Consider the following 72,089-nt stretch of genomic DNA (forward strand, 5'->3'; position numbering starts at 1 on the left):
CCAGAGTTTGGTAGTTTTATTTAAAAAAAAAAAAAAAAAAAAAAAAAAAGGAATTTGTGTGCTTTACTAATCCTCTGGGTTCTTCGAAATCTAATTGGTAGATAAGACCAACAACCACACTCACCAAGACTGTTTCCATGACAGATGGAGAGAAGCAGAATGAGGAGGAAGTAGGAAGCACTTTCTCTTTGAGGTAAAAAAAAAAAAAAGACTCTGGGAGATGCATATTGCCCCCAAGTTACAGTATTTACATCAATTAAAAGCACACATCACCGGGTGGCAGCGGCGCAGCGCATGCCTTTAATCCCAGCACTGGGGAGGCAGAGGCAGGCGGATCTTTGTGAGTTCGAGGCCAGCCTGGTCTACAGAGCGAGATCCAGGATAGGCGCAAAGCTGCACAGAGAAACCCTGTCTCGAAAAAACAAAAACAAAAACAAACAAACAAAAAAAAAGAAGCACACACCTGTATTGCCTCGTGTATTTCCTGTTGGTTGTTCTATTGGCAAAACCATAGTACTGTCTGCATAGTGGCAGGTCCTGCTCCTTCGTGGGCCCACCGCAGTTACTGAGGGAGACAGCTTAGATGCAGAAGTAATTAAATGAACTTCCTTGTGAAAGAGAACCACTTCTAAAGATCATCAGAAAACAATTATAAAGCAATTGTCCTGGGTGTTTTTTTTTCAATGTTTAAGTACATTCTTGAGTATTGTACACAATATGTGCTTATAAATTAAATTCCACTAAGATAAAAAAAGATAATTGAATGTCTCTGCAATAAGCCTACTTAAAACAAGACAAAGACAGCATATTTATTTAGATAGGTCTATGGCAGAAATTTTCTGTGATCACTCACTCTTAGAAAAAAATATGTCTTGCCATAAATCCCAAGTTTCCAAGACATGATTTTTAAAGTGGCAGAAATAATGTAGATACATAAAAGGATTTTGTAAGGCCAATGAGGTACCTCAGTGAGCAAGGGCACTTGCCACGAAGCCTGGCAACCTCTGTTCAAATCCCAGGACCCAGGATTAACTCTAAAGTTTGTCCTTTGACCTCTGCATGCACAGCATGACACATGTGCACCCACGCACATATACAGAGAGTGAGAAAGAATCAAATTAAATAGAGGATTTCTGTAAGATAGAAAGTTTCAAATGGACTTTCCATGTGGATTATGAATATGCAGAAGCCTGGAGGCATATTAGTGATGTGCAGTCTTTCAAAGAATAGTTCATAGGCAAGAACGGTGACTTCCAATGCCTCCCCTACAGAACAGCAGCTTGGCCTTCTTGATGACTTGAGTTAATTAGTGATAAGCCTTAATGTACTATATCCAAAAATACTTTGAAAACTATGATATCATTTATTTAATATATGTATGTATTTATGTCATCAATTGAAAAATATAAAAATAAGATGGTTAAAAGGGAAGGCTTGGCTGGGATTAGACTAAATAATTCTAATCTGCCCAGCAGCCAATACAAGTAGAAATCAATGTATTTTTATTTTGCACTGATAAAGGAAAGCATACAAGTTCTTGTGAAAATTAAATACTTTTCCTAGTACTAAATCACTGTAGTAAGTGTATATGAATGGGAAAATGACAGATATTGGATATTAAGAGGATCAAAATGTTCAAATGTTTTGAAGCTGCTATGGGGACATTTTTTAAGTTTTGTAACTTTTAGCAGTCTTGACATGTAGCCCTGACTGTCCTAGAACTGACTATGTAGATCAGGCTGCCCTCAAATCTGTGACAACCTTCCTGCCTCTGCTTCCTGAGTGTTGGAGTTCACATTTTAAGCATTTCTTAATGGAAATTTTTAAAGTGAATTGTCATGGGGCTGTTTGAGCTAGCGTTGAGTTCTTCCTAAACTCTTGTTGTAACTTGATTCAGGGACTCAGCTGAAAGACATCAGTACTAGGAAGACAGCTCAGGGAATAAAAGCTTACCAGGCAAATGAGATGAAAACATCCAGTTCAGAGACTCAGCACCCATATAAAAGTCAAGCACACATAGTAGTCTGCCTACAGAGGGGAAAGCCAGGTCCACCGGGCAAGGTGCCTAGAAAAACTGGGTAAATCTGTGGGCCTCAGCTTCAGGGAGAGAACTTGCCTTCAAACCTCAGAAAATGGAGAGAAACTGAGGAAGATACCCAGTGTCAACCTCTGGTCTCCATGTTCACAAGCACTAGCATACATACATACATACATACATACATACATACATACATACATATGCATATATACATATATATATGCATGCATGCACATGCACACACAAAGAGAGACAGAAAGACAGAGACAGAGAGAAACAGCATTTCTGAAAGAGTGTTTGAAGACACCATCAGATTATTTTGAAAGGACCAAGCAGATACCATAACATGTTGCTCAGCCTTCACTCAGAGATCAGGCCTCTATTTCAGTTTCCTGAGACTTGAGCAAGCAGTTTCTGGGAGGGCCATGAACAAAAGACATAGTCCTTGCAGTAGCTCCCTTTCTGCACGTACTCTGGCTGCTCAAGGTTTAGCCAACTGTTTACTGTCTGGGACCCCTCACCAACTTAAAGTTACATGTATAAGTCAAGGACAGAGCCTGGGCCACGGAGCCAGCCCCCACAGTCAGTATGTGCTAGGCCAGCCAGCCCCCATGGCGGCTCAAGGACAAAGCCTGGGACTTGTCCAGGCCTGCCCCAAAATGGATAACTGTAACCCCCCCAACTAACCCTAGCCAATTAAAAGTTACTAACATGATTGCCACTCACATAAGCCAACCCTGAGTCTGTTCCTATGTAGTCTGTAGACCCCAACACCCGCCCCCCTTGCTTTAAAAACCCTGCCCCGTTGCTACTCAGGGTCTCGCCTGCTCTGCTGCTGTGTCCTACGGACGAAGAATCCCAAGTTAACTTGTAACAATGTAAAGACTCTGCTTTTGCATCGGATTCGGTCTCTTGGTGGCCTTTGGGGGATTCTGGGTACAACAACGTGACGCTATTTTTCAAAAGTGAAGGCTTCTGGGCCTACTCTAAAGCCTCTAAAAGAGACCTTCAGACTCGGATCTGAAACTGCGTGGTAGATTAGTCTGGTGAATTGTATACATGTGGTGCTGGCTATTTACACTTTCAGGTTCTATCCACCCCTCTATCCTGGGCCTGGAGATACTGAGGCGAGAACTGCAGCCACACTGCCATTGCCATAAGGACTTTGGCTAGTTTCTGTCAGTTGGGGACACTAGTGAGAGACCGGAAGGCAACAGGAGAGAAACAGAACAGGCTAATCCCCTCCGATGTGCCTACTGTCCCAGGAAGTGTCGCCCAGATGTACCTCTCCACTCCCAAAATTCTGGTTGTTTCTACCAGCAGTTAGTTCTGGCTGCCACCTCCTCCTGTCTCTGCCAGCCAGCATGATGGTTCTCAGAACACCCGCATCATCCAAGTCTGGATTCCAGCCCCACCGGGCTCTGCCCTTCTGAGGAAGCAGCTCTTCCAGGCAGCTGCCTCTCCTCAGTGCCTTGCCCTCCTGATTCACAGATAAACCCCTCCTTCTTTTGAACTTCTAGATCCACGCACTCTCTCCCCTCGTCCTGTGTGGGCACTGTTTCCTTCTACACCTCTTGCGATCCGAGTGTCCCGGTGCCCTTTTAGTTCTCTAATGTTTAAATAGTTAACGCTCCAAGTAAATCCTCTGTTGAGGTCATGGATGTGAGAGACACACACAAACACGTCTGACAGAAACCGACATCTTTGAGTGCTAGTGACTTAGAGGATTAGGGATACATTTCCCCCACGGTCTCCCTCAGTTATCAGCTGTTGAAATTCCTCCTTTGGTACCAGTAAATCAGACTGACAGAGTAACATCAGTCACTGTGTTTTATTACATTAACATTTTTCTAAAAGCTTCCAGTTCCAAATAAGCTTGTTACAAAGTTCAATTTTATTTTTGAAGATGAAAGATGAAGGAGTAAAAGAAAAACAAAGAAAATAAAGGATTCTGTGGTCTTCTTTAGATAAAAAGACTAATCTCATTCTTCAGAAAAGATCCATGCATGAATCTTCAAATGGGGGAAAAAATTCTCAGAAGAATTTTAATCAACTTAAAGATTTCCATGGGATGTATTGCATCAATTATCTGCAAGAGGAAAAAAAAATAAGCTTTAGCTTTATGTATGAGAATACCCATGATGTCACACTTGGGCACTTCTTAAAAATGACTTCCTTCTTTGTTAGGATGTGGCTTCCACTTGAGATACTTGTTTCTACCCCCACCTTATCTACAGGTTCCTGCCTCTGTGCTTTGACTCAGCCTCTTCTGTCTGCAGGTCCTTGTTGAACATGCAAATCTCTGGAGTTGTCTCATAATGGGGACTCAACACAAGTTGAAACTGGCTGGCCTTGCCTTCTTTCTAGTAAGCCCTCCTCCAGGATCAGTCTGTTCTGAATGGCCATGGCATTTCTTCTCTGTACACATTTTACATCCAACCTTGTTTATGTACAATCCTTTCTTCTAAGTAACAAATTCTTTGAGGACAATGTGCTTACATATCCTAGTAATTTCACTGCAAGTCACAGAACTCGCAGTGAAGTAACTACAAACTTGTAAAAGTGAATAAATGATCTAGTGAGTAGTCATCTAGTTCACCAGACATTCCTTCTTTTTCTGATATATTGTAGTCATGTCCAGTATTTCCTCAAGTGTAGAGACCATAAACATCTAAAGCCTTATATGATGTATACAGTATCATAATTTTTCTCTGCCTTGATCTGCACATGCAGAATGTACGACAGGATGAGCAGTACAAACATCTCAGAGAGGAATTGCTTTGGCTTGAGGTTTCTGGTGCTTCGGTTCAGATCCTTGGCTCTACACACTTGGGCAGAAGACCGTGGTGGGGCGTGAGCAACAGGAACCAGAGACAAGGGAGCAGACAAGAGTCAGCCTTCCGAGGCCTGCCTCCAGTAATTTACTCCCTCCAACTAAACCCCACCTCCTAAAGTTTCCACAACCCCCAAAGACTACTGCCAGACACCAGGCATGGTGGAGTACTACTTTGATCCCAGCACTCAGAAGGCAGAGGCAGGGGAACACCCTGTCAGAGTAAATAAGTAGTTTCAGAGTGCTACCAGTTGGGGGACACAGCATTTAACTCATGAGGCAGTGGGGGACATTTAATTTTCAAACCAACCACTGCATAATATTGCCCATACATTGGGCATACACGTTTTAGTGCTACTTCGGGATTGATTTTTTTTTACCTTTCACTGAGAAAACTGAGGCTCTAAGAGCTTTACTAACCTTCTCATGGTCACATGAGACAGTGATTTTCCAGGAGTCTGACAGGTGCTCTTTTCCCTGGTCTCTCAGGAAGCTGGTGATGCTGACAATGCTGAGCTCACCTGACAGACTGCTCTTTTTCCCCTTCGGAGACTCCTTCCGCGCCAGGGAGAACCTGAAGGAGTGAGTCACAGTTCCCAGCAGCAGCGCCAGCCAGCTCGTGTGCTGCAGCTCTGACCAGGAGTGTGATGATCACACCGGGAGTCAGATGTCTGCTGGATTTAGAAAAGGATCTCAGGGTCAGAAAGGGAAACAACAGCACCCGAGGCTGTTGGCGGTGCTGTGGCTCCTGCAGCCTCTCTCCCCACCCTCCTTCCCAGCCAGGAGCATGGCTACCGGAGGAGGAAGGCCAGCCAGTGAGAGGTAGGTGGGGTTCCCTCCTTTCCCTTCTTCCCACCCTAAAAGCACTCGATTACTGGCATGCTCGCCCTACAGAGGATGTATAGCCTAGACTGTAGGTTGACCTATCACAAAAAAAAAATACAACTTCACAGAGCATTCATATACTTCAGACAGATACCGAGTCTTTCTAGAGTTTAAAAGAGAGTATTAAGCCAGCCCTGGTGGTTTACAGGTTTGTAATCACAGCTAAGAAAGTTGAGGCAGAAGGATTTCAAATTCAAGGGCAACTGGGGCAATTCAGTGAGCCCCTGTCTCAAAATTCAAAATAAAAGAAGGCCGGAGACATGTTTAGGTGAGGGAGCACTTGCCTAGCATTTGTGAGGCCCTAGTTTGAATTTCCCAGGCTGTAAAGAATAGTATCTCACTTGTCTCTTCATACCATATGATATATAAAGATATCTACTTACAAGACAAATATTGGATTAGAACGAAGGTCTAGAATTTCCTTCATCAGTTAAGTTAATACCATTGGCCAAACGTTTAAGCAGAAGTTTTGACCGGATTGGCCTTGTCTTCCCCACTGCGTCCTCCCTCGATTCTCTTCCACCTTTTTGTCGACAGCCCGAGCTTCCCTTTCTACCTCTCTCTCCTCTAACTCTCCTCCCCTCTTTCCCTTTGTGGAGAAGCATTCTAGCCATTTAATGAACTCATTTGTCTGTTACATCTATTCTTAAACTTAATTTGAGCAGTGACCCTGTTTGCATAAAATAAAAATCAGAAAATGAGATTTTTAATGAGCCAAGACTGAGTTATCCATGTTGTTGCTTCCTAAGGTCATGATAACAGCAGAGTATTGGGTTCAGTTTTTCTGAGAAACGTCTCACCCACCCACGTCCTATGTCAGAAAAATATGTACTTATTAGGAGTTGGCAGGAACTGTCAAAGGCCTAAAAATTAATTGATTTTAAATATAATGCCTACATTGTGGAACAAAAAAAAAAAGTCAGCAGTGACCAGTAAGTCGGTATTTCACTATTAGAGAAATAGGATGTTTTGTTATTATAAATTATTATGTAACCTGGCAGTTCATCATTATTTTGGTACCTTTATTGGACTATGAACAATGTTTCATTTTTTTTGACAAAAAGAAAATTAGCAACATGAAGATTAAGTGTTGCCTGAGATATCACAAAGATAACAACAGTATGGATTCCTAAAAATGAGCAAATCAATCCAAACAGACGGGCAGAGAGAAGTCAACCTGGAGCCCTGCAAAATGATGTAATAATGAAACACAATCATTAAAACAGCCACGAGGTTAATTACTTAACACTCTTTTTCATCTACGGGAGTCAGCACATTTCTGCCAAGGTGAAGCAGAGGTAGCAGAGCCGTGTCAGAGGAGAGCCGTGGGACAGAGCTGCAGACAAAGCCAGCCTGAGAAAAAGGGCCCAGAAGCTCAGTATTGAACTCATAGGGCGATACTGGAAGGCATCCACAAAAGGTGTGCCTGCTCTCCATTTCCAAGGCTACAGTTTAACTGGATGGTCCAAGATGCTCCAGGTAACCTGGAAGCCTCTGGCACCTGGACACAAATGGCCCCTTGCTGAAGCCACACAGCAGCTGCCAAGCTTTGATTGGAATTTGATCACCAGGACTCACATTGTGGAAGGAGATAAGTGACTCCCACAAATGGTCCTCTGATGTCACATGCCCATGAGGCACACATACGTGAGTGTGTGTTGGGGGGGAGCGCGGCGGGCGACGACGACAGTGCACAGACACACACATACACACAATTAATTAATTAATTAAAGATATCTACATCTGAATTCCTGAAATTTGTGGATATTTTGTTTTTTTAAAAAATCCTCGAGTGGAACTGGAACCAGACTTGGTGGCATAGACATGGAATCCTAGCACTCACGGAGCGGACACAGGAGCATCTCCAAAGCGTTAACTGAAAGAACCCACCAATGCCGCCGTTCTAGAACTACTGACCTAGAGGAATAGACACAGTGGCTCATGGCTGTGTGTAGCACTCAAGAGGTGGAAGGAACGGGATCAGTGTGAGACCCAGAAAGGAAAGGAGAAAAGAAGGAGGAGCGGGGAGGGGGAGAAGGAAGAGAGACGCGAACGGAAAAGACAGAGGCGTCAAATAATTGTCCTTGTTTTCTGCTTTAATTTTTGTTTTGTTTTGTTTTGTTTGGTTTGGTTTGGTTTGGTTTTGTTTTTGGTTTTTGGTTTTTCGAGACAGGGTTTTCCGTGTAGCTTTACGCCTTTCCTGGAACTCGCTCTGTAGCCCAGGCTGGCCTTGAACTCACAGAGATCCACCTGGCTCTGCCTCCCGAGTGCTGGGATTAAAGGCGTGCACCACCACCGCCGCCCAGCTTAAAGGTTTTAATAGATTAAAAAGAAGGTGGGAAAATATATATCTTGGCATGGACAGCATCTTAATCTCATACTAAGTGTTTTCAAGGAATTGTACTCACAAAACTTCAGAGCTGGGAGAAAGTGGTCTTCAGAGGGCATTTGGGCCCCGAATTTCTGTACCTAAGAGCCTGCTACAGAGGCTGGAAGTAATAACACTCGAGCTGCCCTAACACACATTCTTAAAACTGGGATTGGCTTAAACCGGGCGGCGGTATCGAACACCTTTGATCCCAGCACTCAGAAGGCAGAGGCAGGGAGATCTCTGTGAGTTTGAGGCCAGCCTGGTCTAGAGAGCGAGCACCAAGACAGGTACCAAAGCAACAAAGAGAAACCCTGTCTCGAAAAACCAAAACAAAGACAAAAAAAAAAAAAAAGCTGGGATTGGTTTAAATCAACACACCCAGTACTTATAAAACATTTTTATATATGCTTGGCTGTGGTGGCACACATATTTAATCCCAGCATTGAGGTGGCAAAAAGAGGTAGTTATCTATGCGTTCAAGTCCAGCCTAGTCTACATAGCAAGTTCCAGGCCAGCCAATGCTACAAGGTGAGAACTTGTCTCAAAAAAAGAAAAAAAGCCAGGTGGTGGTGACACATGCCTTTAATCCCAGCACTCTGGAAGCAGAGTCAGGTGGATCTCTATGAGTTCAAAGCCAGCCTGGTCTACAGAGCAAGATCCAGGACAGGCACCAAAACCACAGAGAGACCCTGTCTTGGAAAAAAAAAAAAAACCAAAAAAAAAAAAGAAGAAGAAGAAGAAGAAGGAGAAGAAGAAAGAAAGAGAGAGAGAAAGAAAAGAAAAAGTTATATATATAAAACATCGAAACAAGTCTTTCAATGGTCCCTATAAGTAAAGAAGGATTTGGTAGCATTAAAACCGGAATGATAACGTGGCTTTCTTGTTGTCTTTCTTAATTAAATGGTAAGGAAACTGTGTTTATAACTAACATAGGTGGCATTTTTCAATTATCTGTTTGCCATTATTTCTTCACAGGTGAAATTATGAGGTACTCTGAATGTGACGACCAATAAAAATAGAAATGCTTTTAACAATATGATCCCTAGAGCAACACAAAAACATAATAGCCTCAGATGAATCAATCACAATGATCATGCCTAGAGGAATCAAAGATCAGAAAGCCGATAGCCCTTCAAAACACTTGGACTAGTTAAAGTCAACAGCCATGTTTATCTGGGGCACAGGTCACGCTGTCACTGTTTGGCTGGCACTTGTTCCATCAGTGACAAAGGGTGGATAATAGAAAAGGAGTGGATTAAAATAACCATGGTAAAAATATTCCAGGGACCTCCTAGAAAATAAACCCTCCTTATTTTGTCTATAATTTAATCGACTGATGAATGGTTCATAGTCTCCTCTGTAACATTAATGTTTGTTGAGTTTTAATCTCAAGGACAATAAATTCACAGAAGCAATTCCTACTTTATAGACAAAAAACACCATGGGGTTGGGGATTTAGCTCAGTGGTAGAGCAGGCGCAAGGCCCTGGGTTCGGTCCTCAGCTCTGGAAAAAAGAAAGAAAGAAAGAAAGAAAGGAAGGAAGGAAGGAAGGAAGGAAGGAAGGAAGGAAGGAAGGAAGGAAGGAAGGAAGAAAGAAAGAGAGACAGGGAGAGAGGGAGGGAGGGAGGGAGGGAGGGAGAGAGAGAGAGAGAGAGAGAGAGAGAGAGAGAGAGAGAGAGAGAAAGAAAGAAAGAAAGAAAGAAAGAAAGAAAGAAAGAAAGAAAGAATGAAAGAAAAGAAACACCACCATAAGGAAAGGCAAGCCTGATTATCATTTCCTGTTTGTGGCTTTTCAGTACAGTCAACCTTCCATAGAAGGATTCTGCATCCATCAATTCAGCCAATCATGGATACTAACTTGGGAGGAATATATCTGTATTGAAATATACAAAACATTTTTCTTGTCCATATTCCCTCAATCATCAGCTTAGCAGCTATTAACAGAGGAGCTGTCACATTGGATTAAGCATGCTAAAGGTTCCCTAAAGTGTGTAGGATGGTCTGTGAAGGTGCTACACAAATGCACCATTTATTCATTGATTGATTGATTGGTTGGTTGGTTGGTTCTTTTGAGACAGGGTTTCTCTGTGTAACAGTCCTGGAACTGGAACTCACTCTGTAGACCAGGCCTGGCCTCGAGCTCACAGAGATCCAGTGGCTCTGTCTCCTGGGTGCTAGGATTAAAGGCATGCGCCACCACCGCCGCCCCGCCCAAATGCACCATTCTTAACAAGCCTTGCACATCCAGACTTTAGTATCTGAGGGAATTCTAGATCCAATTCCCCTCAGAAAACAAGCAATGTTTATATAAGTACTTGACAGTCTTAGCGTCTGCCAGCCTTGTAACCTCAAATTTGCCCTAAACCACCCCAAAGCAAAAAGTCTCCTCCAAGCACTCACTGCACACATACCCACGGGGTTCTAGTTACTAGGAAATGCTTCAACAGCCCTCATTTTTCTCTCCCCAATGTTTCTCTTTGTTCCAAATGCTTTGGGAACTAAGAAGCTAGTATCTTGGGTTAACTACTACCTGGTGTTTTATTTGGTGATGACGATGAGGTCGACGACGAGGTCGGCCATGACAAAGATGATGACTTGCAGGCTCAGGCTGATGAGATCAGCATCCCTGGGAATGGGATCTTGATGTGCTGTTTTCAGTGATCTCCAGGTGAAAAGCCACTGCCTTAAAGGACCTCCCCACCTCCAAAGAAAAGAGCCAATGGCTGGGCTCCAAAGCTAATCCACCTCCAACCAGAGGACTTGAAACCCGATGGAGCTTACTTCCTTTTCACTGAAAGTGAAGGTCAATTCTACTGAAATCCATTAACATATCTGCCTGTGGATGAAAGCCCTGAGGGGATAGGGACCCTCGATATTGGCTGTTTAGAAAGGAGAAAAGTACTGAGTGAGCATCCTGACCTTTCTGGACACTTCAGCAGCCAAAATCTGAGAAGGAGCCTTAACTGCCATGAGGGAGCGGTGGTACAGCCATTGGGGTGCAGGCAGGCCCAGACAAGGTCTGTTCAAAGGGGAAAGCAGCTATGATGTCAGGGGTAAACTTCACTTCCGTCAGAACTAGCCTTATTCAGCTAAACAGAGATTAGTGGAATAGAAACAGAAATTATCTCCGCAGAACTTTTGCAAAATAGAGGGGAAACTTCGAAGTTTGCTGACAAACACACATGCAAATTTTCAAGCACTTAATCATCACCTGTAAAGTTCTCTGGAATCTGAACTGGGGTGTTCGCTGGTCGGAAATGGCAGGTTGTTCTAAAGAGGGTGTTTCCAAGGTTCCTTGTCAGAGGCCCAAATCAGAGATGGAAATGTAGCACTGTTCCCATAGCTCCTCTAGCTTCAAAGTTTTGAGAAGTTGTTTCGAAACCCTTCAAATACTGTTAATTGGTTTCTAGTCTCCATGAAAAAGAAAAAAACTGAAGCTGAATAATTTAGAAACTGAATTATAAAAGATGGATGTCACATATTCCATTATAATGCAATAGAAATTGAATTAAACCTTCATTTGAAGATACCTAGTGATGAAATTACATATGCTAAATACATATTTAAGGGTAGTGTTGCATAAACATAAATAATTAATAGGATTTTGAAATTTGGTTCAGACAGATAAAATACTGCAGATACCAAGAAACAGCATGGGGTAAAAAAATGAAGAGCTGATGTGGTGGCACACACCTTTAGGCAGCAGGAGGAACAGTAATTCAAGGTCATTCTCAGCTACACAGTGAAAGACCGGCCTGGATTATGTGAGACTGTATCTAAAAAATACAAATAAGAAATAAAAGATGGAGAACATATTTGGAAGGTAGCTCAACAGTACAATTTTTAGATAGCATAAAAATATGCTAAAGAATATTTCCCCTAATTCAAAAACTTTTGCTGTCCAGAATTATCTGAGAAGCTAAATACACGCAACCCCTGAGCCCCTTTCCCGGAACTTGGAGCCCAGACATCTGAAGTGCCAGTGGATTTCCCCTACCATGTGTTCTCTGAGAAGTGAGCGTCCCTGCTATGTGGACCTCTCTGTGGGAAGAACAGACTTCGAGGACTGAGCACATTCTAGCGTGTAGAACCTTTTTAAAATCAAAGCCCACACAAGATTTACAACGAAACAAGGAGTGAGTCGATGAATATCACTGCCCCACTACCTAACCTGAAGAATTTCACTTCCCACTGCAGCTGTAACCACCTATGTATCTTTGAGGATTTCACTCCTTTTCTAACAACTATGGCAATCACTGTCCTTCATGTTGGATCGCTGCTTTGCTCTGTGATTTGCAAGGAACAGCTACAAGTCAACAAGAACCAGGAAATCACAAAGAGAATGGTGAAAGAACATGGTTAGGGAAAGTTCTAAAGAAATTCAAAGGGTCAGCAAGTATATACGTGAAGGCAAGTTCAAACTCATCCGTAATCACAGGGACACAAGATGTATAGGTGTTCCTGTTAACGGTTAAGGCATTGAATAATGCCAACTGTTGGAGAAAGAAGATACAAAAGAGTCACACCTGTTGATAGGAGGGTACATTCACACAACCTTCTAGAAAACAATATAGAATTTCTTGCTATATCAACCTAGCTTTAATATATATATATTACATATATATTTATATGTACTGTTCCTCTGCTGTTTGTTCCCAAAAGATGTTTTGCAGACATTGAATCTGTGTTTTCTCAATGTGACTCTTAAGGATTTTTCTTTGGAGGGAGGGGGTTGTTTTTTGTATGTTTTGAGACCAGGTCTCTCTATGGAACCCTGGCTGTCCTGGAACTCACTATATAAAGCAGGCTACCCTCAAACTCACAGAGATCCTCTTGCCTCTGAATATCAAGTGCTGAGATGAAGGATGTAGACCACCATGCATAACTTTTCCTTTTCTTGAAGATAGCAGTAGAAGTTGGAGAAATCTTATGTCCATGAAGGGAGTGGATGAATAAAATGTGCATGTGCGCCAGCCAGTGGTGGTGCACGCCTTTAATCCCAGCACTTGGGAGGCAGAGGCAGGCAAATCTCTTGTGAGTTTGAGGCCAGCCTGGTCTACAGAGCAAGCTCCAGGACAGGCATCAAAGCTACACAGAGAAACCCTGTCTCAGAAAAAAAAAAAAAAAAAAACGGAAAAAAAAAATGTGCATGTGCTTTCTGCTTGAGCTACCAGCCATCAAGCAATTGGAAGAAGCAGGAAACAAGGCTCACACAGAAACATAAGACACGTTTTCTTTCAAAATCCACTCATGCATTTAAAACTGCTAGACCTAGTCACACACTTTTAATTCCAGTACTTGGAAGACAGAGGCAGGTGGCTCTCTGAGAGTTTGAAGCCAGCCTGGTCTTCACAGCAAGTTCTACAACAGCCAGAGTTACACAATAGAAAGACCCTGTCAAAGAAAGAAAGAAAAAGAAAGAAAGAGCGAAAGAAAGAAAGAAAGAAAGAAAAGTAAAAACATTAAATACAAAACAAGTCTCTTATCACAATACCATCTATGTAATTTTGAAAACGTATTCGCAACAAGGATATACAGCAAAGCACACCAAAAGTGCTCAGAAATGAAAGTAGTGAACTAGGCATTAAAAAGGAACATCCTACACCCTCAGAGCAGTTCTCCATCCATTAGTCCCTCTGCCTCCCGGCTCATTAGCCTAGACCCACTTAATCATCAATTTGCTTTTGACAATTTTTCAGATTTGCAATTTTTGCAGTGTTTTGCACATCTTTGATTTGTACTGGTAGGTTCCAATTCAAGATGCAAAGGAACCCAGCACTAGTGTCAGCGTCTCAAATATTAGGATTTTTATTGCTAGCCACCTCTCACATGTCACCTTGAGGTTGCTGACCTGCCTCTATACTTATTTGAACAACTAGAAGCCCTCAGAAAGGCAATTCTTAACTTCAAATGAGTAACAACAAAACTCTAATACTTTTTGATTATTACTGTTACTTTGAAATGCTACCACTCTTTACCAAATAAATTCTCAGTGGAGTTGAGGATGACTTTGTTCCTACTGCCTCTACCTCCCTGGTTCAGTCTTCAGCAACTCATAAAACCAAAAACAGCACGCCTGTAATCCCAGCACTTGGGAGGCAGAGGCAGGCGGATCTCTGTGAGTTCGAGGCCAGCCTGGGCTACAGAGTGAGTTCCAGGAAAGGCGCAAAGCTACACAGAGAAACCAAAAAAAAAAAAAAAAAAAAAAAAAAAAACAGTGACACATGCCTACAATCCTAGCACTGGGAACATGAATGCAGAACAATGGGAGTTCAATGTTATCCTTGACTACATAGGAGGCTAGAGGCCAGCCTGAGCTAGAGGTCCTCTCTCAAAGTAAATGAATGAGAGAATTGTTCCTATGCTAGAGTAGCTATAGTCTCCACTAGCCCAAGAGCATCCTTCATGAAGTGCAAGTTTCACATCTCAGAGGACCCCCCAGTCCCACTCTCTTTTCTGATTACTTGGGTCTTTTTATTGCCTTTAGTCTTAACATACTGTATTTACTTCTTGGAATTGATTACAGGATATAATTGTAATGTTAAAATAGTTGGGTCCTTGTTTACATTCTAATCTTCCCACTAAAAAATCAGCTCTTTATGATAAGTGATCTTATAGTCACCATATTCCTCCTACTGTGAACAGGACCAGCCAGGGACAATAATAGCTGCCCATTCAACAAATGCATTTATGCACTAGCTCTGGCCATGGAGCTCGAGAATGTGCCCATTCACTAGACTTGTTCCGCAGCAAGGGACCAAGATTGACGGTACAAACCCAAAGCTTTTCCAAGAGACGTCAGGCAAGCCATGCAATAGCTGCAAGTAAAAGGAGATTAGTGGTAACATGCTCAGCTGGGCCTAGTGGTGCGCGCCTTTAGTCCCAGCACTCGAGAGACAGAGGCGGGCAGATCTCTGTGAGTTCAAGGCCAGTCTGATCCACAGATCAAGTTCCAGGATGGCCAGGGCTACACAGAGAAATCCTGTCTCAAACAACAAAAACAAACAAAACAATAGGAATAGTAATAAACATTCTCCTGCCTAACTCCATCTAGTTTAATCTCTAGCTGTTTCTCACACATTCAGAGTTCTGAACAAAGCAGGCTTCTCTCAGATACTCAAACAAGGTAGAGTCCATTCCGCCCTCTGTGTTCTCTTTGTAGACACAGGCACCAACAGTCCTTTGTTATCCCATCTGTAGATGACTAAGTTAACTCCTTTACATGATTAAATTTAAGTCTAGAGGTTAGTAGGGTTTTTTTTTGCATTTCAACTAGTCTCTTCTTCCTTAGTAAACTGCCTCCCCACCACCCATGCCTTGGAAATGCCACTGCTTCACAAAGGAGACTCTTCTAGGTGTTATACACACTAGCTCACTTAAATGGTGAGCTATTGAAAATGTTTCTATCCCAAGAACAATGTGATAGCCTTGTCACAAAATTTTTTTTTCATTTTTTAAATAATTATTGGTATTTTAAATTTATGTTAAATTATTGGTATTTTAAATTTATGTTGTAAGAAAAATACAAATGGCCAGGTGGTGGTGGTGGTGGTGGTGGTGGTGGTGGTGGTGGTGGTGGTGGTGGTGGTGGTGGCAGCGGCGGCACACTCAGGAGGCAGAGCCAGGCGGATCTGTATGAGTTCGAGGCCAGCCTGGGCTACAAAGTGAGTTCCAGGAAAGGCACAAAGCTACACAGAGAAACCCTGTCTCAGGAAAAAAATACCAAAAAAGAAAAATACAAATGATTTCCACATACTTTTCACCTAGTTTCCCCAGTTAGTAGCTTCCTGCTACATGTTCCATGCATCTCTATTTCTATATGATACACTATCGTGTCCACTTAACCAGTCACAAGTTAAGTGACACTGTGATTTGGACCATTTAGTGTCCTGAAAGGCCCATAACCCTCAAAGTGGAAGTGATAACATTCTGTTGTCTAACTGCAGTAAAACTATGAAAATCTGCTCGTCCACAGTCACGTGAGTCTCCACAATTTTCCAAGTAATATTTTTATAGAAAAAGATAATTCTGGATCAACTTGGAAAGCCATCTGTACTTTCATCAACAGTAGTTCAGTCTTCTGTCTGTCTGGTTTTTTAAGACTGGTCCTCGCTCAGGCCAGGCGGTGGTGACACACACCTGTAATCCCAGCAGAGGCAGGTGAATCTCTATGTGTTCAAGGCCAGCCTGGTCTACAGAGCTAGTTCCAGGACAGCTAGAGCTGTTACACAGAAAAACCCTCTCTTAAAAAAACAAAAACAACAACAAAAAAAAAACTGATCTTCTCTCTTGTAGACTATTCTAGTTCGAACTTCCTATGTAGTCAAGAGTGACCTTGAACTTGATTCTCCGGTGTCTACCTACCAAGTACTGGGATTATAGGCATGTCTCACCATGCCTGGCTCAGTAGTTCAGTATTTACTATCTATTATCTTGATGTTTCTGATTAGTACAGGCTAATTGCAAGGTCCATTAGCTTATGTTTTTCTGATACATTCTCATGATTAGAGTCAGGTTATACATATCTGCCAGGAATGTCCCTGAAATTATTTTTTTCTCCTGATCAGGAGACACTTGATATATTTCTCCCATTACTGAAAATGCTTTGGCCCTTTTGTTTAAATAGTAACTACTAAATCTTCATTCTCTAAAATAATTATTTTTTCTTTGTCATTAATAATTGTTTCTAGAATAATACTTTAAGATTATGTAAATATCCAGCTGATCCTGGTAGTGCATGCCTTTAATACCAGCCAGCCCTCAGGAAACAGACAGATTTCTGAATTTGAGATTAGCCTAGTCTACAGATCGAGTTCGAGGACAGCTAGGGCTTCACAGAGAAACCTCGTCTTGGGCGACAGGGTTGTAATGAAGAATAAGGCCCACTATGGCTGTGCCCACCTTTAATTGCAGCAGATCAGAGGCAGGGGTAGGCAGATCTTGGTGAGCTTGAGGCTAAGCAGGGGTACATAGTGAGACCCTGTATAAAAAAAGAAGAAAAAACCCACAAATAAAATTTTTTAAAAGGTTAAACATTACTCTTTCTTTGACTGAATTACACAGACAAAAACAAGAAAATTAAGAAAAGAAAAAGGTTAAACATTGGATTAGCCAAATGCATTGCTGTGTGCCCTCATTCCCAGCTAATCTGAAGGTTGCAGGTTGGGTGTGACGGTGCACACCTTTGATCCCAACCCTCTGGAAGCAGAGACAAGAGGATCACCGAAAGCTCCAGTCACCTTGATCTACATACTGAGTTCCATGGAACTCCCTTACACGGTGAAGACTTTCTGAATCACAGAACAAGCAAACCGTGCTGGAGGCTGAGACAATATTGTCACTTAGCCCAGAAGTCTAAGACTGGAACAAAACCTTCTCCCCATCTTTTAAAACACACAGATCAATAAAGGAATAAAGTGGTTCGGACAGCCATCTTGGTTGCCAACGTGTCAACTTGACTACATCTGGAATTAACTAAAATTTAAAAATGGAGGGCATACTTGAAAGGAATTTTTGCTTAATTTGAAGTAGAAAGATCCACTTCAACCCAAATCTTGAGGCAGGAAGACACACGCCTTTAATCTGCATTTTGATTCGTAAGACACACCTCTAATCTAGGCCACACCTTCTGCGGGAGGTGTATATAAGGGCATGGAAGAAGGAAGTTTTTGCTTATTGCCTGCTTGCCCTCACCTTGAGAGCAAGTCCATTCTTTCACTCACAGCAGAGACTTGAAGATTCCACTGTATGATGAAGACCAGCTGAGACATCCAGCCTTGTGAACTGAGCAGCTTCTGGGTTCTTGAATTTTCCATTCATAGCAAGCCATTGGATTAGCTGGACTGCAGCCTGTAAGTTGTTCTAAAAAAACATCCCTTTTCTATGTATACAGAGATTCATTGTATAAATTCTGTTTCTATATAGAGGATTCTGACTAATAATAGTGACGATAGTTGGTTTTCATTTAGAAAATGAGTATACTTTTGCAAAAATATTTCCCAAGAGTTGTGCATAGATTTTTTTTTTTTCTTTCAAGACAGGGTTTCTCTGTGTAACAATTCTGGCTGTCCTGGAACTCACTTTGTAGACCAGGCTGGCCTCAAACTCACTGAGATCCCCCTTTCTGTGCCTCCCAGTGCTGGGATCAAAGGTGTGGGCCACCACCGCCCGGCTAAGATTTGAAGACTTTTAAAATTGAAACTTAGTGGAGCTCACACTAAATTATCCACAGTACTTTCTTGTGGCATCTATATCATAGATCCCAAACATTGCTTTCTTTTTTTCTTCTTCTTCTTTTTTCCGAGACAGGGTTTCTCTGTGTAGCTTTGCGCCTTTCCTGGAACTCTGTAGCCCAGGCTGGCGCAGAACCGCCTGGCTCTGCCTCCCAAGTGCTGGGATTAAAGGCGTGCGCCACCACTGCCCGGCTACATTGCTTTCTTTGCTATCCCTTCCTGGATTGTAATGATTTAATTATCAGAGATAATAAGATTCTTCAGGGAGGGGAGGTCCTCTCCCTGGGGTATAAAAGGAGTTGGGAGAGACTTGAGACAACACACTTTAGAGAGCTGAGGCAAGCGGCCGCTCCAGCAAAGGGCTGTTCTAAATCTGTCCAGAAAGAAGGCCTTCGGAGAGGTGAGTGAACCTCAGGCCAACTGGCCCCCAATCAACAGAAAGTCTCTTAGGAAAGTTGCAGGTCTTGGGAGCTATGCCCTAGTTCTTTCCCAGGACTTGAGCATAACGTTCACCCGTGAATAGGTTTGCTTTCAAAAAAAAAACGTTCATGTTTTAAAGTTATGTATTTGCATTTTGTGTTTTTCATCCTTTTTCTTAACACTCTTTACCTTGTCTGGTAGAATATACATATTGTGTTATTTATTTTTGGAGACAGTAGTGCAGCCCTGGCTGGTCTGGAACTGGCAATGTATACCAGGCTGTCATTGAGCTCTGCCCTTGAGTGCTGGATTAAAAGCATTTTCCACCACCCTTTTTCTTTTCTTTCTGCATTTTGTTTGTGACAATGTCTTACTATATAGCCCTGGCTGGCCTGGCTGTATTTTATTTTCTATTCAAAAATTCTCTGGTTGTCTTTGGTAGTGTGTATCACAGAGTACAGGTAGAGCTCAGAGGACTTGTATAGGTGAATTTTATCCTTGGACTCTAGGACCCAGAGACAGACCTCAGTCCATTGGGTTTGCGTCTTTTGTCTTTATCTCTTATGGTAATCTCCCAGCCCATAAATCAAATGTTCTTGGGAACTGTGATGTTAATAGTTGCATAGGAATCGTTCTGGGTGGACAGAATTATATTTAACTGGTTCTATAAACTGCAAAACAGAAGGTATAGCTACATATATTGCTTAAATTCAAACTTTGTTCCTCAGTATATACTATTCAAGTTCAAAATTCTTATTTTCCTAATCAGCAAGACCCCAGGAACTCTTTCCTATCGCTTAATGATTTAATCTGCTGACACCATAGATCTGCTTTCCACATAAGGTTAAAATTCTGTTTTCAAACATACGTATTTTAAGGTCATAAAGTAATAAGACATCACTGGTGACTGATTTTTTTCACACCATTTGCAATTCTGTGTCTGCTCAAGAATGAAAGCCAAAGGTTATGGTGTTTCCTTCTTACAAACATTTACAAGGGTGGCCTAAAAATAGAGTTGTAACCCAAGAGAAGGAATTAAAGCTGGCCTAGAATCCTGTCACATGGTATAACTATTTTAGTGTCTCAATGTGGTGATATATTGTGTCCCCCAATATATTGTGCATCCAAATAAACTTATCTGGGGTCAAAGGACAGAAACAGCCACTAGATAAGGAGGCCAGAAAATGGTGGCACAGTTCCTTTAATCCTATTACGTGGGATGCAGAGATCCATCCGGATCTCTGTGAGTTCAAAGCCACACTGGAAACAGCCAGCCTTGGTGTGACTCACGCCTTTAATCCCAGGAAGTGATGGCAGAAAGCAGAAAGGTATATAAGGTGTGAGGACCAGGAACTAGAATCAGTTAAGCTTTTACGCTTTTAGCAGCAGTTCAGCTGAGACCCATTTGGATGAGGACACAAAGGTTTCCAGTTTGAGGAAACAGGATCAGCTGAGGAATTGGCAAGGTGAGGTAGCTGTGGCTTGTGTGTTCTGTCTCTCTGATCTTCCAGAATTTACCCCAATACCCGGGTTTGTTTTTATTAATAAGGCCTTTTAAGATTCATGCTACATCTCAATAGTGCTGGGTTTGTTGATCCTCCCCGAATGTCAGCAAATAGTCTAGATCTTGGGGCCTCAGAGAGTGACAGCTGGGCTAGTAAACATGTAGTTTACTAGCAAGGAATGTGTTGCATCATCACTGACTGGGTCTGGAGGAAAATGGAATTTGGTATTTGTGAATGCAGGGGCAGGGAAGTTAAATCATGTCTCAAATTTATAGAGACTAAAAAGTGTTCAGGAAATGGTGGTGTGGCCAGTCTGGGTCTGCAACTGTAGTGGGATACAGTTGACTTGGGTCACTTAGAAGGTAATTGCTATAGCTGCTGAAAGCAGAAAGTAGGAAAATCCTAGCAGAACATCCAAATCAGTGGTCTGGTCTTATTTCAATAAACTTATAGGTGTGGTGGAAAATTCCGTTACTGAACTAGAAAATGCCAAAGACATTTCTTTCTTTCTTTTATTCTATTTAGTGCTTTATATGTTTTTTTAAATGAAGAAGACTAAAAGCACAAATATTCAAATTAACAGATGGTTGACTGCTCTCAGCCAAAGCAATACAAACTTTACAATTCTCACCAGGAGTGTATTTAGTTACAATTCAATTCTTCAGTCCTTTTTTAAAATGCACTTCATTATGGAAGAATCTTTTTCTATTCTCAAGTTTCTGATCTCTTGAAAATGTCAAAGCACATGAAAAGAATCTTATTCTTTGGATTCTATTATAATACTGGGAGTGTCTGTCTCAGAGATGGGAAATTTTTACACTCTTTATTCTACACTCTAGTTCTTCCCTAGAAGATTATCTTGACCCCACTTCCTTTACAACATGCCAATTCCCCAGGCTGAATTAAGCAGTCCTCTGCAGGGTTCCAATGGCACCCAAAGCAAACATTTTATTTAGTTATACCTTGTCAACAGACAGTATTTTACTTACATACATTTGCATCATATTTGAGAACAGTCTTATTCATGCCTGTACATCCATACATTTTGTTTTGTGTTGTTTTTGTTTGCTTCTTTGTTTTTCCCGAGACAGCATCTCACAATATAACCCCAGCTGGCCTGGGATTCACTATGTAGACAAGGCTGGCCTCAAATTCACAAAGATCTGCCAGCCTCTGCCTCCTGAATGCTGAAATTAAAGGCTTGCAGCACACATGGCCCAAATCCACATCTTATAACAATGCCGGGACAACCAAATGGCCTTTTGAGTAGCAGTATAAGCAGTCCTGAAGCACATGGTAGGATTTCTGCTGAAGATATTAACTTGTGGTTGACATAAGAACAGAACCAAGAAGGGCAGCAAGTACTCTGTGCATTCCTACAGACCTCAACTCCTCTATTCTCATCCTTCCACTCCTAGAACTGCCGTTCCAGTCTAATAATAATAGGGGAGGACAGTGCTCTAGCCCTTTTTCAAAAGAGATCTCGTTGGCTCGGCAGAGAAAATAGCCTCTCAATTCCTGGAGAATGCCGAGTTGCAGATCCTACCTTATGAACACCATCATAACCTGACCCAGGCAATTTAGTAAAATCATGGGTCAAAATACGAAATAGAGGTCGAGGGATCTAGCCTGATTCAATCCCCAGGACCAGGAAATAATTAAAAATATTTTCAAATGTTAATAAAATTCAAAGTAGATTTAGACCCTCAGAATTACTAGACAGACTGTCCCCCTCATCTCTTAAAATATTTTTTTTTTACATGTACACACTAGCGTGTATGTGGAGGTCAGAGAACAACTGTAGGAGTTTGTTCTCTCCTGTCACCACGTGGGTCCCACAGACAGAACTCAGGTTATTAGGTTATTCGCAAATGCCTTCATCCACTGAACTATCTCGCCTCCCTACTTTCCCATTTTCATCCTAAGAGGAGTTGAACCTCAGTTACCAGAAGCATTTCTATTGCTGCTATTGCTACTGATGCAATCATAGTTCTTAGAACTACAAAAAAAAAGTTTGTGTGCACTGAACTAGAAACAGGTCTTATCTCCCTGGGTGGCACACACCTACTTTATGTTCCCAAAGGCATAGCATATGCCTCCCCTCTGCCTCCAGTGATGAGTTTCCTTCAAATGATAGCATCGAGGATCCTGGGTATTCTCAGGCACCATCCTGTAAATCAGAACCCTCCTGGTGACTCGGGAGATCTGAATGTTTATCTTGCACCCTGCAGATCCCCATTTTATGAAAAGAAAAGTGAGTCTGAGAAAGCAATTTTCCATTTTGGTTGGCTCATTTCACTGGGTTTCTTCCCATCTGTCCTTTTATAAATTGGGGTAACTCTTTAGTGGAACTCTCTTAGGGTCAGTAAAACACAATCATATAAGGGAAATCACTTGGAATAAAGTTCCATAGGAAAGTAAGGTACATTCCGGTTGAGGACTTTCCCTAGGGTCTGAGAAGAGTGATACTTTTCTGTGATCATTGGATGGAATGTTTCTCTTATTCTTCCTAAAGTCTGTTTCCCAAAATATAAAACTGGATGGTTTCCCACACCTTTGAGTTGGTTTGCTTTGAGACAGGATCTCACTATGTAGTACTGGCTGACTCATAGAGATCAATTGCCTCTGCTTCCTTGAGTGCTAAGATTAAAGGTATGATCCACCACACCTGGCCCTACTTGGTTGTAATTTGGATTTGGTGCTGGAGACTCAACCTAGGCTTATATGTGCTAAACATACTATATGAGCAACTCCCCATCCTTTGAATAAAGCCAAACCAAACCCAGCCAGGCATGGTGGCACTTGACTCTAATCCAGCACTCAGAAGGCAGAAACTGCCCCTTTCCTTCCAATTCTGTTCTGCTCCCTCTTCCTCCTACCATATTTACTAAGTTATAATTGCAATAGTTTGGCTTAGTGACTTCTTTGATTTAGTGATATTCTAAATATATCTGATCTTTTACTATTACTCAAAATCTTCCAATGACTCCAATAACTTCCAGATAAAGTCCAGACTCTTTAGCAAGCACTAATATTGTGCTCTGCTCTGCCTTGTTACCCTTCTAGTCATTTGAAGCTTATGGTTTCAAGCATGCTTTCTGAGGCCTCCATAGCTTTAGATCTGAAGTTCCTTTTGTTTAGGACATTCTTTCTAGACTACTCCTGAAAACCTTAACATTAGCTTTTCCTCAGCTTTGCTGGCTTCTAATCAGCAGAGCACTCCTTGTATTCTGCTGTGCTGAGCACATGCCTGCCTCTGTGACATTTATCATATTGTGCTAATCCTTTTTAGACCCTCTCTCTCTCTTATGTTCCATGTCTTCATAGCAGAGGATGTGTTATATTAACTCCCTTGTGCCTAACATTACTTTGCACATGGCAGATATTTAATAAACAACTAGCACATCTTGTGTTAATATTTTGTATTTGATTGATAATGTTTTGGTGACTGCACTGTTGCTTGGTAGAAACAAACCCTGAGAAAACTATCTGGCATCAGACAATGAGATTAGAAGGTGAAATCAAGCAAGTGGATGCTTATATTGGACAGACGTATCAGCTAACCATTACAGATTATCTACTAATTTTCCTTTGTTATAGTTGTGTATTTCTCCTAAAAGCGATAACCCATGTTTATATTACTGCTTAGAATAATCCTTTTATTTAAAGAAATAATAACTGACAACTAGTATCAGGGACTCAGGAATGAATTATTGAGTTTGTACAGACTCACTTAAAGCTATAGTAACATGCAAAGCCTTGTTCAGATCTGACCTCCCAGTAATGCCAACCTTTGATTCCCCCTGACTCTACCTCCCAAAACACTGAGATTAGATGCATGTGCTATCATGCCCAGATCTCCTTCCCATTGTTCGTGATTTTTTAATCTATAAAAGTTCTATTGGGATAGAGACCACAACAATAAGCTAGGAGAGCACCTGGCTTGAGATAAGCAGTTATCAAATGCATGTTAGGGTAGAAAAGTCTGCAAGCCAAAGGGATGAAAACTCCATCTTGAACAGAGGATGAAGCCAGGTGGGCCTAGGACCAAACCCTGACAAACACACTGTTAAGGGGAAGGCTGCAAAGGAAGTTTGGGAAAACAAGGAGTGGGCAACCAAGGATTATAGGTAGAAAAATTACTTGATATCTAAATATTGATTTAATATCTGCTATGTGGATTAACAGTTTAGGAGTTCAAGAAATCAATAATTAGTGTAGTAGCACACACCTTTAATCCCAGGTAGAGGTAGGTGGATCTGTGTGAGTTTCAAGCCAGCCAGGGCTACACAGTGAGAACCTGTCTCAAAAGAAAGGAATTCATGATATGAGAACTTTGCATTTTCAAAATCTCTGTAGATTTTCCCACAGGTTTCCTCTTACTCAGGGTCCTCCAGTGATTAACTGAGTACACAGGTAGCAATGTTTTCTCCACCTGCCCAAGCAAACAGCATGTGTTAGCCAGGGGAAAGTATGGCTACTGTAGCTTTTCAAAGCCCGTGTCTGCAGGAAACAGTTCAGTAACAGTTTGATGTTCTTATGTAAGACTGCCGGAGTGATGCTGCTCAGTCAGTCTGTCTGGATTATCTACGGCCTAAATGCCAACTCTGTAAATTAAATCTGTCAAGTGCCAACTTTGCCATAGTATGCATAGCCAACCTTTAACGTTTATTTATACTCCATTTCTTTCCTCTAGCCAGATTAAATTCCCCTTTCCTAAGCTATTTTTGCTTCCTTTCAAACTGGCATAATTCAACATGTTCTAGACAGTCACATGGAAACTATAGCCCTACAGATTTCCAATTCCCAAATGATTTGTATTCAGGCTACAGAAGCACAAGAAAAAATTTTGCCAGGTTTTCTAAAAATAAGACTTCTCAAAGTAGATTTCCTCAGGTACCAGAATGTGAACCTCGGGATATGAAAATGCTGAATTATTTGGGGCCATAGTAAGTCCTTTATTCAGCCTGAAGGAAATTATTTTATCACAAAGTAAAAAGTACTATTCTCTTGACCAATCTGTCTTGTCGCTTCTTAATGTGCAGACAGAACTCCCAGAGAAGTATTCTTTATATTAAGTATCAAAGTTGTTAAAATGAAAACATTTTCATCTAGTTTCAATACTGCCTAAGTATTCAATTTAAATTTGAGAAGGGAAAGAAAATGACTATAATACAAATTAAAGAGAATTTTCTTAACTTTTTAAAAAGATTGAGTCTCTGACTCAATTTAATTTTAGAAACTATTAACTTCTAGTGATTGTATTTGATAATATCTTTACTTCAGCCAGGCATAGTGAGACATACCTGGAATATTACCACTTGGGAGGTAGAATGAGAAAGATCAGGAGCTTAAGGCCAGTCTCAGCTACATAGTGAGTTTGAGGCCAGCCTTCATCCCATGAGAAGACAATACACAATACAAAAACCATAGAACTCAAAAAGATATTTAATACTGACACACTTGAGTTCATTCATGAACATTTGTATCTATAATGATCTTCTATGTGACTGAAAGTTTCTTTTTTTTTTAAATAATTTATTTATTTATTATATACACAATGTTCCACCTGCATGTATGTCTGCACACCAGAAGAGGGCACTAGATCTCATTATAGTTGGTTGTGAGCTATCATGTGGTTGCTGGGAATTGAACTCAGGACCTCTGGAAGAGTAGTCAGTGCTCTTAACCTCTGAGCCATCTCTCCAGCCCATGACTGAAAGTTTCTATGTTGTCTGAGTCTATATAAAACACATCTATTGGCCTCTGGACTTTCTCTTAAGGTTAGATTCCTTGAAAGGTTTTTTGCAACAAACTTTAGCTCCTCACTGGAAACTGCTGTCTAAAATTCCTATAGAATTTTTGACATGGTATTGTTTTTATTCATCAAAACATCTGACTATAGTAATATATCCTTTTTTTTTTTCTTTTTTGCAGTACTGAGGCTCAAACCCGAGGCCTTCCCCCCCCCCAAACACTCTAACCACTGAGCCATACCCCCAACTCTCTTGTAGCTTTTTATTTGTGTATTTGTGTGGGGTTGGGGTGGTGCTTGCAGAGGCTAGCAGAGGGCATCAGAACCCCTGAATCCAGAGTTACAGAAGATTGTAAGCTGTCCAACACGGTGCTGGGAACCAAATTCGGGGCTTCTAGATGAGCAGCCCTTGTTCTTAACCACTGAGCCGTCTCGCTAGCATGTTTCTGATTTTTGAGAAAGCATGAACTCTGGATCCTCTGATCTAAATCTCCAAAGTAATTGGGATTACAGGCCCAACTTAAAAAAAAAAATGCCTGACAAAAGAAAAAAAAAGATATTATGGGTATGTTTTAATTTTTTAGCACTAATGATGTAAATGTATATTCATTAAAGATTTAAGTATGCTACATGTTTTTCACCTTAATAATTGTTATTCTAAACAATACTGATAGTGACCATTTTTCTGTTTATCCAGGGTTTTTTTTTTTTTTAACCTTTCTTAAATATGGTAATGGGAGCTCACCCTCTGCCCAAGTATCCACACAGTTATTCAGTTCTATCCATCCATCTGGATATCTGCCCATACCAAATAGACTTGATTCATGTATACCTTACTTAGTGTTTCTAGGTTGATACTGTCACATGTGATCTTTCAGTGGAACAATAACATTTTGCTATGTGAGTGTTGTCAATCTCTTTCATGGCCCCACAACAATCTGACGGTTGTGAGGGTGAAATCGTCCTTTTATATACTTGGTATAAATGGAATCATTGTTTACAGCTGTCCTGTGCTTGTAAGATTTTTCTCTATAATCATCAGGATACATCTGTTGCCTTCTTAGGTCTTTAATCTTCCATAGGTACCTGCCTTATAATCCTATCATCCTGCTTATCTTACAGGCATTGTTTTTTTATATTAAAAATATGCTGATATAAGCTCAAAGGGCAAGTTTTTTTAAGTAGCTTCCAGTTGGCATCTTGTTTGGCAGAAGTGGTTCTCTTCCATTTAGGGATTCTGGAGTCTAATCACTAGTTTCTCAAGGTTTTCTTTCTTCTCTTAGTCTGGACCAGTATTTACAAGTCTGTCACATAGAAGGGCTTAATGCCCCAAGCACAAATGGGGAAGGTCTATATTGCTTTGGTCCACAGGGATCTCCCTGCTCAATGCTGAGATGGGTTATTCCTGAGAATCAGCAGCTTCAAACTACTCAATAACTAGAACAGTCACCCTCAGCACATCGATAACCACTGTGGCACAGGAAACCCAGTAATCGGCTGCCAAAGCAACAGGCCATGCGTGCCTTCTAAGAATTTAGTAGACTGGCCAACAAGTCTACATCTGGTTTAAGATACATTCTTTCAGCAGCAAATAGGATGAAGTGGTACTTCCTTGTCAAAGGACAGGACCCTCGGCGATGATTAGTCCTCCTGATAGTTGGAGCCCAGCTTCTAGAGCTCAACAGCAGCTAACTGAATAAGACACATCAGCACTACCTGTAGTAATTACAGGATCTGTGGATTACACAGCTCACAATTTGCATCACAAGTTCCACAGCAAAACTACCTAAAACACTGACTTACCTTTGCTTACTATTTGCTGAGTTATTTTAGCTCACCAAATTCCCCCTTTCCAAAAGGTTTCATTATCTTGTTTCACTGTGTTGACCAACCTTTGGAGTAAGAGGGGCCAATTTAGCATGTCTAAGTATGTTATTATACAAGTTGGCCAAATTCACTAATTGATTCTGCCTGTATTTTTTCCCAAGCTGAAGTTAATACTTACCCAAAGTCACTGGTCATATGAAAGGTTTTAAGTCTGTAATACTGAATCTGTCTTCTGTTCAGTTTCCTGGTCTGATCAACTTCACTTTCCCGTCCCAAGACTTTTCTTTTAATCTTCCTGTATTTTCTTAGGACTTACATAATTTAAACATTACCCCATTTTACCTCATAAAGGAATATATGTCTCAAGTTCCCTTGAGTTAAATGGATCTCCAGGCAAGCCATTTTTAACGAAGATGAGTTGCTTTTTGTTGTTGTTACTTTAAAGGTCGGGCCTACTTTGTTGTTGTTCAAAAGCACTTACTTCGCTTACAGAGTATATGTTTATAAAAAAAAGTTGAGTGACTATGCAAGGAAAGTCTCTAAATAGAGGCGCTAATAAATCCTAAAATGCACTACAGGGAGACAGGGCACAACTTGGTTCTTATTGCTCCAATCTAATGTGTAGAAAAACAGGAGACAAAAGGCTCCAATGTTATTGGAAAGTTGTGTTCTTCAAAGCAGGTAAAGGTCCTGTTTACCAGCCCTAGACGACTGAGCAGAAGGGTTTTTCAGATGATGAAAGCTGCCCTTGTACAGCACAAACAATTGCGCTACAGCTCACTTAGAGGCCTAGATTAAAAAGGACACTGGAACAGGACTGGAGATCAACAAAATGGGAAGCTTAGCTTTTGACGCAAAAAATTACATCAGTCCTTGATAAAGCCGAAGATTCTTAATTCAAAAAAAGGCTTCCCCTTAGCAATGGCTAACCTTTCATTATCTGTGAGTGAGCAGCAGTACAAAGGATGCATGTGATTTCGAAATGCCACAATCGAGCCAAATGCAGTTGCCAGCATCAGCAGTTTGGGGGGGTGTAACCTAAAAAGAAAAAAAAAAGAGGGGGGTACGGGGGGGGGGGGCTCGGGAGCAACAAGCCTCAAAAAACACAGACACTTCCCGAGTCCCAGGGGCTAAACTCTGCGGAGAGCCTTCCCACGTGGAAGTAAGGGTGGTGACCAGAATCCCTCATCCCAGCCTAGGGCCGGGCCGGGCCCTGGAGCGGTGAGTCACCCGCCCGGCGGTCATGCGACATCAATATGGGGTGATGACGGAGATCCTGGGGTGCGCAGGTGCCAAGGTAAACCGTTGGCCAGCGCGCCTGAGCTATGGCTTCGGGCGACCGGGTTCCGCCGGCCGGAGCCGCGGCGTTCCACTCCGGGGCGAACTCGAGGCTCTAGCGGCCGAGCGTGCGTGTGTGTGAGTGTGTGTGTGAGTGTGTGGGGGGGTGATCAAGCAGCAGCGAGGAACAGGATCGCAACGCCGCGCCATTCATCAACCGGTTCGCACCGGTGGCGGCCGCTGCCGCCGCCGCTGCCGCCGCCGCCGCGTGACGTCGGCGCCCCGGGCCCCGCCCCGCCCCGCCCCGCGCCGCGCCGCTGGCGTCCCGCGCCCTGATTGGCCGCCGGCGGGGCGCACGTCGCGCCGGCTATAAAGGGGCGGGCTTGTGACGCAAGGGCGCCTGGGCGCGCGCATTGGCTCTGGGCTGCGGCCGGCTCGGCGACGCTCCTCGGGCAGCTCACTGCATGGTCGTCTGTTGCCCCCGCCGCCTGCATCGCCGCCGCCGCCGCCGCCCGCGACGCCCACCGCCGCCTGCCCTGCCGCCGCCGCCGCCTGCGCCGCCTCGGGACCGGCTGTATGATTAGGCCACAATCTTCAATGAGTAGACATATTCCTGTGAGTACCGCGGGCCCGGCCTTTGTTAGAGCGGGCGGCTGTGTTGGGGAAGAAGGGAGGCGGGCGGAGGCGCCGGCCAGCGGGACCTGGGACCCGGGACGCGGGACCCGGGACCCGGGAGCGGTCGGCGGGGGCCGAGCAGCCGCTCTCTCTTGCGCGCGTGCGACCCCGGCGGCCTTTTGTTCCGAGAAGCCGCGCGGGCGTCGTGGACGTGGCCGGGCCGGGCCGGGGCGGGCGGGGCGCTGGGGACCCGGGACCCGGCGCCCGGGGCCTCCTTCCCAAGATGGCCTCGGTGGCCGCCCGCGCTCGCCACCGCGAACCCCGTGATTGCGGACCTCGCGGCTGTGCGCGCCGCTCAAGCCCGGGCTTGCCCGACCTCCGCCAGGCGTCGGTAGGGGCGACCGGGGGTGGGGGTGGTGGTGGTGGTGGTGGAGGGGGTCCCTGCCGGGTTCCCGCGGCCAGCTGCGCCTGGGGCTGCCTGCTGTTGGACCGGGAGCAACAGGAGCTGGTCGGAACTGCGAGGCTCCTGTTGAGTGAGCCGCAACCCTGCACCATTCCACTGCTGTGGAGCCCGAAGTGACTCCGGGTTGGGACCGATGTGTGGACCTGAGGTCTAGATTTCCTGGGGTCGTGCCCGCTTCCTGGCTTGCTTTTTATTTTATTTTATTTTTTATTTTATTATTATTTATTATTTTTTTTTGTCCTGGTCTGCGTCGTCGTGCCGGCTCATCGTTTGAAAAATCAGAAAAGCTAGACCTGTTCCAGAAAGGAACAGCGTTTTACACGCGCTAGGTTGGGTGCGTTACCAGAAACCTCGCAGTATTTGGAACAGAATTAATTGGACAAAGTAGATGGTTCTACAGACTGGCTTGATTTCTGCAGTCCGACAAACTGACTTAAGCTATTGCCACAACACACACACACACACACACACGTTTGTTTCTCTATGTTTTGTGTGCTGTTTATGCAGTTAAAATAGGGAGATCTCTTCGTGTGTCTGAGCTGCCTATCATGTTTAGTTTTTGCCTGTGAGGGAATGGGGGCATATTAGAAGGATGTCAGTGGTCACCACTCCTAATAGAAGTGTCCTCCAGCCACTGGGTGGCTCCACTCATTTCATACCAGTTGAGGAATTTTTTTTTCCCCTTGCTTTCCAGCTTCCTAATGGAACTCTTAAAAAGCTTTGTGTCCCGTTCTTGTGTATGGTCAAAAAAGTGCCAAATTTACTAAAAGACTGCTTAGGACAAGAAACCATGCCTCAAAAGATGCATAACAATAATTTAATATTAGAGTCTACTCCTTGAAGTAGTAACATCTTTACTGATAATTTAGAATTTAGACGCCAGGTTTTTTAACCCATGGGGCAGATAACTTCAGAAAACATAGGACTAAGTTGTCTTGCTTGTGGTACCTTTTTAGTAAATAAAATCTTAGTATTAGTTCTTTGTTTTACCCCCCCCTCCCAAAAAAGAATAGACTGGAATTTTGGCTGATTTTATTTGATTTTACTTTGGCAGTTCCTTCTGAAGGATACAGATGATGTGTTTGGGGCAGTGCTTGTCCTTGAGTGTTCTTGTCATTGAGTGCATTCCTTAGTTTCTACACAACCTGCCTAGAGGAGATGGACAGCAAAGCGTTTTGTTAATGTTCATCTACCTCTAATCGGTTTATTCGAAAAGCTTTTTATGCACATACTCTGAAAAAAAATGCCCTGTGAATATTAATCTACTGTTTGGTGCAGACATGAAACTGATTTAATTTTTAGAGAGGAGCTTAGGGGAAATGAAATGTATTTATAAGTTAGTAATCACAGTCACCTTGTGTTTGAGACCATATAAAAAGCCTTAACATAAATTCTTCTAATTCCTTTGGGTTTTAGTTTAGAGCATATAAGTGAAACTGGAGTTTAAAAATAGGAAAAAGGTAAAGTGTATATTTTATTTGAAGATAATTTGTCTTAAGACTATATGGTTGAAGACCCCTTAAGTAATTGTATTTATAAGAGCCAATTTAATTGGAAACCTAAGAGATGACATGAAAATATAAAAGCTCTTAGGAGTTACTAATTTTTAAGCAGGAAATTTCTTGTGGTTTCACGTAGAGAGTAATCATTCAATGCAATGTGGTTTATGGGAACAAGATAGCCTAGCATTCCAGTCAGTCTTCTCAGGATGAGTCCATTAGAATCAACACCCTCACACAATTCACCAGAGTTTAGTGACAGTGCTGTTTCCATGTCCCTGTCCATGATTTGAGACATGCTTGATGAGTTCTTACACTTAGAACCTGCTGTAACTGTAATGTAACTGCACATGAATTATTTTTAAATGTCAAGGAGATGATAGAAAATACAAAAGGGAAAAGTGGGCATGACTTCATCATATTTAAGCTTTAGTGACTAAAATATAAAGGCTAATTATTGAGAAATAAATGCATTAAAAATACTATCTTTGTAGAAAGATCACACAACAGATAACTCCTTACTTTTATCACAGTAGCTTAAAAGAACTAGTGAGCAGCTGAAGTGTCTCAGTATGAGTTCAGTAAATTATGCAAAAACTGAGAGATTCAAACCACATGAAGTTTATACTAGTGTGTAAACAGCAAGATAAGTCGATATAGAAAGTAATGCATATAGTTTGAACCAGTATAAAAATAACTTAAGAGTAATTAATGTAATATATTTGTGTATAGATGTGTATATGGGAATTCCACCAAATGTAGCAGTGACTTTCTTTGAATATTCTTTATAATTGACTAGCAACTTCACTTTAATGGATTTGTGACTGCGTACAATAGGCCTATTGATTTTAAAATGCATGTCACCTTGAATTTTGTAATTGAGTAAAAGCTGACTTCTTGGTGTCTCTTAATTTGAGCATAGTTGTGTACTTAGTGGAAAAGCCTGACATGTTCCTTTTGAATTAGAAAATAACTTTTTTTCCCTCCTTCTTTCCTTTTCTTCTAAACAGCAGTTCTGTGGTGTTCTTGGTCACACATTTATGGAGTTTCTGAAGGGCAGTGGAGATTACTGCCAGGCACAGCACGACCTCTATGCAGACAAGTGAACTGTAGAAATTCATTACTACTCCACCAAGAAGCCCCCATAAGAGTGGATAACCTGGACACAGACGTGTTGAATTGAAATCTGCAGAGCATTTTACAAGAGCTCAGACCTGGATGGGGTAAACCTCAGTGCACTTCCTTTGTATTGCCTCAGTATTACTGGATTGAAGAATCACTGCTTCTTGTTAGGAGGTTCATTTCATTGCCCATTTCTCCCAAGTTCATACTCAAAGCACTGAGATTTCAAGTGGAGTATATTGAATATTGAAGTAGACTTCAGGTTGTTTTTTGTTTTGTTTTGGTTTTTTTTTTTTTTTTTTGCATCATTTCTGTATTCAATTTTTTAATTCTTTCATAACCCTATTGGGTGTTTTTTAAAACTAAATTAACATGGCTCGAATGAACCGCCCTGCTCCTGTGGAAGTCACATACAAGAACATGAGATTTCTTATTACACACAATCCAACCAATGCGACCTTAAACAAATTTATAGAGGTAAGTTACACCTTTTTAATGTCCTAATTTGTTGCTGGTTAATAGTGGGGCTAACTTGAAAGATGTTATAACTATAATTTTGGTACTCAGAAAGGAAATGTCTTTATGGTGTTGCAGTTTGAGAACTGTGTGCCTTTGAGTTTGCTTAGTTAAATTTACAAGGCATAACCGCCACTTACAGATTTTTTCATGTATCCTCTTATCCTAATGGGATAGACTACAGTTAGCTAATATCTTTGACTTTGTACTCTGACTCTACTTTCCAGCTTGTAATTCTGCTGTATTCGCATGAGACATGTGTAGTCTTCCAGCCTGTTCTTAGAAGGAATAATGCCAATTTATCTGGGCACACATTTATGAAGTTATTAAAACCTACAGATGCAGAGATAGTAAATAGGTGTCTCTAATTTATTGGTGTATTTGAATGTTACTTTTTTTAAATTTCCAATTACATTTTTTTAATGTCTATGAAGTTGAATTATAATTACTTAATATATCCTCAAACCTGTAGTTTTTTTATGGTGCATGGCTTTTTAAATTGAAGTCTGGGTTTGAGACTTTGAGATTATTTCTAAATTATTTCGGTCTGGGGAGGTAGTTCAGTCAGTAAAGTGCTTTACTGCTCATGCATGCAGATCCAAGATTTAAAAGGCCATAAGTAGTGGTCCATGCTAGGAAGCCCAGTACTGGGGAGGCGGGACACTTTGGACTCAGTGGCCAGCCAGCATAGCCTTCTTGGCAAGCTGTAGGGCACAGATCATTTCTCAGAAATGAGGTAAATAAGACCTGAAGTTGACTTCTGATCTCCAAATGCACCCAAGTACCCATAGAAACCAGATTTAAGGGTTTTTTTTTCCACTCGCCGAACTGAAAATGCATGGTATTCAGCATTCCTTTCATACTATATTATTCACAACCAGATTAAATTTGCCTGTGTTAAACATTCATAACAGGTTCTGCCATTCTTCATTTACATGCATGATCAAAAATGGTGAAAATGGCAGATGACAGCAATAAAGATGTGGTTCTAAAGACCCCATGAATGGATTTTTTTAAATAAATGTATTTTTTTCTAGGAACTTAAGAAGTATGGAGTTACCACAATAGTAAGAGTATGTGAAGCAACTTACGACACTACTCTTGTGGAGAAAGAAGGCATTCATGTTCTTGTAAGTACTTGAGTTTTCATATATTTCTGTTATTTTCGGGAAGTTTATTCAAGTTGGACTTGAAGTTCAATTATAAGTCAAGGCAAAAATTAGCCCAGGCAGCCTAGAACTTGGTATGAACTCAGCAATCCACTTGCCTCTCCTCCTGGGTTTTGAGAATTCAAGACTGTACCAATGTACCTAGCTAATTTAAAGGTCTAAAATATTTCTTTTTGGTTCAGGATTGGCCTTTTGATGATGGTGCACCACCATCCAACCAGATTGTCGATGACTGGTTAAGTCTTGTAAAGATTAAGTTTCGTGAAGAACCTGGCTGCTGTATTGCTGTCCATTGTGTTGCAGGCCTTGGCAGGTAAGAAAATCACCTCATTTCTTTCCAGATGGGTGGTTCTCAACCTTCCTAATGCTATGACCCTTTAAAATACAATTCCTCATGTTGTGGTGACCCCAACCATAACATTAATTTTCTTTGCTACTTCATAACTAATTTTGCTACTGTTATGGATCATAATTAAATACCTAATATTCAGGATATCTGATAAGTGACCTCCAAAGGGATCTCGCCCCACAGGTTGAGAACACTGTACTATATCTCTAGCTTCCCAGCCATTTTATTTTGAGACGTGACCTCACTGAGTTGCCCTAGCTGGTCTTAAACTCACTTCCTAGCAGGCTTGAAATTGTAATCTTCATGACCCAGCTTTCCAGGTAGCTGAGATTCTAAGCCTGTAGCATCAAAATCAGTCCTAAGATTAATATAAGGCTAATTATATTTTTGGGTTTGGGGATAATAATGAATTTTATAGGGTTTAATTTTAAAAAATAGTGATTCATCAAAATTTTTAACTTACCAGAGCTCCAGTGCTTGTTGCCCTAGCATTAATTGAAGGTGGAATGAAATATGAAGATGCAGTACAGTTCATAAGACAGTAAGTAATGCACTGTTCTTTCATGCCTGCTTGTATTTTATTATTCAGTGTCTAAATGAAGTAAAATCCAAATCATGTATCCATTGTTTTGGTGTGTGTATGTGTATTGTGTGTCTGTTCTAGAGGTCAGAAGAGGGCATTGGATCCCTTGCAACTGAAGTTGATGGTGTGAACCACCATGTAGGTGTTGGGAACTGAACTCAGGTCCTCTGGAAGAGCAAGTGCTCTTGACTACCCCCTCCCTTGTGATTTTTAAGATGCTACTGAGGCCAGGAGAAAAGGACCTTATCCAACCTTTTGCATTTGTACAAATGATTGTTGAATGATTTGTTATGCTTTATTGACACTGCTTGTTATCATTTTGCTGAGATATTTATGGCTAAAGTTGGGGGGGAGTCTTTTTTTTGGTTTTAGTTTTGGGTGGTGGTGGTCTCAAAATCATTCATAAAGTAAAAGTCAAATACAAACTAGTATATTAGAAATCTCAGTGCTCTAGATTTTTCTTTTGGTCTTTGTAGTCATCTTTCTTGCTGCAGGAAGGAACATCCTTCAGTTACCTTTCTCCTTTGTCTTGCAGAAAGCGGCGTGGAGCTTTTAACAGCAAGCAACTTTTGTATCTGGAGAAGTACCGTCCTAAAATGCGGCTGCGCTTCAAGGATTCCAATGGTCATAGAAACAACTGTTGTATTCAATAAAACTGGGGTGCCTGATGCCATTGCCTTGGAAGTGGAACTTCAGATGGGACATGATTTGTCATACATAATTAACCAACGTATGGGCTTATTGAATAAGTCTACTGAAGCTTCCACAGTAATATTGAAAACCAGTTTTACCAGGCCACAAGCTTGACAGAATTGCAACCTCTATATTTGGGTTTGATCAACCTGTTTGGACAGTTAGCAAAAGATCTTTGCTGGTCAGCATTTAAAATGTGCTTATTATTTGTACCAATTCACCTTTCCTAAAATACGGTATTGAGTTATATCCTTAAATGTACCCCTGTGCCAGAGTATTATTAGTATATAAGGAATTTAGAAAGATTAGGTGCCAAAAGACCCAGCACAATACCTGTATATTTTTAGCATCATACAGAACCAAAATTCCAGGAACTAAGAACACTCTAGACCTTCCATGGTTTATTCCTTCAGTCATTTCAAACACTGCAGGGCTTTTCTCTCCTTATCTGCCTGCTCACTCTGTTTACATCTCCCACACTCATACCAGTATACATCAGGTTTGCTTAGCCATCAATATTTTTTTTAGGAAGTCTTGTGCTGATTATTTAATGTCTTTGTCTTATTTTGTGCTGTTATGGGAAACCTCCATTTGAAAATCGACTTTGTTACAGAAGCACATTTCTTCAATAATGTCTCCAGACAAAAAAGCCTTATAGTTAATTTAATGTTTGCACCCAAAGGTGCAACTTAACAGGGAGGGCCTGATAAAAGAATGGGAGGAGGCTATTAAATATTTTTAGTAAAAGTTGCCTTTGTCTTGTGCAGAACATGTAGAATATGCTCTTTAATTTAGTAAATATTTTTAAAAGGTAGATACATTGTTGTAGCTAACCAATTCTTAATCAAAATTTCTGAAATTCTTGTTTTTTCCAGTACCTATCAGAATGTTTTCCAACTTGCTTGAATTATGGTTTTCCCCTCTCTTCCCAACCTCTCTTGCAAAAAAGACGTGGGATCTGCTAATGAACCGAGCAGACATATTTTATATGCCTTTTCAGCTATGTCACTTAATGATTGGATACTTGATCATTTGCTTTATTATGTAATCGATACAATGGTGATGTGTGTTGTTAGTTCAACCATATATTTATACTGTCTGGGAATGTGTGGTTATAGTTCTGTGGGAGAAATAATTTGTCAGTGTTCACCAGCTTGTAAAAACTTAGTGCAAGAGCTTCAACATCTAAGTAAATGCGTTTGTCACTGAGGTTATTTTGCTTAAAATTAACTTATTTTGTAGAAAACAATGGATTCAGTTAATTGAATTTATGAACAAATTTGTTAGGGTTATGGGCACTACTGAATACCAAGTGCTTTTTATTATAAATTTTACTCTTTAAAGGTCTAGATAATTTTGAACCAACTGAATGTTGTGTACTGAGGGAAAACAGTTTGTAATAGATGATGACCTTGATTTTTAAGATTCAGTCCCATCAGTCAGTTTTGTGCAGTTTCCGATCCAGTTTTCTCATTTTTAAGTTAATTACATGCCTGTATATATTTTGAAATTAATTTGAACCTGAGTATTTGGCACATGATGGCTTAATAAATTTTAACTTTCAATAATCTGAAATGTTTCATTTCCATATTTTATGCTATGTTAAATGAACAGGATCTGTTTTTAAAAGTTATAAATGTAAATTGAAAATTGGATTGAAAAATTATATTCGATCTTGTGCTCTAAAAATTTACTGTTGTGTTTTTCATGCTAGTCTAGCATTAAAAAGTCCTGGTGTAGGTCATTGATTCTTACTAAATGATACTCTATTACCACACAGCCCATAAATAAGCATTTGTTCTTATTTGGAGAGGAAAGGTGCTGTCATGATTATTGAAAGATCTTTTAAGTTTAAAAAGTTGTATTTATTGAGATTGTATATATGGTGCTAAAAGTCACTTTGCTTTATAAACTTACCTGTGCATTATATTTACTCTTTAGTCAGATATTCTATATCTGTAAATACAGCGATACCTATGATAGCATCAAAAAAATACCTTGGGTCTGATAAGAATTTGAAGAATTATGAGTTCTTCAATGCAAGAAGTTGGCAGATGTTATAAAATTTTCTTTGGAGGCCTGGAATACATCTCAGTGACCAGAGTACTTGCCTAGCAAACAGGAAGCCTCGAGTTTGTGCCCCAGCACCACATAAATCAGGCATAGTGGTATAAAGGAATCAGAAATCCAAGGTCATCCTCAGCTGCATAACTTAGCTAGCCTGGTGTACATGAAATACTGTGTCTAAATGTGTAATTTGCTTTCTTGGAGCTTAGGTACCTTCAGTAGTTACTTAATAGTGACTATTTTGGCTTCTGATGTTCCTGATACAAGTAATGTGGTTACTGAATCAGAAAATGCAGGTACCTAGGTGGGGGAGTGCAGAGGAGACCAGAAAAGTGAGTATCACTGACCATTCTGCAGTAGCCTGCAGACTTCCTTTTTTCTTAGTGCCCACTGAGGGCAATGATTCCCCATCCACATTTAAACATCCCTCCAAACTCAGACACTGCTTGCCATAGCATGTGATCAAGTCCCAGTATGATATGACTTAACTAGTTCCATAGCCTAGCTGTAATCTCAGTCTCAGGGTCTGTTTTGTTCCATTCATCTGGCAAATAGCTACTCCAACATTGAAGAGTACTGCAAAGGATATAAAATATAGTGTCACCAGATTCTAGTCAATAATTATCCCATCCCTTACCACTAACATAATTTTTTTGTGTTGAAGTTTCAGGAAATCTTATTGGTAAGAATGCTTCAAATGGAAGTGACTTTTAATTTGTAAACGAAAGACCAAAATACACAAAGTAGTATCTACTGTACACGTTTAAGCTCCAAATTCTTGATTCCTTGAATTTGTGTATGTCTCCTTAAAACCTGAATTGAAAATTAAAGACTGCTTTAAGTATCTGGCAATGTTTCTACATTACCTTTTGGGTAACTACACTAAACGGTATTGAAAGAAAAGTAAATTATGTTCATTTCTAACAGATTGAGCAAGTTTATGTGTTAATGGAACTGACTGATATAATTAGATACGTACTGCCATATTAACCAGATAATGCGTAATACAGCTGTTGATAGCTGCCACTTAGTAATTTACTGTCAAGTGTTTTTCATCGTTCAGTTTTATATAAGGGGTTGATAATGGATTTGTTGCACCTCTGTGTACAGGATATGAGCCTCCAGTTAAGTAACTAATACTGAAACTGAGCAGAGTGGTGGCAGGCAGAGCTCCATAGTGAGCTCCATACTTGTATACCAAGCCGTGCAGCTTAAGTAAGTGCATACATGTAATACACCAGAGGTGCAGCCTGTACTACACCAGACCCTGTCTCAAAGAACAAGAACAACTAAAGAACATGGAGGGGGGGAGTCAGGAAAGGAAGAAAGGAATCCAGCCTGATTGAACATGATGACCATCTGTACCCACGATAACCTGCAGCCTGACTCACTAGTAGTTTCAACACTTTTTTTTTAATATTGTGAAGTTTATTTGCAAACTCCCTTTTTTCCCCCCACCATCGTAAGATGTACATTGGTTCTGTATGGCCAGAGAAAATAATCTGGAATGGGCAATCTGATTCTACTATTCATTAAAGAAAGATTGAAGTCTTAGCAATCCAATGGAACAATTCTCCGCACTGTCTCCAGTGTAACCCAGCAAAATATTCACAGATTATTGTTACCCCCTTCCCCCTCAATATGGTCCACAGAGCCAGGGATCCTAAAGCAACAGTAGTCCCTGCCTTTCAGAACCTCAGACCTCATGGCTGACAACTCAGTCACTGGATCAGCCATTTTCTGAATGCCAGGGATCAAACCTCCATTCCATCAAGCCAGCTCTGGGCTTAACAGATTATCTTACTGGAGTGATTAGGGCTTTGAATTTTTAACTCGATTGTTTTTCTTACAAAAAGTAATAGAACGTCAACATATGCAAGGTGGTATCACTCCATAGAGAAATATCTGATGGCTGACACTTTGGATTTTTAAATAAGTCATCTCTTCAAATAAAAGCCTCTAAAATCTTGGTAAAAATTTGAATTGGTCACTCTATAACAAGACAGGTGCATCCTTGACACATTTCATCGGGACACAAACATTTTTTCTGTCTTTAATACAATATAATGGAATATAGGTACATTGGTGTCAATTTAAAAAAGTACATTTTAGACAACTATGTAATACTTTCAAAATAAGGTAAAAGCACTTTATATATGCTACAATATATTTGTTATAGGCTAAAAGTCCAGAAACAGGCAAGATGGACAGTTTTTAAGTCACAGAAAAATATTTACTGATTTCTGTCTCCAAAGTGGTAAGATCATGCACTACTTATTTTTGCACTTAATTTTTTTCACATTTATTACAAGATGGTTTGAAAGTCCAAGAACGCAAATAGGGAGAATGTCTAAGTCATAGGAGGTATCACATACTAAAGACTTAGCTTAATGTTTACAAATGTATCCTGATAAATGTGTCAAGTTTTAACACTCGTCTTTGCAAAGAGTTCTTGGAGAACTCTGGCCAGACATTTCCCTAATTTGAATGCAATCATAAGGAACTTGAGGTGATTCAAAAACAGCCCTGTCCCTGTAAAATTCTTTGTTCTGTTCTGGTTTTATTTGTCAGTTTTTTTGTATGTAACAGTTGTATTGTGTGTGCTAGAATTTAATTGACATTAAGTGTCAAGTTTGTTCACTTTTTAAATTCAGTATTATAAAAGCCAATCTTGATTATCAACTTGAGAGACCCTCCAACTGAAAAGAATTATAAGAATCAGATGGGCTTGTTTGTGGCCATATCTGTGAGGCATTTTCTTGGCTGCTAATTGATGTGAAAGAGACCAGCCTACTGTGGGCCCTATTGCCCCTGGGCAAGTGGGCTTTGACTTTCTTGGTGAAGTCCTTTCTTCCCTCAAGTGGGTTTTCTTTTTCTTTTGACTTTTCGAGACTGAGTTTCTCTGTGTAACAGCCCTGGCTGTCCTGGAACTTGCTTTGTAGACCAGAGACCTTGAACTCAGAAATCAGCCTGCCTCTGCTGGGATGAAAGGCGTGTACCACCACCGCCCAGCTCAAATTGCTTTTTCGATCATTTATCACAGCAACAAAACAAACTAGGACAGATACATCTTGGAAGAAGCATTTTCTCTTCCCTTCCGGTGGTGGTGTTTTTGAGACAAGCTGTAGCCCTGACTGACCTCAAACTCCCTACGTAACTGAATATGACTTTCAACTTCTGATCCTCCTGCCTCCACTCCCAAATTCTGGAATTATAGGCATGTGGTGCTGGAGATTGAACCCAGGGCCTCATGTATCTAGATAAACACTCCACCCACTGGGCTATATCTCCTGCCCAGAGGAATCACTTTTCTCTAGAAAGCAGAGTCTGGCTAGTTAGAGCTAAGGTCAAAAGGAGGGCTGTGGTTCCAGCCCTGAAGAATGATGTAGTTTCTTTCTTGGCTGGAGTCCAGAATTCATGATAAATCAATATACCTCATTGCATGAACAATTACATCCCAGGTGTTGGGCACTGAGGACATACAGTTACCTTTAAACCTTGCAATTGGAGGATTAACAGTAGAAGGTCAACTTGTAACTGCTGGGTGTAACATAGTGTTATCTAAACCAAACAACCTCTCCCAAAGAAGCCTTTGAATATGCAAAAGAAACACTGATCTGCCCTTGCTAAAAATGCACATATATTCAAATGATTTTTATGGGTAGCTGTCAGCAGAATGCCATTAAAACAGACTTTAAGCAAACATATAGACATTAATGAAATGATAATCATAGTTATGCTTGCTATACTATGCATTAAAATAAATCCAGGTGAATTTGACATCACTCACTGGCACATCCAGGTATTCAAACTCTTCACAGAAGCACATCTCAAAGAGAAAATTCTTAGGAACATCTGGAAGTTGAGCACTGGCCTTGAGTTGTTTGGCTGATTGAACTTACAAACCAGAATCTTCCTGGTGTTAAGTAGGGATTGATGGAGGCAATGTCCAGAAGCAGGATTGTTCTTTCATCAGAACAACTGAAGAACTGCAGTGTCTCTGTGGAAGTAAGACTGTGCACAAGGCTTGGGGGGCCTTGAGATTTCATAGACTAGAAAAGGGGGAATCTCAGGGACGGAAGAGTTTATGGGTCGGTTCCCCTGCAGTCTGGAAGTGGTGGATCACGTGATCAGAAGCTCCCACAGGTGTTACTGAAATGAATGATAAACAGCGCTGGTGGCGGCACTGGTTACTGGAAAGGTCACGGTCACGACAGAAACCAGTATTCGTTTTAGAGCTTTATTAGGAAGAAGAGGGGTGGGAAGAAGAACCTGGGAAAGGAGGATGTGTGGTGAGAGGGAAAGATGGTGGGGAGAGACAGAGCAGAACAGAGAGAGAGAGGGGGTGAGGTCGGAGTCACGGCTCTTTAAGGCACAGATGGGCTTACAGAGCCACACCACACATGTGAAGATTGTGTGACCATGCGGTGCATACATGATCACCAGTGCACACTGATGACATGAGACGCAAGACCCTTTGCTTAACTCCTGAACTGGGCATGTACAGTCATGAAACTGAAGTAAGGCAGAATTCTGACAGTTACCTTACCAGTCAAGTTAACCTTACTTCCTATAGCTTCTCAGTCCACCTGAGGCTTTTAGGTAATTAAACCTGGACCTAATATATAAAGGATCTAGAACTCACTAACAACTTGAAAAATGACTCCGCCCTCTAATTCTTTTTCACACCAGTAGAAGGTTTAGTTCTACTAACACTGCTTGACACAAAGTAGCTTCTCTGACTTAACTTTTTTGTTGTTATTTGCGCCTTTCCTGGAACTCACTCGATAGCCCAGGCTGGCCTTGAACTCACAGAGATCCGCCTGCCTCTGCCTCTGCCTCCCGAGTGCTGGGATTAAAGGTGTGCACCACCACCGCCTGGCTAAATAGCCCTTTAGAAGAGATAGAGGGGCCAGAAGATAAGGATCCAGGCCCTCCCAAGCTATCCTGTGTTTCTCTCTCTCTCTCCCCCTCTATATTTCTATCTAAATATTTCTCACGTCTCCCTCCTCAAGAGTACCCTAGAATAAAAGTGGGAGCTGGTCTTCAACGCAAGAGATGACTAGAAACCAGAGCTATTGATGGTCCCTCATAGAAGGAGGGTTGGCAGAGGGTCATTGGACCCTTGCCTGAGATTTCAGCCACTCTCTCCTGCAATTCCCAGCTGTGAGGTTGTAATTCTGCTCTAATTGCCTGTGACACTGATCTGAGGGGGTAAGAGTAAATATACTGTAGAAAATTATTTGATTTGCAATTCATCCCATCTAGGAAGCTGTGGAGATTCTGTTCTATTCTAGGATAAGAATTTTTTGGTGATGTGGCTACTTTGGGGTCACCCATGCCCGTAGAAGTCACCTACACTCTCTAAACAAGCTCAATAAACTCATCGGTTCTTCCAGTTAGACTTGGTGGAATGGTACTTTGATTTGATCCTCTATAAGGAGGAAGTACATTTCCCCAGGGAAAGGCATCCCACAATGAGTGCACTCCAAACCACAGCTTCTGTACTGAGGATTTGCCATTAAGAAACCGGTTAAGAGGGAATAACCAAAACATTATGTTGTCTCTCACGAGTGTCATCTGTATAAAAGAAAAATCAGCTCAGGATACCAAAGTAGAATGCTCGTATCCAGAGAGATGACAGGGACTTTCAGTGTTAAGGTTAGTCACAAGTGTGAAATTGTCAGAGATCACACATAAAATTACTACACTAAGCCTCATGCGTGAAATGATAATTTGAGTGTTTTGCTTGAGGACCTCTGATGTTAGCTAATGGATCATGGGGTCCCTAGAAATGAAATGGATATTGCTTGGCACATGTAGGTAGCCACTATAGGTAGGTACTCATGATTTTTTTTTAATTCAATTCCAGAATGGAAGCCAGTTCAGAAACTAAAGTCTCTTTAAGGAATCTCTCAACAAATTTATCAGGTTTATGTGGAGTCCATTATATGTGGGTCAATCACTCCTGAACATGAGACCTGTCCTGGAGTGGTTGGCATACCCAGTGTCAGTGTCTTGGAGAAAATTGATTTTCTCTCCCCCAAAAGGTATAAATGACAGTTGTTAACCTTTTCCTTATCCTTAGTGGTTATGTTTTCATTCATTCATTCATTCACTTTTAAAAATGAAATAAAATAAGATGCAACAAAAACTTTCACTTTGGAGTTGGACAAGACAAACCAACAGAAGGAAAAGAGTCCAAGAGAAGCCACAAGGATCAGAGACCCACTCATTCACTCTCTCAGGAACCCCATAAAAACACTAACCTGGAAGCCATAATACATACCAAGAGATCTGGTGCAGACCCATGCAGGCCTGTGCATGCTGCTTCAGTCTCTGTGAGTTCATATGAGCTTTGCTCGGCTGACAAAGAGGGCCGTGTCCTCCTGGTGTCCTCCATTCCCTCTGGCTCTTATACTCTTTCTACCTCCTCTTCTGTGGGGTTTCCTGAGCCCTGAGGGGAGGGATTTGATGGAGACATCCCATTTAGGGCTGAGTGTTCCGAGGTCTCTCACTCTCTTCTTAACGTCTGGCTGTGGGTCTCTGTATTTGTTCCCATCTGCTGCTGTAGGAGGAAGCTTCTCTGATCATGGCTGAACAAAGCAGTGATCTGTGAGTATAGCAGAATGTCATTAGGAGTCATTTCCCTTTTGGACTTTTTACTCTGAGACAGGGTCTCACTGAGTTGCTCAAGCTGAACTTCAACTTGGGATCTTCCTACCTTATCTTCCCAGTGATGGGAACATAAGCATGTGCCACCATACCCACACAAAAAAGTTACTTCTTGATTCTGGCGCTGTGTGATGTCATAGCTCATTCAGGAAAGTCTAGGATAGACCAGCAGTCAAGTGGCTTTCCTAGAGGAATCAATCAAAGAACTTGTGTGGAATCTGCTGGTCCTCAATAATTTCCTATGACTCAAGCAAGGGGAGACTTGAGTCATAATTCTATCAGTTCTGCAGATCATCCTCAGATGAGATCATCTGGATGGATAAACCTTGTCTTTCCACCCATCTCTTCCTCCTTGTTTAAAAAAAAAAAGATTTTGTCAGTTAAACTATGAAAATGCTTCAGAGAATGAATCGTGTCTGATCAAAGCAATGAATCTGAGCTCCTGTGGCACCCCAGCGTCTGTGGCAGACGCTGGCAAGCACTAATGACAACATACCACCCCACAACAATGCAGTTGTTGTTTCAGTGAGTTATTAACTATGTGAAAATGTGTTTTTAAAACTTCTTCAGCTGGGCATGGGGATGCAAATCTATCGTCACAGCACTCCAGAGTCTGAGGCCTCGCCTAGGCTACGTAGCAAGACCTTGCCTCAAACACAGCAGCGTCAGCAACATCACCCAAAGCAAAAGACATTCCAGGTTACAGTGATATACAGACAGGAGGAAGAAACACAGGTCTAAACCAGTCATGGCCATTAAGCCCCTCTATGAGTTGTCCAGGGAGAATGCATGGCTCTGATTTGACTGATGAAACAGAAGGGATTGTATAGTCTTTGGTAAAAATTTTCCCCTCTTAAAGTAAGAGAAGAGTTTAAGAGAAAGAATTTGGGTACAGGGGACTGACTTCCTGCCCAGCATGAGGTTAGCTAAATAGGCAATCGCTGGGTGGTAGCCATTTTGTAACTACCAGGAGGACACAGCTTGTGCAATAAAAATGGCAGAACGCAGACTGGAAAGTTCCACTAGGAGAAGAAAGCCTTCCTGTGAATACACTAAGAAGAGAGGACTTGCTGAAGTAATTAGCTCTCACACACATATGAATATCGGTGCAGAACTGAAGGTCTGGAAGAAGATAGAGGCCCAGAGAAATAGGCATTCAGCAGTCCACCTCAAATGCCTGTGTGGGTAAACAAATTGCAGCTCATGGGGAAATCAAAAAACCAGTCGCCTAAGCAGAATCGCAACGAATGCATTGCTGTAGTGGTCTCCTGACTTTGTTCCCTGGGGGAAATGGTTGTCTTCGTGTGAGGTGTTCCTGAGCTTAGTCACTAGGTGAGATGACTCAGGGATTGCTATTGATGAGGAGACCAGCAGGTGGCAAGAGAGGCAAATTAGCAAAAGGACGCGTGTTGGGATTCCAGGCATCTCCACCTCTGTCCTTCACCCACCTTCCCAGCAGTCAGTGACCTTCGAGTGCAATGTCTCCCGTTTCACTCACTCAGATCCATGCAAATTCCTCTTTCGTTCAACGGACTCCAAGGCAACACATCACAGAGATAATTACACATCCATCCATGTTTAACTGCAGCACTCACTATTCATGATCCCAAGTTATGGAACCAACCTAGCAACCACAGAGGAATGATAGAATACGGCATGTGTACACAATAGACGTTGTTCAGCCATAAAGAAGAACGAAGCTCTGTCATTTGGAGAAAATCATGTTGCATCGAATAAGTCATTCTCAGAAATATACATAAAATTATGCTTGCATATACGAAATGAAAGTAAAAGCATCACTGTGTAGAAGACCAAGAGGGAACTAAGAGGGTGAAGGAGAAAAAGGAAGGTAGTAGGTATGGGGAAACAGGCTCAATGTACACTATGTATTTGTGTTCAAAAGTCCTTGTGCAACAGAGTACGGTGCAAAATGAGTATTACACAATGAAAAAGTTTAGAATAATAAAAGAGAAGCCAAAAGTTTTAAAAAGAAGGGAAGCATTCTTTAAAGGTATTCTGATGCGGGGCGGTGGTGGCGCATGCCTTTAATCCCAGCACTTTACTGCTGTGCCCGAAATAGGTGACAGTACAATAGGATGATGATAACAAAAGGAAGACCTGCTCGTAATTGCCACTCTGGTGGAATTTAGAGTCTAAAAGGAAAGATGAGTTCCCTAGGAAACAAGACAGGGAAGTATGAGAAGCACCCTAAAAGAAAAACAAGTCAAGTATGTGGAAGTAAAGCGAAGGCTAGGTCATGACTTCATGAGAGAAGAGAGAAGTTTTGTTGTTGTTTGCGGATTTTTGTTTGTGTGAGAATGTAATGTGGGAATCCAGCTGATAGGACACAATATAGGCATCAGCCTTTCCCTTTTCACAGGTACTGGCTGGCAGGCACCCACTGTGGCACTGTTTGTAAATTCTTAGTTGACAGACTTCCAGGTACTAGAATCTCTCATCTGGAAAGTGAATTTGCTTCAGAAGTGGGTTGGGTGTCAGCGGCCAGATGTCCTGCCTCTGCTTCCCAGCCTCATCTCTGGGAATCAGAGCATGGCTCAGGTTTGTGATGGGAAACTTCCCCCACCCTAAGAAAGGTATAATCAAAGAGTCTCATTTGTTCATATAGGATCTGACGTCTCTCATTCGAGCCCTCCGCCATACTGCCTCAGATGCTAGGGTCTGAATGCCCCTCGGAGTTCTTACCATGCTGTTGTCTGTCTGTCCATCTGTCCACGGCATTAATAACTCTTCTAATAAACTTCATATGCCCCCAGCAATTTGTTTCAGTGTCCCTCTTGAGCCCCCATCTGAGACCTTTCATTGTTAGGTTTTTGTAAACTTAGCTGTCAGGGAAGAGTCCCTTACTCTATAGAGATAATGTGAACACAATAGCTAATAACGGTATCTTTTTAGCCTTGAAATAGTCCAACTCAGGTGTGGTTGTATTAATCCACAAGTTAAAAGAAGTAGGCCATAGTGTGAGAGATAAAGTTATATTTTACGTTTTAATTACCACGCCTAAGAGATCCGTTGAAAGGATGAAACAGTGCTGGTGGGTCGGTGGAAGAGTCACGGTCACAGCAGAACCCAATATTAGTTTTTAGAGCTTTAATGGAGGGAAAGGGGGGGTGAAGGATCCAGGCCTGGTGGAGGAAACTGAGCAGGGACAGAGAGAGGAAACATAGGAAGAGAAGCACAGAGAGAGAGCGTGGGGGTCCGTGTGCAGCTTTTTAAGGTGGAGATTGTGTGACCACCTGGCGGTACACAGTCGCCCTGATGATGCAAGACATTAGATCCAGAAGAGTGAGAGCAGGATCCTAACATCCACGAAACAAAAATGCCTCTGATCTGCAAGCCCCTTGCCCGAGGACAATGACCAGAGCCTATCATTTATGGGAGACAACAAGCCACGTGTTTCCACGCCCCTAAACAAGTTTGTTTGACCCTTCGGCACTGTTTGTGCTTGGTCACATGTGGGCGGGAGGTATACAGGCAGGAACTAAGTCAGGATGTGTGCTTGCCCCTGATTGGACCCGATAGGAAAGACCATGAATTATGGGTCTTCTTAAGCTGCTCGGGGCCATTTCCCGGGAACCTGGTTATAGACCTCGTCAGAGTCCATCTACCAGGCCAATATGTAATTAAAGCTTGCTTCAAATTTGGCTTTAAATTGTGGTAGTTGTCTTATTCTCAATTGGTGGGATTAAGATAAATAATAAGAAAAAAAAAAAAAAAAGGAGAGAGCCCAAAGACAATAAAGACATTTGAGTACTCTGTTCCAGACACTTGATGCTAAACGTACTACTGATTTTTATTTAATATTTATTCTATTTATTATTGTTGTTGTCGTTGTTTTGGTTCACTGTGTAGCCCTTGCTAGCCTGAAACTAACTTTGTAGGCAAAATTGCTCTCAAGCTCACAGAGCTCTGCCGGTCTACTATTACAGTCCTGAGATTAAAGGTATGCACCACGTTGCCCTGCCTGATTTTTGTTTTTTTTTTTTATTTTTCTTTCTTCTTTGTTCTTGGAATTTGTTTGTTTGTTTGTTTGTTGTTTTGTTTGGGACAGGGTCTTACCATGCAGCCCTGGTTGTCCTGGGACTCCCTATGTAGATATAGGCTGGCCTCAAACTCATAGACATACATCTGCCTCTGCATCTCAGGTGCTGGGATTACAGGTGTGCACTACTGATTTTTAATAAAGTTTGTTTGCATGAACCAATGCATTTCCATTTTATACAAACTACTCCTCTAAACCATTCTTTTTAATCAAATGAATCTCAATCTCTCTCTCTCTCTCTCCCCTAATCTCCATCCTTCTCTGTCTCTGTCTCTCTCTTTCTGACCCAAGGGATTTGACTCAAGACCCTATACATGGTAGGTAAATGGTCTATCACCAAGCTATAACCCCAATCTATTATAATTGATCGTTAATAGACAGACGAATACTTTCTGGGAATTTACTCAGTTACTGATTGCATAAATTTTTTAAAATAATTTATTTAACTGTATTTTATGTGCATTGGCGTAAAGGTAGCAGATCCCCTGGAAATGGAGCTACAGACAATTGTATGCAGCCATGTGAGTGCTGGGAATTGAACCCAGGTCCTCTGGAAGAACAGCCAGTCCTCTTAACTGCTGAGCCATTTCTCCAGCCCCTGCATTAATATTTCTTAAACTAATTGCTCTGGTTGGCTTTCACTGCCAATTTGGCACAGTCTAACACCATCTAAGAAGAAAGCCTTAACTGAGGAGCCGCCTGGGTAAAAATGTGCCTCCAGGCATGTCTGTGGGAGATTATCTTGACTGTTAATTGATGTGGGTGGGAGGCCCCGCCACTGTTGGCAGCATTACCCCAGGCAGGTGGTCCTGCACTGTATACAAATCTAGCTTAGTATAAAAAAGACAACAAGCCCTGTAGCAAGCAACATCCTCCATAGTCCCAGGTGTACTTTTTTTTGTAAAGTGAGCTCCTCCTCCTATGAGGAATAGAAAGCAAATCTCATTTCTTGCTCCTGCTTGAGTTTGCATTGACTTTCCTCAGTAATAGCCGGTGACCTAGAATTGCAAGCCAAATAAACCCTTTCCTCTCAAAGTTCCCTTTCATCAGGGAATTTTAATTACAGCAGAAGTGAAACTAAAACACTAATGTTTTATTTTTTTGTGCTTTAGTTGGATACTTTAAGGTCAATATTTTTTAATTAAAAAAATTATTTTCTGTGGGTTGTATGTGTGAAAGATTTTTTCCCCCCTCTGTCTTAGGGTTTCTATTTCTGTGAAGAGATATCATACCATGACAACTCTCTTTTTTTTTTTTTTTTTTTTTTGGTTTTTCGAGACAGGGTTTCTCTGTGTAGCTTTGCGCCTTTCCTGGAGCTCACTTGGTAGCCCAGGCTGGCCTCGAACTCACAGAGATCCGCCTGCCTCTGCCTCCCGAGTGCTAGGATTAAAGGCGTGTGCCACCACCACCTGGCATTTCAGATTTTTTTTTTTTTTATTTTCTAGGATTTATTTTGTGAGTGTTCTATTTGCATGTACACTTTTATGTCAGAAGAGGGCACCAGATCTCATTTACAGATGGTTGTGAGCCACCATGTGGTTGCTGGGAATTGAACTCAGGACCTCTGGGTGAGAAGCCAGTGTTCTCACCTGCTGAGCCATCTCTCCAGCCCATGACAACACTTATAAAGGAAAACATTTAATGGGGTGGCTTACAATTTCAGAAGTTCTGTCCATTATCATCATGGTGGGACATGGCATCATGCAGGCAGACATACCACTGGAGGAACAGAGAATTTTACATCTTGGTATGCAAGCAACATTTCGTGGTCTTAGACACTGGGCATGGCTTGAGCACATTTGAGACTTCAAAGCCCACCCCAACAATGACACACTTCCCCAAACAAGGCCACACCTCCTAATAGTGCCACTCCCTTTGGAGACCACTTTCTTTCAAACCACCACACCTTCTTTCTGCAAGATTCCTGCTTCCTACCCTCCTTCAAAGTCAGTAATTATTACCGGGCGGTGGTGGCGCACGCCTGTAATCCCAGCACTCGGGAGGCAGAGTCAGGTGGATCTCTGTGAGTTCGAGGCCAGCCTGGGTTACCGAGTTAGTTCCAGGAAAAGGCGCAAAGCTACACAGGGAAACCCTATCTCGAAAAACAAAAAACAAACAAACAAAAAAAAAGTCAGTAATTATTTGAGGATTTAAAAAATCTGAAATGTCAGGCAGTGGTGGCACATGCCTTTAATCCCAGCACTCTGGGAGGCAGAGGCAGGCGGATCTTTGAGTTTGAGGCCAGCCTGGTCTACAGAGTGAGTTCCAGGACAGCCAGAACTACATAGAAAAATGCTGTCTCAAAACAAAACAACACAAACAAACAGAGTACAGTGTGCTTTTAAGCACCTCGCCATCTTTCTAGCCCCAGTGAAGTTAGTTTTAGGCAGATCCTTTTATATATACAATCAAAAGTAGACATGTGCATAGTGTGGTGGCACACGCCTTAGTCCCAGCAGCATGGTGGCAAAGGGATGTGAATCTCTGTGAGTTTCAGGCCATCCAGGGCTACAGAGTGAGACCCTGACTCAGAGCAACAAAATTAAACAAAGAAAAGACCAAAATTACTTAATTAGAATAAGGAAAAAGTCAATTAATAAAACATTCATAACCAAAAAAAAAAAAATCTGAAATGCCAGGTGGTGGTGGCACACGCCTTTAATCCCAGCACTCTGGGAGGCAGAGGCAGGTGGATCTTTGTAAGTTTGAGGCCAGCCTGGTCTACAGAGCGAGATCCAGGAAAGGTGCAAAGCTACACAGAGAAACCCTGTCTCAAGGAAAAAAAAATCTGAAACAACAGGATATAAAAAATTAAATAACAAAACAAAGATATAATATATTTGGTCCTGGACCAAATAATTCACAGACTACACAGATAAACATACTTCTGCTTAATTCTGCAGTACATGTAAAAAGAAATAAAAACCAAACCCTAGTGAAGTGTATAGTGTTTTGATAGATGCACACATTACAATTTATATCAAAAGGAAAACACCATGAATCAATGTTAGTAAAACAACACTGTGGGAAGAGTTGCCTGGGCCTTACGGACATAGATGTGTAGTGAGAAGAGCAATGGCTAGAATAAACACATGTGAAATATTGGTTACCCTCCCCCATCGTCAGCATTTTATAGTGAGGTGATAAGGCTCAGTTGTTGCAGATTACTCAACTGTGTATTAAACAGGTCCCCTGGAAGGAACATAAATTGGCCAGAAATAATGATGACAGAAAGAAGAGAGAACATTCCATTTGGTTCTATCGTAATAGAACCTGGTAGTCTGGCACCTAGCAACTGATCCTTCCTCCTTTTCGTACATTCCAGTTTCTCACTGTGGATACTTAACAGAAAAACACTCCCAGACTTAGGTTACAATTATACCCATTGTCTTATTTCTCATGTTTCTGAGAGTCAGGAATTTGAGGGGCTTAGCTAAATGGTGCTGTTTGAGGTCGTCAGTGCGGTTACAGTGGTGGGAACAAGGGTTGTGGTAGCTGGGGGCGATTTAGGCATCTCCAACTAGTTTCAGGAGTTACCTTGTTCTACCGTTAGGAAAAAAAAAAAAAAACAGTTGCAGCAGGGAGGGGCTTGGACCTGCCTCAGCTTGGTGTGCCAGGCTCTGTTGACTCCCCGTGGGAGACCTTGATTTGGAGGATGTAGGGGTGGGAGGAGGTGGGATCTGTGGGTCATATGTAGGGTGAGTAGAAAATTTCTTAAAAAAATAAAGAAGAGTTGCCATGGTCATGGTGTCTCTTCACAGCAACAGAACCCCTAAGACCCAAGCTTACCTTCCTCTCAGTGCTATGTAAGAATACCACATACAGCCATATGAAATAATAAAAATTGGTAACAGCAAAAAAAAAAAAAAAAAAAAAGGCTACAATTTCTCTTGTGCCACTTGTTCATTGTACAGGGTTTCTCTGTGTAGTTTTGTCCTGGATCTCGCTCTGTAGACCAGGCTGACCTCAAAATTACAGAGATCCGCCTGCCTCTGCCTCCCGAGTGCTGGGATCAAAGATGTGTGCCACCACTGCCAGGCTCTGTCAATAAACATTTTAACAGATGTTAGATGTTATCACCACCACCCGGCTTAGAAAAGATACTTTTAAAGCCTGACTCTTGTCAGTTTCTTTTCAGACATTTAGAACTCGGTTATCAAGTAATTTGCTTGACTGAATCTGACTGGGTTTTTGACATAACCACTTGCTAAGTTAAAACAATGAAATTTACACACTAATTTGTGTATCTAAGCCAGAGTGTCTACGTCTTGTCCACAGTCATGCTTTACTTGCTCAGCACACTGTTGCTCTACCTTTTAAAGTCAATTGTTGCATTTCTATAATGAAGGCTCATCGTTGTGTTCACTCTAATTCTTTGACTTCTTTGAAAAACAGCAAACTGAACATCTGGCAGGTCTGAACCTACATTTCTGTACACCCCCGTAACAGGCTGGGTGGTCATTCTCTGCTTTTGGTGGAACCTGGGTGTTCAATTTGTCACCGCTCCTGCCAGTCCATCCTGTACAGTGACATTTAAACCCTACCTGGCCTCTGGGGTAGATCAGTTTGCAGCACCCAGAGCAGACACGGCTGTATGGCTTGAGTGTCTTCCCAGAGTAGGCAATTTGGAGCAAACAGCTGTGTCATATGCAGGAGACATGCACACATGTCCACATTTCTGGATAGAGTCTATCCACATTCATGGGCTTTCTCTCTCATCACTGAACCTAGCTCCATACCTAGACTGGTTTCACGGTGTATCACACATGAGCTGATTAAACAATGGCAAACTCTTTGAGACAAAAACCTATGTTCACGCCACAAATTGTTACTAACTATTGCTCTGTACTGAGGCACTGATGAAGTTAAAGAAATACACCCACGGGGAGACTAAGACACACTTTGACTTCAAGGGTTCTCGTTCTAGAATCGTCTAGAATTCCTGATACTTTACAGGAATGAGTGTGCCTTCCCCTGTGTCCCAAAGAGACTCTCAAGGGCCTCTCATGTTTTGGATCAGCAAAATTAGGGTTATTTACCTGCAGGATGCTAAAGAAATTTTATCTTGGCCAGCACTAAATAACTCACAGGAAATTCTTGGCAGCCGGACACATTATCCCACTTCATTCCTGGCCCCAGTGGTAGAGAATACTGTGCCGTGGTACCACCGGCACAGCCGGGCTGCAGAGGCTGGCTGTGAATATGACTCTTGTCTTGCCTTCCTCATTTATAACCGGAAACTAAGGTCAAATTGAGGAGGCTCACCAGACTCTTGCAGGCCAGAGTATGGAGCAGTGAACAAGAAACTGTCTCAAACAATGTGGATGATGAAGACCAATATGCGAAGTAGTTCTCTGGCCGCCACACACAAGCATTGCAAGCACACATCTGCATTCACTCAGACACATACTAATATATATATGTATATATATGTATGTATACACACATATATAGGCATAAATATGAATGAATGAATGAATGAATGAATGGATGGATGGATGGATGAATGAATAAGCAAGGTCACATTTTCCAAACAAATGGGTGTCCTCAGGTTGCCCCTTATCTAATCTTGGTTTCCTTGACATCTGCTGAGTTTCTCTGGTCATTGGAATTCAGTCCAAACTATGTTTTTACCAAGTCAGGTAATTCTCTTTGTGGTCTACAGAAGTGTAGCACCATGGAAAATGGAGTCCTGAGCTACTTTATTCCTTAATTATTTGAAATTCCTTCTTCAATGCCTGTCTTGGAAAGAAAATATAAATCCAGATACTTAAAATATTAGTTATTATTCAAAGTTTGCCAAGTGTAGAGCAAACAATAACAAAATTTTAAATAAAACAATCACTATCAGAATGCTGTGATAGATTTAAAAAGCAAATTATTCATTTATTTCTTTTAGAAAAGTGATGGAGGATGTCTTAGTTTAGATTACTATTGCTACAATGAAACTCCATGAACAAAATAATTTGGGGAGGAAACAAAAAAAAATGTTATATTTCACTCACAGCTCCATATAACAATACATCATCAAAAGCAGTCGAGACAGGAACTCACACAGGGCAGGAACCTGGAGGCAGGAGCTGATGATGCAGAGGCCATGGAGAGGTACTGCTTACTAACTTGCTCCTCGTGGATTGCTCAGCCTGCTTTCTTACAGAACCCAGGACCACCAGCCCAGGAATGGCAACACTCACAATGGTCTGGGCCCTCCTCCATTGATCACTAATTAAGAAAATGCCTTACAGCTGGATCTCATGGGGGCATTTTCTCAATTGAGGCTCCTTCCTTTCAGATAACTCTAGCTTGTGTTAAGCTGACATAAAATTAGTCAGGACGGGGGTAGGGGCTGCTTAGGATGTACCAAACATTAAACTAATTCAAAATCATAGGGAAGGGCACTGGCTAGCTATGATTTTTCTTCTTCAATCTAGTTCACACTTTAAGATTTGCTGGAGTGGCGATGTCAGAGGAGCAGCAGGTGGCAGTTGAAGTTCAGGGTCAGCCTACATGGAGAATTTATCCCTGTGTTCTACTGTCTGGTTCAGGAAGATTCTCTGCAGGCTACCAAAAGAGAAACAGAAGCACCAACCCAGCTATAAAATCTTTGCCTCACAATCTGTCCTGCCTGCAAAATATACTAGGACACTGGTGCCACAGAACTTGTGGGAATACCAATCAATGCCTGACTTGACTTAAGTCCCACTTCATAAGATGGAACCCATACCCAACATTGCTTGGGTAATTGTGAACTAGATACTAAATAACCCAAAGACCTAGGGTAGAACCAAACACTATTGGTCTAAAAGACATACCAATAAAATGACTCTTAATGAGAGTCTGCTATACTTACAGATCAGAGTGTTATTCAGTCATTATCAGAGAAACTTCTTTCAGCAGCAGATAGGAACAGATGCAGAGACCCACAGCCAGACATTCCCTTGGAGAGAGGATCTAAATAGGATGTTTCCATCAATTCCCTGCCCTCAGAGCTCAAGGAACCCTGAGGAAAAGAAGGCAGAGAAAGTGTGAGAGCCAGAGGGGATGGAGGACACCAGGAGAACAAGGCTCTCTGAATCAACTAAGCAAGGTACATATAAACTCACAGAGACAGAAGAAGCAAGCACAGAGCCTACATGGGTCTACACTAGGTCTTCTACTATTATAGTTGTTAGCTTATTATTTTATGGAACTTCTGACTGTGAGAATGAGTGGGTCTCTGATTCTTGTGCCTGCTCTTGGGACTCTTTTCTTTCTGTTGGGTTGCCTTGTCCAACTTCAATATAACGGGTTTTGCTTTATCTTACTACACGCATTTCTGGGAAACTGTGTGACAGAGTGACTTCATTTGTGTGCATGGCCTCACATTCTTTACATTTTCTATAATAAAGCATGTATTACTTTTAAGCCATGAGGGGAAAAAGACTTCATGATTTTATAGTGAAAACAAAGGACATTCCCTGGGGATGTTAATTTCTCTAGCTAATTTAACTCTTGTTATTTGTGAACTAAGAATCAATGCATACATAGATGGTACAAGCAGACACACAAAAGGGCATTTACTAATAACTTTAACACTGAACAAAAGCCACTTCAGCCTGCCTCTCTCTGAAAGTAAGTTACAGGTTCTAGTGGTTTGAATAGGCAATGTCTCCCATATGCTCATGCATTTTCACCCTTTTGGGTTGGTAGAGATGTTTGGGAGAGTTACAGAACTTTCTGAATGTGGAGAGTTGTTGGAGAAAGTACATTGCTGAGGCCGGGCTTTGGGTTTATAGTTTCAGCCCACTTCCAGTTCACTCTGCTTCCTCTGTGTAGTTGAGATGTGATCCCTCAGCTTCCTGGTTCTGCCATCATGCCTTTGCTGCCATTATGAATATCCATCCTTCTGAAACCATAAGTCAAATTTTATCGCAGTAACAAAAAACTATGCAGAAACAGGTTGGTACCTGGAGTGTGTGATGTTGCTGTGAAGCATGTTTTGGGGAGGACAGTGTAGATGTAACCAACTGTCTTATTAAATAAGAAACACAGAACCAATGTAAAAGAGAAAGCCAAGAGGTCAGAGCTCAGAGCTAAAACCTTACCCTTCCTCCTGCGGTGGTCCTACCTCTCCGAAAGAGACCTATTTCCTGTGTGTTTGTCTTCATATAGTCTTTCTGTTCTGCCTTCTCATTGGCTGTAAACTCAAACATGTGACTGCCTCTTCACTGCCTGTAGGTACAGCCCTCCAGCTTTTAAAGGTGCATGTCTCCAGTGCTGGCTGTATCCCTGAACACACAGAGACTTACCTAGCTCTGCCTACCAAGTGCTGGGATTATAAGCGTATGCCACCACCACCCTGCTTTCCTTGCTAATAGCTCTGACCCCCGGGGCAACTTTATTTATTAACATACAATTAAAATCACATTTCAGTACAAATAAAATACCATCATAGGACAGTGAAAGATTTTAGAAGTTTGGACTAGAAAAATGGTTGCATAAAGTAAACATTCGAGCAGGATCCTGGGAGGTGGTGATGTCGAGAGTGACGCGGACAGAGGGCGCCTGGCTCATGATGTTTCCTAATCCAAAGCAACTCAGGGAGGGAAGTATTTATTTCATCTTACGACTGAAGTCTACCATGGAAGGAAGCCAGGGCAGGGACTGAAGGCAGGAATCTGGAGGTAGGCACTGAAGCAGAAGCCCATCTGGTGAAGAAGAACTGCTTATTGACTTGTTCTTCAAGTTTTATACAGCTTGTTTTGTTATAGGACAACCTGCTTTCCGGGGTGGCACCACCCACAGTGGGCATGGCCCTGCAATGTCAATAATAAATAGAGAAAATGCGCCCCCCCAGACCTGCCTACAGGCCAATCTGATGGAAACATTGTCTCAGTTGAGGTCTCTTCTTCCCAGATGAATCTAGCATATGCCAAGTTCAAAATAAATATACTTGCATAACAAAATAACCATTTATTTCTCACTTATTTAAATACTATGTCACAAATTGAAATCCATATATATATATATACATATATATATATATATATATGAATCTGTTTCTAAATCCTACCTTTCACTGCTTTGAAAGTTGATGTTTTTGCTTGTGTGTTTGTTTGTTTATTTGTTTCCTTTTTAGAACAGGGTCTTAGGTTGCCCAGGCTGGCCTCAAAATTTATAGATAGCTAAGGGTTACCATGAACTCTTTAGTGCTGAGATTATTGGCATGCAGGCATGTGCCACCATGCCTGGCTTTAGCTTTGCTTGTCTTTTAGACAGAGAGCTCCGCTGCCTTCTAGGGGCTTGAGTCTTGCTATGTGTATTACCCACACAGGTCTCAATCTCTTGAGTTCAAGTGAATGTCCATTTCAGTTTCCCAAGGTGTCCCAGGGCACCTGGATAAACCTTCTTTAGTCTAAAAGTAGTTTATGTATTTATATGCATGCATGTATGTCTTTGTTAGTGTCTACCACATGTATGTAGGTACTTTTGGAGGCTAAAAGACGTGTCAGATTCCCCTGGAGCTGGAGTTACAGTCAGTTGTGAGCTACCCGACACTGATGTAGGGAACTGAACTTGGGTCGTCTGGAAGAGCAGAAAATATTCCTAATCAGTGAACAAACATCTCTCCAACCCCTAAACTCACTTTCTTTCAATGGTTTATTTGATTACTATCTAATGTAACAAAAACATGCATTTAATCAAAATACACTTATTATAAAGTTGATATTTGGCAGGGATAATCTTATCTCTCCTTTAAAATTGTCCTGACCCTTTTTGTCTCTATCTATTTGAATATTGAATGAATCTGCCAAGTTCCATGAAAACCTTTTTGGAAATATAACAGGAAGTGCAATAAAATCATAAATAATTTTGGAAGGATCCTCATCTCTATGCTGAGATCTTGGAATTGGTTTGAAAAACTTTCTATCCATTCTAGGGTATTTTTTATTGTGACATATAATTAAAATTTGAAGTTATGCATTTGTCAGTACCCATAAACTGTGCAAAACAAAAAAGTGAAACTACAGGCTTTTATTCATAATAATAATTTGATAGTGGTTCATCAATTATAGCAAAACACCATACTAATACAAGACATCACCTAGGTACTGTGAATACAGAGACATATGCTTTCTGCTCTCAAATAGTTAGTAGTTTAGTAAGGGAGATAGAGCTCCAAACAATTAGAGCTATTGTACTATGAAAAAGCAAGGCCTAACCTTGACTACATGTTTAGCTTCCTGGATTTTTCCTAGTTTCTAAATCAAAGATGTCTTCCTTGGTTTGCCCTTTACAGCCAAGGTTCAGTTCTGGTGGGACAGTGAATTCCAGTAGAATAGACCAATCACTGCTAGCAATTGATATCCCAGATTAATTGCCTGATTTCCTACTAAGAAAAATGCAACTGTCCTAGCAGCAGAATTTTGCCACGCTTGGCCACAATTCCCAGATGCTAGAGCTAACCTGTGTCACTGTTCTTGTTCCCCTAACCAGACCATTCATAACACCTAAATAGTGCCACCAACACCAGCAGGATTGCCTAAACCAACAATGGCTCTACCTTCCAGAGTCCTTGGATTTTTTTTTTTGAAGATATACTTCCAATTTCTGTTTATGTGTATTTATGTGCATGTATGGGTCTGTGTGTATGAAATGCATGAAGGTGCCCAATAGAGGCCAGACAACATTGGATCCTCTAGAACTAGGATTATAAGCAGTTATGAGCATCCTGATGTGGGCATTAGAACTGAGTCTGGGTCTTCTGCAAGAGTAGTAAGTGCTCTTGACTCCTGAGTCATCGCTTCAGCCCCAAGTCCCTCTATGATGCCAGTTCCAAGGGACTTTTCACAGTGTCTATAATTCAGTTCTTGCTGTGTCTTGAACACTTTATTGTCCCAGGGCTCAAAGAACTTCTGCCAAAGACAGTAACTTCTGGGTCAGGCAAAGTATGGCCCAATACCAAGAGTTAACAATGTCTGCCGAATGAGTCCTGTTTCTCATGAACCCTCTCTTGTTTCTTCATGGATTTCATACCTTTTGAGTATTATAATATATAACAGCTACTTGATAATGAGGGAACAATAGTTTCAATTATAACCGTATCCAAGAAGAAATTTAATTTTTGACTTAAGCCATCAATCACACATGTCGACAGACTAAATGAAGTTTTAGAATTGAAATTATAGCTTGAGAAGATCCCATCAAAGGCCTCTTCTGCCTTACAGTAAAATGTTAATGTTTCCCTTCAGTAGTTACTGGATTAATTGTTCTGTACTGAATTGAACCCAGTACTTTCAGGACAGTAGACATATACTCTACCAATGAGCCTGGGTATTCTGGAAATCAGTGGGAAATAGGTATTTCCTAAAAGAGGCATGTTTGTTTTACTCATCTTCTACTTGTAGTGATGCTCAGAGCCTCTTACACTGTAGACAACATAAGTGTGTGTTAAATTGATTTGGCAATTTTTGTCAAGAAACCACCCAGAACTACAGAAAATCTCCCTATGAGATACTCTGAAATCCCAAAGGCTGTGTTACCTGGAACCGGCTAGATGTGTTTTCTTTGAGAGTGCTAATCTTGAAAGGGATCTTTAGTTCACTGCCTCAAGCGTATCCTTTTTCACTCATTGCCTAACTGAGGTATGTATCCGGAAATATATGTGGGCCCAGTATCAGTTTCTATCGATATTTCAGAATATCAACCAACTTCCTAACTTTGAGAAATTGCTACCTTAGAGGCCATGGAAGAGAGCAGAGCACAAAGCACAGTAGGGACTTTGAATGTAAGATCCTTTCCACTCAGCTTCCTCAACTGGTCTTGAACTGCTCATGTTGGACAGAGTTTGACTCTGATAGCACAACAGGAAGAACCGAGCACCCTTGTTGGCTGCAGGGTCAGCTGCCACCACTGTCCTCCTGTGCCCTCAGAGTAAGGCCTTAAAAATATTAGAATCTGCCGGGCGGTGGTGACACACACCTTTAATCCCAGCACTCAGGAGGCAGAGGCAGGCAGATCTCTGTGAGTTTGAGGCCAGCCTGGGCTACAGAGTGAGTTCCAGGAAAGGTGCAAAGCTACACAGAAAAACCCTGTCTCAAAAACTAACAAACAAACAAACAAAAATATTAGAATCCAGCTCAAGGCCATGCCCCTTCCTCTGCCACCTGTCAATCAGTGACAGCCTGATTACAAGGTTTATTAGGAACCATTCATCAATCAGTGGACAGGGAACCTCCCTCATTCCTCTGAAACCTATAAAAGGGGATCCCCGTTTTGCCATAGGGCCTGAACACTACTCAAAGTCCCTGGTGTGCTGTTGTCTGTCTGTTCATCGTGTTAATGACTTCTAATAAATACTGTAGGGCTGGGGACATAGCTCATTGTTAAAGTACTAGCATGTGTGAAGTCCCAGTTTCAATCCCCTGCACTGTAAGAACAAAAAAGAAAGAATTAACTTACTAAATCTCTTATTCAAAAGAATAATCTCATTGTCCTTCTTGGTCTTCAAACCTGAAACATTTCAGAAAAAGCTCTGTCTTTGGAGATGTGAAAAATTCTCTATTTAGTATGTTTGGGTTTAGCATAAACACTAGTTAGTGTTGCTATAATTAAAGCAGTTGGCTCTTTATGTATAGTTAAATATATATGTGTATAACCACATAATTTTATATATATATAATATATATTAGAAATATTTCAGCCTTTTACAAGGAATATCAGAAAAGTGATATTCTAAAAGTCATATATTAAAGGCCCTAAATGCCTCTCCCTTTGCTGAGTTTCTGTTTGTGTTGGTTAATGTGATGGCAAGAATTAGCAAAATATTTAAAATGTTTATTTATTTGGTATGTATGATCTTGGTAGTAAAAAGACTGTGGTCTGTTTGCTGTTGTGTCAACAAAACTTGAAATGAGAGTATGGTCATTTAATTGAGAAATGTCACCCATAGGGTTGGATATATGGACACTTGGTCTCTAGTTGGTGGCACTATGTAGAGAGAGAGCGATGGAGGAAATGTGTCACCGGGGGCAGGCTTTGAGAGTTCATAACCTTGCCCTTCTCCTAGTTTGCTGTCTCTGCTTCACATTTGTGGTTGAAGATGTGATTTCTCAATTTCCTGTTCCTGCCACTGTTGGGAGCACAAAGGTCCTTGCCCTCACAGATAAGCACTAAGGAAACCAGGAATGTTAAACAGGCAGGACTGTCTTTTCAACCAGAAAAATGTATAACTTGTTTTTTCACTCAGAAGGCTGGGAATAGAGGTGATTGACAACCTTGTGGTTTAATGCTATCTGTAGGGCCATACCAAATCAAGCTGCCATAAGCAGGACCAGAGGTGGCTAATAGTCTAGGTGACCTTTGCATTACTTGTATGGCTAGGCACTTCCCCCAAGCTCCCACAACCAGGACCGGTGGTGGCTAATATCCCAAATGACCTCCACACTATCTGTATGACCAAGACCACACCAGATCCTCCCCTAGGCTCTTAAGATAATGCATGTAGCCTATCTCTAGAACCCATCTTCTCGGAAGAAGTGACATGGACTTTGAGTTGAGTTTCTGTGTAATTATGCCTCCTGGTGCACTCAGGATTGTGTCACACCAGGAAACTTTTTTTTCCCCCAAATTTTACTGTGCTTAAATATGCTTACAATAAACTGCTCAGGGTTGGACTCAAAGTTTAAACTGTTCTGGATAACTAAGGTGCATTTGAATCATTTCTCTGCTTGCCACATGCCACCATGCCTGCTTGCTGATGTGTCTCCCCACCGCGATGGACTCATCCATCTTGAATCATAAGCAAAAATAAATTCTGTCTTTCTTAAGTTTCCTTTGGTTATACTTTTCTTATCACAGCAACAGAAACATAGCTAATACTGAGAGGCAGGCCTGATGGCTCAGGAATGTAATCCTGACACACAGGAGTCACAAGCAGGAGGATTGTTTGTTTGTTTGTTTTTGTTTTTTGAGACAGGGTTTCTCTGTGTAGCTTTGGAGCCTGTCCTGGAACTCACTCTGCAGCCCAGGCTGGCCTTGAACTCACAGAGATCTGGAACTCACTCTGCAGCCCAGGCAGGCCTTGAACTCACAGAGATCCGTCTGCCTCTGCCTCCCAAGTGCTGGGATTAAAGGCGTGTGGCACTGCCCGGCAAGGATTGGTATTTAGGTCATCCTTGGCTACATAGAAACTTTGAGACTATCCTGAGCTATTTGAGACTGTCTCATAACAATAATCCTAATAACTGTAAATGTATAGCAACTGAAACTGATACGAAATAAATCTAGTAGCTGTGTATATAGTGAGAAGGAATCATTGGCTGCAAATCATAGAATTTTACAATAGAACAATTGTTCTTGCTTCAGTTCTGGGATAAAATTAGACAAGCACATTCCAGCCACTGTTGCATGGTTTGTTTTGGTTTTGTTTGTTTGTTTGTTGTTTCGAGTTTCCTTGTGTAACCCTTGTTAGGATCTTGCCCTCACTCTTACATCATCAGTGGGCACAGGTGACTGAGTACCCACCGCATGGTCACGCAATCCCCGCCTTTAAAAGTCGGACACAGACCCCCACACTCTTTTCTGTGTTTCCTCTGTTCCCACCATCTTCCTTTCTCTCCAGGCTTGACTCTTTTTTTTCCTAATAAAGCTCTTTCTAACTCTGGTAGTCATGGCCATAACCCATGACTTTTCCGCCGGTAACCAGCACCATATACTATCAACCCTGGCTGTCCTGCTTCTGCCTCCCAAGTGCTGGGATTAAAGGAGTGGCCTACCACACCTGTAGCTTTTTTTTTTTTTTTTTTTTTTTTTTTTTTTGGTTTTTCGAGACAGGGTTTCTCTGTGTAGCTTTGCGCCTTTCCTGGAACTCACTTGGTAGCCCAGGCTGGCCTCGAACTCACAGAGATCCGCCTGCCTCTGCCTCCCGAGTGCTGGGATTAAAGGCGTGCGCCACCACCGCCCGGCGCATTTTTTTTTTTATAGCATTTTTTTAAACATAATTTCTTTATTGATTCTTTGGGGATTTCACATCATGCACGCTAATTTCACTCAATTCCCAGTAGCCCCATGTCCTCCCCTCACCCCTATGGCACCCCTCCCCTGAAAAGAAAATTTAATTAATTAATTTAAATTAAGCTTAAAAATTAAAAAAATTAAATCAAAACAAAGCAAGCAAACAAACAAAAACAAGAACAATGACACCAAAACCTCTTTGACTCTCCTTTCCCGCCTCTCCAACAGCTCTTCATTCATCCTGGTGGCACTGGGAGCAGTGTGCCACACAGTCTACCCTTTGTCCAATCAGCTTTACTAGCAAATGTTCATTGCGATGAGTCACTGGTCTGATTCAAGGCCTCTGGTTTCTGGTACACCATCATCACTGGATCCTCACCAAAACTCCTCTGGGATCTCCTGTGGCAGCCCTGAATCATGGAGATCCCATGGGTATTGTTCCAAAGAACCAGTCTCTTCATGAGCTCTAGCAGGTCCTAGATGAGGTAGATGTTAGGATGGACCAACCCGAGGCCTGGCTCAGGGTGGTAGCTGAACTGGTCAAAACAGGACACTGGAGTCACCCTCCTCAGGTGAGGGGGCAGAGTCAACTCCTGTATACCCATGCCATCAGGGTCTGTTCTCCCTCATTCATGGTGAGGGGTAGGGCCATCTCTCCCAAGTGCAGGGGCCAGCTCTCCCATGAGAGTCCGGGCCAGGTCTCTTGCTGCAGTGTTGAGCAAGGCAGGACCAGCTTCCCCAGGGCCAGCAAAAGACAGGGCCAGCTCAGCATAGCCCTCTGATTTCATCATGCATAGTTCCTATGGCCCCCTGACACAGGCCACAGACATCCACCATAGCATGTTTTTAATAGAGGATAAAGCAAAGCACTTTCAAAACAAAATCATCAATTAAACATACATTTGCTGACGTAACACTTTTTGCGAATGTTTAGAAGTTTCTAGCCTCTAGTACACTATATTTTCAAATATGAATAGCCAAAGCTTAGAATGCTAATTTATTTTGAACTTCCAAAAGTTATCTATCCAAAGTATATGAAGCATAAAATGACTTTATTTTGGAACATGCTTTATCTTATCACTTTGTAATTCATTATTTGCTTAAATTGCTCAATTTTCTCTATGCTGTCATGAAATTCTAGACTGATAAATATAAGAAGAATTAAATAAGAGAATTGCATCTCTTATTGGCTTCTATGCTGTTTGTAATATTTATCAGTCATCCTACATTAACTTATAAATTTTTTGTCTTTCATAAAATGCAGTTGGCACAAGTGGATGAAGGCAATGGTATAATGAATCACAAAACGAAGGCCTGCATTTAATGAAGGGATTCTTCCCATTGTACTTCTTGGCATGTGGAGAACATTTTATTACATTCTCTCAGAAAGGGAGAAGGCAGACAAGGAGTGAAAATTGAAAGACAGAAAAAAAAATCTTACCTGACACAAAACAAAACTGTGAGAGAAACGAGCCAGAGTCTAATCCTGCAAAAATTCAGTTTCTAATGTGAGAGGTCATTAAGGTGTCACAATCAAGGGACAAGTGTGTGTTTCTACTGAATGGTAACCATAGGCCTGAAGGGTCACCTCCAGAAAATGTTCAGGAGAACATATTTAATTTCTGATATTCATATTTTGTAATCTGTGAGCTGGATGAAAAAAGGCAGGATATTAAGCTATGTTCTTGTTTTCTGAGATAAAATACCAACATTTTTATAATTAATTCAGCATTTTAAAGTATTTTTTAAATTATATGTATGTATATGTGACTATGATTGGCAGCTGCCCGTGAAAGCCAGGACAAACCCAGGCAGTTGTAAGCCATCTGACATGAGTTCTGGAAATCAGACTCAGGTCCTCTGCAAGAGCAGAACACATTCTTAACCACTGAGCCATCTCTGCAGCTCAAACAGTTCTCAATTAAATGCACATATACTAAAATCTCCTCAGGTCCTCTGTTCTGGTTGGTCTTTGTCAACTTGAAACAAACCTAGACATATTTAGGAAAAGAAGCCTCCACTAAGGAAAAAAAAAAAAAAAACTTCTATTAGATTGTAGGCAAACCTGCGAGGCATTTTCTTGATTACTGACTGATGAGGGGGAGCTCAGTTCATTGTGGTTGATGCCCTTCATGAATAGGTAGTTATGGGTTGTATTAGAAAGCAAGCCAAGAGCAAGCCAGTAAGGAGCACTCGTCCACAGCTTCTGCTTTTCCTGCCTTGAATTCCTCCTGCCCTGACATCCCTCATGGATCGACTATCAAATATGGATATGTAAGCCAGATAAACCCTCTCCTCCCCTAACTGCTTTTGGTCATGGTATTTTATTACAGCAATAAAAACCTAAGACATCCTCCAAAATTACTATATCTGGGTGTATTTGGTGTTCCTATTTGAAGAAAATTAAGACCAATCTTTTCTTAAAAATTTTTGTTAACTCTTTACGCTTTAGCTGCTATATTCCCAATGAACACTGCAAAATAATCTCCAAATTTACAAGTAACGAAATGTCAGATAGATTCTTTACCAAGCTAATGTGACTATGGCCACTAATTTTTTTGAAAAAATATCTTTTGAGACTGTAATGTAATTACATCATTTCCCCCTTCTCTTTCTTCTCTCCAAACTATCCCACATACTCCTTCTTGCTGTCTTTCAAATTTATGGCCACTTTTTCCATTAATTGTTGTTACATGCATATATGCAACACCTGCTCATCCTATATATTGTTATTTGTATGTATGCTTTCAGGGCTGACCATTTGGTATTGGGTAACTAACTGGTTTGTTCTCCCCTGGGAAAGACTATTTATGTCACTCTCAATATTCCTTAGCTGCCTGTAGTTCATCAAGTAGGGTTGAAGCTCCATGAGCTTCCCCCATCCACTTTGGCATGTCTGTTGTTGTTGTCCTGTTCAGCTCATGTTTGGACAGTCATGCTGGTGAGACTCTATGGATGTAGCTTCTAACATTCCTAGGAGACACAGTCTTATAGCAAACTCCCCGGTCTTCTGCCTCTTACAATCTTTCTGCCTCCTCTTCCATAATGTTCCCTGAGCCTTAAGTCCTGCAGTTCTTTTGCATATGTATGCACGGGGACCAGGCTTCCCAACTCCACAACTGCATTTTGATTGGTTGGGGTGTTCTGTAGGGGTCTCTGTCTGTTACAAAGAGAAGTTTACTTGAGGGCTGGGGTCTACACTTATCTGTGGATATAGGGATACATGTTTAGAATCTGGTTAGGGATTATGCTGATTTTAATGCAGTGGTAGTTGTAGGGTCTACTGAAAAATCCACAACTTCACTAGTCCTAGGTAGTTGGTTAGGTTTCTAGAACCAGGCACAATTTCCCTCTCGTTGAGTGGGTCTTAAGTACAATTAGAGAGCTGTTGTATTGTCAAGGTGTGTGTACCACTATTGCACCTTTGGGGTTATCATGCCATGCTGGTTGTTGTCTCAATGGCCATGTTTTTATTCTAGTTAAATGATCTGTACATGCTAAACGCATGGGATTGTGGTTGGAGTCTTGCTGCACCAACGGCAAGCCATGAAGAGTGTTAGCCTCTGGGATACTTGTTTTCTTGTCTGTAAAATGATGATGATGGTAACCACTGCCACCTCTTCCAGGACCCGGGACAAAGAGGAGCTCCGTAGATCACTATAGTTTTCCTGTCCTCCTTAAGGTACAACTGTCATTGAGGAGTCAACGCAGTGTCATCTGTGACTTGAGGCCTTAGCAAGTGATGAACAAGCAAGAGTGATTATAATGGTTGTGCTAGCTATTGACATCCAAGTTTGGGGACTTGATTTTACCTTTCTTACAAAGCAGCCAGTTAACGCAGCACTGTTTTATGAATGAGGGGCAAAGACTCCGTTACAATGCAGTAAGAAGCGTGAAGGTCAAACAGACAATACATAAGAAGAGCTTGCTTTGGAGCTGTGCTCAGGAAGCCGGCCACGCTTATTATAAACAGTAAGTGAAGCTGCTCTTTCTCTGGGGGGAGACATCCCAGAAAGGTTCTGATAGAGGACGCTCAGACGGAGATTGTTCCATGAGGCCACAGGATTCATTTAATGCCTATATGGTCTGCAGGCATATTTCTCAATTATTCTTTAATTGTGTCAGTAAACACTGACAGTTTGAGACATACTAAATTTGAGAAGTTGCCAGGTCTACTTTATTTTTCACAAAACCTCCACATCATTGGCAATCTACAGCTACTTTCTTACCTTTGGAGCAGGAAGGCATTAAGAGATGTAGTGGCTAGGTGCCTGAGTGCAAGAATGCCAGAGCATGGGGCTGGGGATTTAGCTCAGTGGTAGAGCGCTTGCCTAGCAAGCACAAGGCCCTGGGTTCGGTCCTCAGCTCCAGGAAAAAAAAAAAAAGAATGCCGGAGCACTCAAAACAAAGTGTGGCAGGGTCTGAAGAGGGGTAAGGTGTTTTGGAGCACCTAAACATCAGAGGTCCGATTAAGGCATTTTGGAAAGGGAAAAGGGGAGCATCTTGCACTCTGAGGAAATGAGAAAGGAATAGAGAGGTGTAGGGAAAAGACACTGTCCTGTTTGCTCTCTGTTGCTGTGATAAACGTCATGACCAAAAGCAACCTGGGGAGGAAAGGGATGATTTCTTCTTACAAAGCCAGGGTAGGAACTTAAGGCAGGAACCTGGAGGCAGGGACTGAAGCAAAGACTACAGAAGAATGCTGATTTCTGGCTTGTTTAGCTGCTTTTCTTTTTTTTTTTAAAAAAAAAAAGATTTAAGGCCGGGTGGTGGTGGCACACGCCTTTAATCCCAGCACTCCGGAGGCAGAGGCAGGCAGATCTTTGTGAGTTTGAGGCCAGCCTGGTCTACAGAGTGAGATCCAGGAAAGGCACAAAGCTACACAGAGAAACCCTGTCTTGAACCCCCCCAAAATAAATAAAAATAAAAAAGATTTATTTATTTATGATGTAAACAGAAGAGGGTGCCAGATCTCATTACAGATGGTTGTAAGCTACCATGTGTGTGCTGGGAATTGAACTCAGGACCTCTGGAAGAGCAGTCAGTGCTCTTAACCTCTGAGCCATCTCTCCAGCCCCAGCTGCTTTTCTTATACATCCCAGGCCACCTCATATATAGTAGACTAGGCCTTCCTACATCCATTAGCAATTAAGAAAATGCCTCACTGTCATACCCAGGGAAGAGCATACCAATTCGTTATCCAGTACCAAATGATCAGCCCTGAAAATGTACATATGTGTAACATTATACAGCCTGAGTAGGTTATATTTAAGAATGCATATAAATAACGATGAAAAATGAAGTCATAACTTTGAAAGAGAGGTACATTGGAGGATTTGGAAGGAGGGAGGGGGAAGAAATAATGTAATTATAATCTGAGAGAGAGGAGGGGGAAGAATGAAAGAAAGAAAAGAAAGAAGGGGGGAAATGCCTCACAGATGTGGCCATTGACCAATAGGATGGAGGCAATTTCTCAATTAAGGGCTCCTCTCCCGAGGTGTGTCAAGTTGAGAAATGAAGCTAACTATGACAGACTCCTTAGACTTATTCACTGGATGAGGCAGGTATGTGCCTTCTCCCTCTGATGTCCTAGATTTCTATGTCCCTTGGGACCTGTCATTAAATCTTGACACCTAGGGGTTTGCTTTACAGACTCAGACAGGCTGTTGACCTCTTCCTGTGGCAGAAGGGATCCCAGAATCGACTCTGAGGTTTGGCTGCTGAGAACAGAGAGATCCAGAAAGCAGGTGAACCAACCTGTGGGAGTTAGCAGCATTTCTTTCCTGAAGTCTAGAGTACCCAGGGAGCCTGTCACAAACTCGCAGACCCTATTCCTGATGAGATGTCCTCTAGCAACTGAAAGATTACAGGAAAATGTGGTCTGGCAGCCCCTAGCTCAAACTCACCAATCTGGGAATATCCTCAGAAGTGCTCACTGCAAACAATCCTGAGGAATGTCCCAGACAATGAACAGTTAAAACTGCATTCTTTGCAAACCCAGCAAAAATGAATGCTGATGCTTGGGCACTTGCTCAGCATCTCTTTTACCTCCTGCCTGCCTCCAAGGTGAGAGGGAAAGCTAACATAGGTTGAAAACGGTTTTAAGGCTTTTGTGAAAAGTAAAGTATACGTGGAGATTTCTCAAATGTAGTATATTGGCTCAACCTGTCAAGTCTTTAGTGACAAAATTAAACAATAATTGAGCTATGCCTGTAGACAATATTGGTATAGTTAATATAGCTGTTCTTTTGATTTTTAAAGTGTAGATAAATAATATAAGAAAGATAATTGATTAAATTTAAGCTACATATCCTTATCATTGCTAGATTTTTATTTTTTATATTATAATTAATATATAATGTAATTGTAACATTTCTCCCTTCTCTTCTTTCTCTCCAAACCCTCTCACATACTCCCTCCCAAATTCTCTTCATGGCCTCTAATATAATCTTCTCAGTTGGTATAATGCTTCTCATAGGTATGTTTTCAGGGCTATTTGGCACTGGACAACCAATTGGTGTGCTCTTCCTTGGAGAAGACCACATGGTGTCCCAGCAATAGGAACTTACCTTCTGCCTCTGAGGGGCAATCCAGAGCAACAGCAACAGGATGCATTTTGGGGGAGTTTCTTGGGTAGTCTTCTGGCCAACAACTCAAACAAGGGCTTCTCCTGTCTGGTTTAGGGATTTCTGTTGGGTGTGTTCTTTGGCTCTTGTAGGGAGCACCATCAGCCCAGTTTTTTTTTTTTTTAAAGCCTATTGAAACTATATGTGGGCATTTATACATATTATGTGTATTGTGGGTTTTCTTTCTTTCTTTCTTTTTATTTTTATTTGTTTATTTATTTTTTTCTATTATCAGCTTGATACACTACAGATTCTTTTTTTTTTAAATGCTGAATGTTGTTTATTGAAGGAGAGAGGAGGTCTTGAATACAGGCTTACAGCACAATGGGAGAATCCTGGAGGCCAGAAGTTTGCTACAGATGTTTTACAATCTTGCATCTAAGCTGTTAACACTCATTATGCAGGATACATAGACAAGGAACTTCCCTTAATCATTCAGGAGGGTGAAACCCGGGAGGGAATTAGCATAGGGAGGATATCAAGGTCAAGGTTAGCAAACAAGGCAACAGTTATCCAAAACGGGGGCCAGGGCCCTATAGGTCCCCCCTTTTACTAATAAATGAGCTTCTGACTTAGGTTGCATGGGACATCAGCAGGTCACCTTATCCATCATGGAGATGCCTACCCAGGTCACACAGGCACTCTGTCTTAGGTTGGTGAGCACCCCCCCAGGTATTACCCATCTCTGAATACTCATTATCATACAGGCTCAGTCATGTGTGAGCTGCAGAGTTAACTGCTGCCAAAGATCTCAAAGTGGCGCTGGACTTGCAATCTGTGTGTTCGACACAGAAAAGACCAACAGAGGTCCTAACCCACCCATAGCCAGTAGGCTAAAGGCAACTGAGCCATTCCCTTCCTTAACGAGCCTTACTGCAAATTGGAGTCCTTGTAAGATGGTATCCCAAAAGCAAATGGAACTTGAGTTTATAAATTTATAATTTTAAAAGCCAATCGAAATGTATATAACCATTGAATTAAATTTAACTGTGGTAGCTACTTTTGCTGCCAGGGTCTCCACTGTGCTAGCTGTTAGTAAGCAATTATGAAATGGTAATCCCAGAAACAGTAGCAGCGGTGGCCACCACTGCTATAACAGCAACAACAGCAGAAGCAATGTCAAATTCTCTTCTGGAGTGTGTGGGCATCCATTGACATGGATACAACTCCAGGAACACGAACCGCCAAGGTCCATTTTTCTTGATCCCAGCACGACTTAATCAGGCAGCTTTGCAAAAGAACAACTAAGAACCATAAAGAAAAAACAGGCAGCTCACAAGGAGCACAACTAATACAACTAATGGTCTTATAATGGCTACATTTAGGCTGATTTTTTTTGTTTGTTTGTTTGTTTTTGTTTTTCGAGACAGGGTTTCTCTATGCAGCTTTGTGCTTTTCCTGGAACTCACTTGGTAGCCCAGGCTGGCCTCGAACTCACTGAGATCTGCCTGGCTCTGCCTCTCAAGTGCTGGGATTAAAGGCGTGCACCACCAACACCCAGCTAGGCTGATAAA

At 41.6% G+C, this 72,089-nt stretch overlaps 1 protein-coding gene across 4 annotated transcripts; it reads left to right on the forward strand.

The window, feature by feature from the left end:
* Positions 1 to 5,599: 5,599 nt before the first annotated feature.
* Positions 5,600 to 37,842, forward strand: Ptp4a1 (protein tyrosine phosphatase 4A1). Of its 4 annotated transcripts, none has more exons than XM_028865393.2 (6): positions 5,600 to 5,693; positions 32,732 to 33,320; positions 34,397 to 34,489; positions 34,711 to 34,841; positions 35,344 to 35,418; positions 35,996 to 37,842. In XM_028865393.2, the coding sequence occupies exons 2-6, from the start codon at positions 33,216 to 33,218 to the stop codon at positions 36,111 to 36,113; spliced, it is 522 nt and encodes a 173-aa protein (XP_028721226.1). In that variant the 5' UTR covers positions 5,600 to 5,693; positions 32,732 to 33,215; the 3' UTR covers positions 36,114 to 37,842. The 4 variants fall into 4 exon arrangements, with proteins under 4 accessions (XP_028721226.1, XP_037056156.1, XP_028721224.1 ...); XM_037200261.1 differs by lacking the exon at positions 5,600 to 5,693 and adding an exon at positions 29,555 to 29,759 and having other exon boundaries at positions 36,000 to 37,842; XM_028865391.2 differs by lacking the exon at positions 5,600 to 5,693 and adding an exon at positions 29,556 to 29,759.
* Positions 37,843 to 72,089: the final 34,247 nt, after the last annotated feature.

Source organism: Peromyscus leucopus, chromosome 16_21, assembly GCF_004664715.2.
Source record: "Peromyscus leucopus breed LL Stock chromosome 16_21, UCI_PerLeu_2.1, whole genome shotgun sequence".
Lineage (NCBI taxonomy): Eukaryota > Metazoa > Chordata > Mammalia > Rodentia > Cricetidae > Peromyscus > Peromyscus leucopus.

Coding starts and splice junctions, on each gene's coding strand:
- Ptp4a1 (XM_037200261.1), top strand. CDS start 33,216: ATGGCTCGAATGAACCGCCCTGCTCCTGTGGAAGTCACATACAAGAAC. Junction 33,321..34,396: donor CCTTAAACAAATTTATAGAG/GTAAGTTACACC, acceptor ATTTTTTTCTAG/GAACTTAAGAAGTATGGAGT. Junction 34,842..35,343: donor TGTGTTGCAGGCCTTGGCAG/GTAAGAAAATCA, acceptor TTAACTTACCAG/AGCTCCAGTGCTTGTTGCCC.